We start from the raw sequence: 60,585 nt of genomic DNA on the forward strand, positions 1-60,585 counted from the left end.
CTATGGGGGATGGGTGGTCCTTTAAGTAACCAGGGCTTGTGCTACATTATGTAGGTCTTTATAGGTAACAACCAGCACCTTGAATTGCACCTGGAAATAAACCAGCAACCAGCAGAGTTGGTGAAGCAGAGGTATTATATGGGCATATCAAGGCATGCCCATCACTGCCTCTGTGTTCTGGACCAATTGGAGTAACCAAACACTATATAAAGAAGCTTAATTTTATCTTATCTGAATTACCACAATTAAGCTTCTCGGGATGATCTCAGGCTCTATGGGAAGGGGAAAAGGTTTCTCCTTCTTTGATACACATCCATTATGTCACCTCTTACTCCTCTTTCTTTTTCCTCAGCTATTAAAATCTGACATATAATATTTCCTTGTGAAAGATATGAACAGTGACCATATGTCCTTTATTAAAAAGGACAGTCCTTTATTTCAGAAAGCTGTCCTTTAGATTTATTTTTCAAAAACTCTCTCTTGTCCTTTATTTTGCTCTTTTTCTTTTACCATACAAACGGTACCACTTCATGCACAGTCTTTCACATTTGTGGGAAAAATATGGAAATTGAATTGTCTGTTTAAAATAAATTTACATGTACTGTTTGATTTTAGCTGTTTATTAGAATATGTATTTTTGTAAAGTCTTTCTTGGTTTTGCTCTTGAATTTTCCTTAGTAAAATTATAAACATAAACAAGTAAATTTTTTTATCCTTATGAACCTCTTCCAGATTTGCCCCTTTTTTAGGTTTGTCCTTTATTTTTTCCAAGAAAATATGGTCACTGTAAAGATATGCTTTGATCATTTTGGCTGCTCTTCTCAGCACTTTCTACAGTTCATTAACTCTGTTGAAGCACCTGCTCCATCAGGTCAATGGTCCTCAGAGAGCTGCCATTGCACCAGGTTGTAGTCAACCAAGATGAGACGGAAAGCTTGGTCATTCCATGAGCCCGGCTGAGAGAACAGACGCCAACGTATCTTCCTCCCTCACATTTTTTTCCTCTTTTCCATTAGACTATAAGCTTGATACACAAACATCTTGGATTTCGTCAACACCTGAAAACCACTCTGAAAGCAGAGATTTTCTGTGGAAATTTTTCTACTTAGGCAAGTTTACCATTTTCAAAATTGTATGGTATTTTATTGCTTCATGCCTATTGCACATATTCACCCATTTCCTATCCAATGTGGTTTTTGTTGGATTTTGTTTTTATATAAAAAGGACAAAAATGGAAGAAGCAGTGAAAAAACATAAGATACATAATATGAATCACATTGTTTTTTTGGTCCTTATGGGAGAAAGTAATTTGTAAATGAATGAGAATTATTTCCTTCCCATAGCTGAAAACAAAATAAAACAATATAAACAATTCTGTTTGATTACAATTTAGGGTATCTTTATAAAAAATAGATTTAAATCAATTAAGTCTGTCAACTGCAGCTCTCTGGCTTGTGTGGTATTCCCCCTGAATCCAAATTCCTTTCTTTGATTGTAAAAGGAGCAGTTAAATATCTGGTATTTTGATCCTTCAAGCAATTCTGACTATTTAAAACAGCATAATTTAAATATGCATATCTTTTAATATACAAAAGATAATGATGTCTTTCATAATTTGGAATAGCTGAGTTAAATAATATCCAACTGATTAAACATAAAATAAACTTTGATCTAACAAATAATTCATTTTCACTACATTAGAATTATTAAGATGATCTATATCAGTGTTTTTCAAACTTGGCAACTGGCTGGGGAATTCTGGGAATTGAAGTCCACACATCTTAAAATTGCCAAGTTTGAAAAACACTAATATCGATCTTGCCTCTATGCAAATTGCAGGGGGCTTAGTTTTAGGAATGGATGTGAATCTTCTGATTCTCCAATCTCCACATTGGAGAATGGCTTGAGGATTCCATAGCACCCTGGGGAAGTCTCCTACTTCTCCTCCTCCTTCCTCAGGTCCTCTTGTTTTGCCCCCCCCTCTCTCTCACCACAATAAATACAAACTGAAACAATCTATTATATACATGCTTTTAATAATAATGGCAGTCAGTTGAGTAAGATTAGCATTTATGTCCATAAAATACCTTATGCAGTCTTAAGGTCCCTATTAATAACAGTTATTTGTGGAATCTCTTATGATCTTCATTTCTCAAGCAAATTCAAAGTTATCCATTGAGATAATTTTACTAGTCCATTCCAATGTCACTGCTTCTGAATAGTTCTTCTGATTCTTCCTCTTCTACAGAAATAGGCATCTTCACTTGCACAATCCTTGCTTAGAACTTTGAAAACAACATTGCACACTGCAGTTGTACAAACTGTTTCATGGCATTAGGAATAAAAACAATCCAATGTATCTTTAAACACAAAATTCAAGCCGCCTGAGTGTTAGTTTTCCGTGACAATTTCCACAAAAGTTTTAGTTTTCCATGACAATTTCCACACACACACACACACACAAAGTGAATTCCTAGTGAAAACTCAAAGCGCAGTTTTGTGTTTATTTTTATACATTTGGTTAGTAAATTTGCTATATTTTAAACTACTTCTTCAATACAGCAAATTACGCAAAAGAACCACTGCAAAACTCAAGTAACCATAAATCAATGCAAAAGTTTCTCCCAAGTTGTTTCCAGTCTACTGCAAAGGCATGGATTAAAATCACAGGACTATTGTTCTAATTTGTAACTGAAAGTGGTGTCATAAATCATAGTTTCTCAGCAAGATCACATCAGTATATGTTTACTATTTCTGTTGCTTTGCTTACAGCCAAATATTCTGGGAAGTTCCAAAATATAGCATCTCCATTGGGGGCTCCATGTTTCAAGCCCCAGTGCAGAATGGGGTTTGGGCTTAGACCAGTAAGTCCTAAATTCACATCCCATCATCCACAGAACGTTCAGCCTCACCTATCTTACAGAGTTGTTGTTGTTATGGTGATAAAATTAGGAAAGACCTTCATATATGTTGGTGTGAACTCTCATAAGAAAGGTGTGATATAAATGCAATACATTAATAATTACATAAACTTAAATACTGTAGCTCCTTATTCTGCTTTAAATTTGCTGACTGATATGAAAACCAAAGTAAACCATCAGGGTCATTAAATATTAAATTCTGGGTATTCAGAAATGCCACTAGCATAGAATGGTCTGATTCAAGGATGTAGCTCTTTATAAGCCACTTTTATTGCAAGAATTACAAAGTCATTTACAAAGAAATCCAGGAACCGCAGAGTATAAGATAAGATCAAAGCTCAAGTTTTAAAACTCTTTCACCTTTTGGGCTGGTCTTTCATATGAGGTACTTCTGTGCTACTATAGAATTCTTTTTACGTGATACCTTGGGACTGTCTTGGAGGACTTTCTGAAGGAAGGTATCTGTTTTAAAAATTAACATATTAAATGGGAGTAGTTTTCTATTCCCTAAAAACAATCATGATATTGTTGAGTTCCATCTTTCCAAACTGTGGTCCAGGAACCACTGGTAGTCCCTGAGGGTACTATAAGTTGACTTTGTACAGGTGCCAAAATAAAAAGGGGTTATTTAAAAAAAATGAGCAGAAAGTGAGGAAATCATCCAGTCTCACAAGATTCTGGAATTCTTCCCCCAAAAATCTCACAAGAATTCAACCAGAACTAGCAACTGCATGAGATTATAGACATTAAAAATATTAAATGTCATTTAATTATGGTAACCTGTGGAAACCTGAGGAGGACTACCTGATTCAGTTCCTAGCTTATATGGTATCTATTAATTTGTTTCAATTTCAGTGCTGCCCAACTCCAAACCAATTCTGGGCAGCTCATAATATAATAAGCAATAAAAACATGGTACAAAACAAAACATAATGGGGATTTGGTCACTTGATACGAAAACATAGAAACACATCCAACAAGGGACTCCATCCAGCTTAATCCAAGGCCTCAGAAAGAAACAGATCTTCAGAGCCTTACAGAATGCCAATGGTGTGAGAGCCTCACAGATTTCAGAGGGGATCTCATTCCAGAGGGCAGGGATCACAACAGAGAGGGCATGTTTCCTAGATCCCAATAGATGGCACTGTTTGTACTGGCCTGGCAAGAGTTACAGGAGATAGGCAGACCCTCAAATCACCTGGCCCTATACCATGTAGGGCTTTATAGATGACACTTTACAGACACCTTGAATCACACCAGGAAGCATACTCACAGCCAGTGCAGCTCATGAAGCAGAGGTGTCACATGGGCATGCTGGCCCATGCTCATCACTGCCCATGCTGCTGCATTCTGGACCAGTTAAAGCTCCCAAGTGATTTTCAAGGCCAGCCCCATGTAAAGCACATTGCTATAGTTGAGCCATGAGGTGACTAAGGCATACATCACTGCCTGAAGGGCCTCCCAATCCAGGAAGGGGCACAACTGGTGCACCAGATAGAGTTGTGCAATGGCCCTCTTGGCCACAGCTACCTGCTTTTCAAGCAGGAGCTGTGAGTCCAAGAGGACCACCAGATCTTGAATGAGGAAGTACTATTATTTGATTTCTATGAAATAAAACGCTAACATTTGTTTTTGTTGTTGTTCAATCGTTAAGTCGTGTCCAACTCTTCGTGACCCCATGAACCATATTGCGCCAGGCCTTCCTGTCCTTCACTGCCTCCCTGAGTTTGCTCAGTTTCATGCTCATTGCTTCAGTGATGCTATCTAACCATCTCATCCTCTGCCGTCCTCTTCTCCTTTTGCCTTCAATCTTTCCCAGCATCAGGGTCTTTTCCAAAGACTCCTCTCTTCGCATTAGGTGACCAAAGTATCTGAGCTTGAGCTTCATTATCAGTCCTTCCAATGAGCAATCAGGGTTGATTTCCTTTAAGATTGACTGGTTTGACCTCCTAGCAGTCCAGGGGACTCTTAAGAGTCTTCTCCAGCACCACAGTTCAAAGGCATCAATTCTTCAACATTTGTTTTTCCAGTTAGCTAATTAGTACTTAAAGTGGCTAAATAGATTTTAATCATTTCCATTTAATAAGAAGAAGATCTACAAGACAATAAGCACAAACAAGTACTAACTGGCAAGACAAGAGAACAAGTTACAACATTCTGATGTAAGAACTGATTCAAGCACAGAACTAAGCCAATCATGCAGAATCTCCAGCCCTTAAATCTGAACCAGACCAACTGGCTCACAGGGATCTCAAGTAAAACCTTGCCCCTTCCCCAAACCCTCTTCTCTTCTACAAGAGGCTGAGTTGAACTTGCAGGTGTGATTTTTCTTTGGTTTCCTGTGCTCTTATAGAAAGATACACAGTGGTGAAAAACACATTTATAGGTGCTCCAGATGGAAGGCCTGCAGGTGTGGCCCTTCTTCGGACAGTCATCTTTCACCATTGGGAAAAGCCCAAAGTAACAGAACTAAATGACAAAACTGGAGACAGAATATCGAGTTTATATTTTGTTCTTCAACAGTGCCCTGGGAGACTTTCCTGAGTTTTCCTCTGTGCCATAGAAGAATGATCAAAGCTACATTAAGGACACTGTTAATCATTCAATGTAGATAGCTGCACCTACAGTAGGTGGGGATAGCTTGGGCCTCCTATTTTCAAAGTCTAAATTTATTTGTAAGTTTGCAAATGTGGAAAAATCATTTCAGTGTACTCTACAGACATATATAATTTTCTATGGTCATCTCTTCCCTAATATAAATGCTGAATACAATTTTCATTAAAAAAAAATAGTCTGCATTGTTGCATAGAAGATTTTAAATAAGGTTATTGTGCTGAATGCAAAATGTCTACACTTTAGGCAATCACGTGGTTCTACTTATTATCCTTTCTGCATGATCTCTATATGTAAACTGTAAATGTTTATATTTAGGGTAAGTTTGGTATTCTGTTAGACTATAATTAGTCACATGAGATGAGCATGCTAGTTGTAAATTTGGAAGACTTACAGTATAGAAACATTTAAAACACCCATAAGAATTTTTTAAAAAGAAACTTCATATAGTAATTGGAAAGGCAAGCAAACATGTACATATCTCTGCATGCATGCTTCCTTATAGAATGTTTTCTTTCCAAAATTTGTCATGATACACATAGCCTTTCTATAATCAAAGCGCCTAAGAGTGAAGAAATCCTTCTTAATATGTGCCATCTTTTAAAAAAACTCTCCAACACATTTTCTCCTGTGTTGAAAGTTCTGCATGCCAAATGTTATAGCCAAGTTATAGAGATCTAGAAAACAGGATTTATAGTAGAAGTCAATCACCAGACCTATGTTAAAGTCGTCTTTTGCATCATTAAAGTCTGGTCCTAGATTTTCAGAGATAAAAACACAGGATTTCACATTAGTTTGTGTGGAGAGAAACCAAAAAAAAATAACATAATCCAGATCAATTAGTTTATATTATAAAACTTTACCTGAAGGTTAAATAATGCTGTTGGCCCAAATTAATCTATTTTCAAAAGTGGAGTCAAGTTTGCCAAAACACACCACTAGCCATCACTTCTCCAAAATCACTATTCCAAGAAAACTGTATGTTTTAAATTAAATACTGATGCAGCTATAAATACTGGCTTCGGTTTTTAAAAGTCTTGAGAATGCTGCAATGGTTGCAAGGTTGAGGCACCATTTCACTGTTTGCTCTACAGTACAGAGATTCCAAAGAGTCCATGGTCACGGTGGTAAAAACATTTGTATGAACACAGTAATGACCTGACAGGTAAAAGCTGCAAGTTTTTGCTTGTCTTCATTCGCTTCTAAAAAGAAAGAGAAAAAAAATGTGACATCTAGGTTACAGAATTTTAAATCTCTGTTTGTACATTGTAGTTTATTATGAAAAGGTCCCTTTTTTAATCCCTCTCATACCATAAACACTTCCAACCTTCACATTTTCTGATAAAATGATATAAATACATACAATAAAACAGGCAACAATATTACCCCTTTCATCAATAACTATTAGCAACCATTTGCGGGCGAAGCTTACACATTATGTAGCAAAATTTTGCAGCTTTTAAAGAAATAGATTTGTCTTGATTATTTAACAAATAATGCAAGTAAAAATTATTGGAATTGTTAGGAAATAGGGTCAGACTTGTTCAGGACAAGTCTCCAGAAAGGGTAACAATTCTTTGTCCTTTCAGAGACTCTCCCTGAAGGAGTATCAGAATCTATTATGAAGTACTGCAACACACGTGTATGGGTTCTATCCATGTTCATTCCATCCATTCATCCATCCAGGTTTCAGGTTTCACTATCCTTTGTCCTCAGTAGAGACTAAACTTCCATCTTAAAAAGAACAACAAAGCATAGAGATGCTATATTTGTGTTCTTTCTGGACACAAGCGTATTCTACTACAGTGGTACCTCGGGATACGAACTTAATCCGTTCCGTGACTCTGGGCGTATCCCGAGTTGGGCGTAACCCGAAGGAAATTTCCCCATAGGGTTCAATGTAAATCCGGTTAATCCGTTCCGCCCTCCGAATTTGGTCGCACTCCGAAGCAAATTTTCCCATAAGGTTCAATGTAATTACCGTTAATCCGTTCTGGCGTCCGCGGACCACGCGTCAGGGGCAGGAAAACGGCCAGGCGCGGCGCGGTGCGGCGCGAAAACGGCCAGGTGCGATGCGGCACGGCGCGGCAACGGCCGGGCGCTGCGCAAAAACAGCCGGGCGCGGCACGGTGTGGCGCGAAAACGGCCGGGCGTGGCGCGGTGCGGCCCGGCAACGGCCGGGCGCGGCGCAAAAACGGCCGGGCGCGGCACGGTGTGGCACGAAAACAGCCGGGTGTGGCGTGGCGCAAAAACGGCCGAGCGCGGCGGAAAAATGGCCGCGGACCACGTGTCAGGGGCGGAAAAATGGCCGCGGACCACGTGTCAGGGGCGGAAAAATGGCCGCGGACCACGTGTCGGGGTGGAAAAATTGCCACGGACCACGTGTCAGGGCGGAAAAATGACCGTACCCCGAGGCAGAGTTCGCACATCGAGGTAAATTTTTGCGGCCAGAGCTGGTCGTAACCCGAAAAGTTCGTTAGTAGAGGCGTTCGTATCCCGAGGTACCACTGTACTTGGTCCTGATACGTTTGCCAGTGGCTATGTTCCCTGACACAGGCAACTAGGCATGGAGAGGTACTGAGTGGTTTGTATGATGCTCACATAGACAGGAGATTCAAAGATACAACACCAAAATATGTGTTTGTCATTTCTGAATCCACACAGTCTGAAAAAAAGCAAAAATTAAGAGAATAGCTTTTGAGCCAGAAACTGAAAGAGCAAAATTTGAAGCTGATTTTCAAATCACCATTTAGGTTATGTTTGAATAAACTACAATTTGGAAAGTTCCATGCCCAAGGGCCACTGTCTGGGATACTACTTGGAGACCAATTATTCACAGTACATGATTTGTCTATAGAGTTGGAGAAAAGATAATTTGAGTCTAAATTATGATTAACACAAATCATTGTTCTGTAACATAAATAACAATGGGTCTTAACAAATTAGTAAAGGAACTGTCATTTCCTTCCCAAATTTTATTATTATTAATTTTATTTTATTATTTTTTTCAAACCACCCAATAGCTGAAACTCTCTGGGTAATTTACAAGAAAACACACACATAAAAACCACTCTGAATAAAAATATATACAATAAAATGCAAAATAAAACACCATATTAACTAGGCAGCTGCTAGGTAGACATTTAAAGACTAAAACAATATACATCAAAATGCAGTTAAAATACATTTGAAATGGGAAATAGAAAGGTCTTCATCTGGCACCAAAATGATGCTGAAAGCGGAGCCAACTGAGCCTCTCTAGGGAGGGAATTCCATAAATGGGATGCTACCACCAAAAAAACTCTCCTTTGTAGAGGCCCATCTCACCTCCCTTGGGTGGGGGGACCTGGAGGAGACCCCCATTAAATGATCAGAAGGTCTGGGTAGCCATGCACAGGAGAAGGTGCTTCTTCAAGAAAGCTGGTCCTAAACCATCTAGGGCTTTAAAGGCCAAAAACAGTACTTTGAATTGGGTCAGGAAATGGACTGGCAGTCAGTATAGATGATGAAGAACTGGGATAATATGTTTTTGTCAGCTAGTCCCAGTGAGCAATCTATCTGCTCTGTTTTGAACGGAAGTTTCAGACTGTTTTCAAAGACAGCCCCACATACAACACTTTGCAATAATCCAATTAGGAAATTATCTGAGCATGAATAATTGTTGCTGCCCAGGTAGGATTGCAGTTGCTTAATAAGCTGAAGCTGATAAAAGGCACTCCATCCCACCAAGGCCACCTGGGCCTCTAGTGACAATGATGGATCTAGGAGCACCCCAAAACTGCAAACCTGCTCCTTTACGACAAGTGCAGACACCTCCAGGACAGACAAGATACCACTTAGCTGGACACATGCATCACTCACAAACAGCATCTCTGCCTTGTCAGATTGAGTTTGTTTATTGGCCCTCATCTACTTCATTACCCTGCCCAAGAATTGGTTCAGAATGCCAACTGCCTCACCTGTATTAGATAAAAAGAAAGGGTAGAACTGGGTGTCATCTGCATATTGATGGCACCTCAGCCCACATCCCTGGATGACCTTCCCCAGTGGTTTCATACAGATGTTAAAGAGTGTAGGGGAAAAATGGAGCCCCGAGGGACTCCATCTACCATCATGACTCAGAAGAGTAATCCCCCAGCAGCACCTTCTGGAAATAGCTATCTAAGTAGGAGTGGAACCACAATATCTTAACTCTGACAACCTATCCCGGAAGTTGATGGTATCAAAAGCCATGTCAAGGGGATGCTGGAAACTTATTATGGAGAGGACAGGATCATTAAATTGCAAAAATGGATTTAAAGTATGTTAGAAAAGATTAGCAATGGGAAGGCTGGTACTATGGCAGACTTCAATTTTCATCCTAATTATTTGCTTCCTATCCTTTCTGGAAGTTGAAGTGTTCTGTGTATATGTGTGAGCATTCCCAAGAGGGAGAAGTGACCTCAGATTAAGGATCTGATGGACAAAAAGCAGGCAGAGTGATACACAGAGAGAGACACAAGGTAAATCCTTAAATCTCTATCTATACCCCCTGCCTTCCTGTGGTCAATAAGTCATGATGTGCTGAACACTCAGTCCCACTGGATTTAAACCTCCAAAAGTTTTGTTGCTGGGGAAAAGGAGCAAATAAATCCTGCTCTCTTTTTAACCTCCATTTAAATGTATGAAGATTGTCAACAAATCACAATCATACCATGAAAGGAGCATGGACATTTATGAGATTGTTCTAGATGGTAGGGCAGGCAGCTTATGGCCCACAACTGTTTTCATTCAGTCTACAGGATGAAAAGGAGGGCTGGGGTGGGGCAGGGAGGTGAGTAGGCTGGAATAAATGAAGAGACAAAGAGATACAAGTGTCCTTTGCGAGTGAGGCCATGGCAAAAAGAAGACAAAGGAGTGGCAAACAAGAGAATTCCTGTACACCTTGCAATGACCAAAAGGGTGTTTTCCTGCCACTTTTGACTCTAATCCTTCCCATCACTGTTATGATCCCCTGAACCAATTATTCCAGTGGAATGATACCTTGACAGAAATAAATCTCTCTATTCTTGCAGCAAGTCTTATGATTTCCTAATTTAGGGGAAATTGTGCAGGGAGAAGAAACCAAGTAGTCTGAATAAACCAAAATGAAGATCTTGTAATATTGTTTCATAGTGACATTTGTTTCATAGAATATGTATAAGAGCAATACCCTGCCCAATCTTGAATTTCCATTAATGGATAAGTACACTTCTTCTACATTAAGGGAAGATATACAATCCCTTAATAATCCCTAAAAATATATCTTCTCCTTACACTGAGTAATGCTGCCTACTATTATAATAGCTTTCCATGTTCAGTACCATTACATATATACTAAAACCAGTACATATTTTGATTGACTATATTTTTTCTCAGCTTTCCACAAACAACTCAAAGAAGTATTCTGTCCTCTTGGCAACCACAGAAGGCCAATGAGGTTGACTTGTCCAAAGGTACAAGTCAATAAGCTCTATAGTCTAATGGAGATTAAATCTTGTTTTCTCACATCTGTGTCCAAACTTTTAGTCATCATTCTATTCTACAGGTTACTTATGTGAAAGATAATAGTACTCTTTTTTCCCCATATTAACTTGAAGCCTATAAGATCCAAAATTCAGGGTTTCATAATTATGTTGTCAAATATGAAAATGAGTTATATTTTTAGAAATTAAAAATCCTTCATAATGCCATCGTATGCTTTCCATTTTATTCATACAAAATGCCAATTTTGCAAGGTGAGAACTGAGAAATTAAATAATTATTGGCTGGGACAAAAAAACTTAAGTGCTTGCCTGAGGGGGTTTGTGTGCTGTGTTTTGCAAGCAATTCTACTGTGTGGCAAACACTCTCAAAAATAGATTGCAATATGGCCTGGAAGGTTTTTAAAGAGTCCCATGTGTTCTTGGGAACTTAGCCAGAGTAATTGGGCTGCCTCTCATAAGAAATGTTGTACTGGGTAGACAGATACTCAATATCTGTAACTGAGAGAAAATAGATAATTTAGAAAACAAAAATATTTTGTTTACGGGAAGTCTGTTTTCAACTTAGTCCAAGAACTTGTTTATAGAAGTTATTGTGTAGGACTTTAAACACCTACTAAAATGTATACATTATATGGTTGGTACTCATCCTATTCATTATTTCTTATACAGGAATGCAATCTCTGAAATTAAACAGTAAATGTTCTGCTTGTTCTTGTACAAAGGTTCACAGAACAGCACTAACATATTTTCACTTTGGGTCACTTAATTCTGCATCCAAGTCTCCATTTTGTAATACCCATGTTTCAATTACCTTGGGATATATCCAAAAATATAAGCACTGTTTGTTTATTCTTATAGGATTTTTTTTTACTGTAAAACGTATTTCTTGTTGTAACTGTGTATGAAGTCCAGTGTCCCAGTCAAAGAAAGTTTTGATGTTCCTTGATTTTCTCCCAGACTTTTCCTTTCTACCCATTCCAACGGTGGCCTCTTATTTTCTTCTCAGGAATAAGAAGGTTCCTAGTGTTCCAGACATGGTCCAGCCATGAAATTGGCCATATCATCAATTACAATATAAATTTAATTGATGCTTTTTTAACTGGTATTCAACTGAATGTATGATTAAACCTTGTGCTATTACTGTATAAAATTACATTAATTTTCCAAAATAGAGTTCTCCAGGTCAAACACACTAAAAGTGTTCTCTTTCAAAAGCAGTTTTTGATTATATTACATCATTTTCTGTGGAGCTGAAAGCTCTCTGGCAAGCATATGAGTAGTTTACTCACCACAGGTTATCGATTCAAAAGAAACTAAGGAAGTTTTTACAACTGCAAAGCTAATCAGAATAACCATGAGTAAAGTAAGGGAATTCATGATAAAATTAAGGAAACTACCCACATAAGCAAGCTTGAGCTTCTAGAGAAAAAGCATGATATAAATTTAACAAATAAAATAAAAATAATATTCTTTCCCATTTTTAGATTCTGGTCAATCAGATTTTGAAACACATATTAATATTAAATAACCCAGTTTTTCCTTTACATGTTTTTCTACTTTCAAGCTTCCTTTTTAAAATTTGCACTCCCTCCTTTTATACTCTCCTGGGAGAAAAATTCCATATTGCTTAATTTGTATTGCTTTCCAAAGATTATCCTATTTTTTTGGTGCATCTACTGAAGTTTTTTTATTGTTTTAAATATTTCTGAAGCTTATCACCAAAACCCTTAGTTGTTCATCTATCTGTCTGTCTGTCTACTGAAAGAAAGAGTGAAAGAATGTTGAACAATTTGTGGGTAAATATTCCTTAATATTCAGTTATTTTGAGAGATTGTGAGGGTGGGAAAATAATGGAAGGGAGAGTAGAGGTAAATAATCAAGAAATGAAGAAAGGGAAGTCTATTGGTACCATAACCTATGAATAGCAACTCAGCCCAGGTAGCCCAGGAAGAAGTACTTCAAGTCATGGACTATACCTTAATGAACTCACTCTCAATGTGAGGAGGAAATTCCTCTTGCTGTTTCTAAGATTCCATTTCTAACCCAAGACAAGCATTAAAGATACCTTCATGAAATCTGCATAGTTCTTGTTTCCTTGAGCTTGCCCAACTTGACAGCTCCATTTTGTAAACTGTGCTTATGTAGAAATAATACACTAACTTTTATGAAATGTCATTGAAAAGTCTAGTGGAAGTGGCTTGTGGGGTAACTGATTTTACTCCCCTATCATCTTGAATGTTTTTAGTTTTTTATGTACAGGGCTTGTTTTTATAGTTTGACAAAGGGGGTATTTATTTTTTAACTGTTTGTGGGTTTTACTTTCATCGTGAGATGCCCAGAGTTACCCGCTGGGGGAGATGGGCGGCATACAAATTTAATAAATAAATAAATAAATAAATATTCTATTTGCTGCTGAACATTCTCTATCATATGATCAGCTTTGTAGCAGGTTAAATTTTGTCCTTATATTTGTAGAACACTGCAGTTACTAGTACTGTCACAATCTTCATTCGTGGGTGCCAAGATAGCAGTATTAGAATGTGAAGGAATGGTTGCTTTTTCTATGTTCTTATTTCAGATGCTAAAATGTATTTTAAGAACTCCTACTCTTGATTTTAGACACAACACTGTATTCCTAATAACAGGATATATAATGTAGTCATGCTACTTAAATGTTCCTCTACTTTATTTATAGATATACTTTAAAAAAAATTTTTAAATAATTAAGTTTTGTTCTTTTTGCAGTTGTGTTGTTGTTTTGCAATGTGTGTGTGAGTTAAGCCAACTGTTGCTTTCCCAACTTTTAATCTTTGCCTTCATTTCTGCCCAAACGTCTATGCTATTGCTCTTCACACTATGCAAATACTTTTAGTTTCCATTTCTGCCACCAGTATTGTCAGTTCTATTTCTTCATCAGCCCAATTAGAATAAACATGCATAATTCAGATATTCAGATGCTATCTAATTATTCTCTCTTTTGCACAAATCTGCAACCATTTAGCTACACTGATTGATTGATTGTATTTTTATACCACTAGACTTCAAACTTTATCTAGCATACCTTGAACCTGTGATATGTTCAAGAGTATCTTTGACTTTCCCTTTTATAATGAATATTGAGGCTGTATAAGTTTATTATACTTGTGTGTCTCTCTGATGTAGCCGGACCTTTCCCTACCTTAAACAAAGCCCATTATTTTGTTATCTTGAGAGCTATTGTTTCTTCCCTCAGCTATCCATGACAAGGGGCTACTCTTGCCCTTTCCTTTACTTCCCTTGCCATCCAGGATACTCAAGCAAAGATTACGTGCTGTGTCAATAGGTGGAATAATATGCTAAGTGTATCTTGTCAAATGCAGGTGATGATGCCTGTAACAAAGTAAAAGACACTAAAACTGTAAATTCCCAGCCTGAAACTAAGTGTATAGCATAAAGCAAGGCACTCTCTCCCTGCTTCAACTGTTTTTCTATAACATAAGAACAACATGTATACTAAACTGTTTTCAGCATTCTAGGGTTATATAAATGCTATCTGTTTTTTTAAAAAGGTTTCAGAACTGCTTTGTTTTTTTGAGATCGGTGTATCTTTCTTAGTTTCAGTATTTTAATCTATAGAAAACATAGGAGGCTGGCTCAAGGAATTATCACTCAAAGAGAAATATATACCTGATCTACAACAATGGATTGTTGGAAAGTGTTGTTTTGTCATCACCTGGTTTAGAGTTTTTGAGTGAGCTGGGTTGACAGAGGCAAGGAAAAAAGACTTTTGAGTAATATGGTCAATTTTTGGGGAATTGTTCCACTTCACACATAATTTCCCAGCCTGTTTTCTTCTTTTCCCTTTTGTTTTGTTATGATTATAAAGGATTTAGAGGTTAATGTTATATTGTTAATACTGTTGTACCTATTCTTTGGTTCGGTTTGGTTTTTTTTTTTAATCTATAGACATGTACAACCCTTTTAAATATAGTGGTAAGATTAGTTTTTGCCAGAGGAAGAATTTGGGTTTTGCAGAATTTTTTAAACATACATAAAAACAATTTAAACAAATATCACAGAAAAAAAGAAATATTGTACCACTGTTGTCATAAATTCTGAAGAATTATTTCAAAATTGACTGTGCTGCTCATAAAGCATTGTTATCTGTCTTCTATTTTAATCAACATACTCCGAACTGACCGAAGGCATCAAGGTTATATAGGGGTTCAGTATTAGCTTTCAGTGTAGAAAATCTGGGCTCACATTTGTAAATGTTACCAGGGATCTTTGGTATAAACCATTCTCTCAGCATAACCTACAACATGAATATATTGTGTGAATGAAATACTACTCTGGAGAGTGTGAAATTAATGAAAGACAATGTAAGATCCAAATAAAGAGATTATGACTGCAATCATACTTATCTGAGAGTACATCCCACTGAAATCAGTGGGGCTTACTTCTGAGAGACCTGTTTAGGATTGCACTCGAAATTGAAGAAATCAATTTTTAAAAAACAGAACAGTCAAAAAGAGTAAAAATCATGAATAAGATCTGGTTGGCCATTGATAGAAAATTAGTACTGGATTATATGGAATCTTCCCTTAATCCATTCAGGATTCTGCTTATATTTGGAAGCCAATAAGAATTACATTGATGAGTACAGAAGAAAAATAAAGGGTTTTGAAATGCATAAGAAAAGCACGCAGCAGTAAAATCTAGTAAAAGTCTGAAGTTGCAATGAATCCATCTTTAACATGTACCTGTTTTACATCTATGAAGTGCACGCATTCTAGCCACATGCTCAGAAAGCTATGTCCACACTGAGCACATTCTTGCCTCTGGGAAAGCATATTCTGCGCTTTTAAGTTTCCTTTTATTGCTGTGCATAAAAGGAGGTTTCTGTTTTCCAGTTGAGTGAAAATAAATCTTGCTGTTATTTCCTGTACAATTAAAAGACAGAATAATAAATATTATTGACAATAATTGTAATAGAAATTCAAGTGTGTAACTTGAAGTTTTAATTTAGAAAAATTATATGCCACTGTCTTTTTTAACAGCCCAGTGCAGTTCAAAAAAATACAGCAAAAACCTTCATTAGAACATAATTAAGAACAAGAAATACAAAAACCAAAAAAGTAGAGACTTAATACTAAAACATTAAAACATCAAAATCTCTAGGTAAATACGGATGCTTGTAACTCCCTCCAAACTTAATAAGGACACAGATTGTAATTTGTTCCAGTGGCAATTTGTTTCTTGACAAGGTCCCTGCCAAGAGAAAGAAAAAGTAACCACTGATGTTAAATGCATCTGTGCCGGGACCTGCAGCATGTGTTCCACTGACGATCTAAAAGCATGGAGCAGACTATGTGGGAATACGTAGGTAGATCTGTAGATAGCTTGACTTTAACCCATGTAATGCTTTATACACCAGTGTGAGTACCTTTAATTGGGGGGTAGAAGGCAACCCATAAACAATAAAGCTGTTTCAATAAATGGATTATGTGGGATCTTTGAGAGATACCACTCGGCACTCATGCTGCTGCATTCTGGGCAATTTCTAGGCTTTTTTCAAGGGATGCACACTTGATTTAATAGGAGCTAGTTTGGTGTAGTGTCTAAAGCCTCAGGCTAGAAACTGGGACACTGTGAGTTCTAGTCCTGCCTTAGGCCCAAAGCCAGCTGAGTCACCTTGGGCCAGTCCCTCTCTCTAAGCCCTAGGTAGGAGGCAATGGCAAACTACTTCCAAAATCTTGCTTAGAAAACCGCAGGGACTTGTCCAGGCAGTCACCAGGAGTCAAAGGCGCCCCCCCCAAAAAACAACCCACCTGATTTATCAACTGAAGCTGATAAAAGGTCCTCTCTCACCTATGTTACTTAAGAATCACAAATTAGAAATGAAGGTGGCCTAATTTTTAATATAATATTTAAAATCTCTAAATGACCATGCCATTTTAAAAGAAGTTTTCTTCCTCCTCTCACACACGTTTATCTAAGAGGATAGCATCTATATTTCATGCATACATCAAAAATGCTCCTTCCTTCTGAGCTATTGACTGATTCACACATTGTACTAAGTGATAAGGTGGCTTGTTTTATTTTGGTTTAGTGATACATGTGAATCTAGCTAGTGTTGTTCATAAATTATTACTTATATGGTTTTGCGTTATATGAAACACAGCCAATAGCTTGTTCACTGACCTGTGTTTAAAACAAAGCATAACTTAGGACTACATTTGAACCCAACCTCTGTTTTTAATTGATGTTTTAATCATCCCAAACTCATACAATTAAGATTCTTAGTATTATGCTAAATCATTTTAATCCATTTAACTTGAAACTACTCATTTGATTAACAATTGCTTTCAGCATATATCCCAGATTATAAAATGGTTGCTTGAAATTGTTTGAACAACAAAAATTCAAATTACTTTGAAAACTAGGTAAAGTGTCATGTTGAAACAATAGTTTCTTGAAAGTGTACTTCTCTATTAATAACCTTAAGAGTGAGAATGTCGTCTTCTTGTATAGCACTAACTGGGTTTTTCTGAAGCAATGGATTATCTTCACAGTAAAGTTCCTCAAGCTGAAGACATCCCATCTATTTAAATAACACAAGAACATTTTAAATATAAAACAATACATTTAGTATTTTTCCAATTAACACTATTTATTTTCCATACAGCCCAGGCCTGCAGCTAGGGTTTTGCATTTGTGGAATCCCTGACAATTTTTGGGGTGGTTATTTGTGTTTCGTCTGGGTGTTTGTGGGTGCCCCCCCTTATATTATGTATACTTTAAAGTTGTAAGCTGCCCAGAGTCTTTTTTGGAGTGGGGCACCTTCAAAATTAAATAAATAAATAAATAAATAAATAAATAAATAAATAAATAAATAAAACATATTTGTACATATAAAAGAACAAGGCTCCAGTTACAGCTGACAAAAGTTCTTTCCTGCCCTGACTGAAAAGGCTTTGTGTCTCTTGCATTTCCATCTGAAATCACATGAAAGAACATTTTCTATTGTTGCGCCAAAATGGTGGGACTCTTTTCTCTGCTCCAACAACCATCTTGATGGCTTTTGTGGCTGACTGAACACCATTTGTTTTAGCAAGCCTTTGATCTGGCTGATTTTATCTGCAGTTCCTATACCATCTGTGTGTTCATGCAAATGTGCATGTTATTAAACTTTACTAAGCAACAGTATGTTTCTACAAAACAAAATGGTGAAACACAAATGCAATAACAGAATAAACACTAACAGTTACAAAAAAAGGTAGTATCAAATGTCAAGTAGGGGTCCTGTACTCCCCCACATAATGGGGAACTTGGAACCAAACTGGACTGTTTTCCCTCTAAGGATGGTTCTTAGGAGCCTAAGATGCTGAACCACTAGAATACATATGAGTTACCAACTACTACAGTATTGAAGATAAATATGACTACATATAAGGATGCTATTTACAAGCAATTTCCTTTCAGCTCTGAATGCTTATGCTGGAATAATGAGATGATCAAAATAACACATTGAGAACATGTTATATCAAGATTGTATGACAGGAATATTTATTTCCACAGGCATTTTGTTCTAAACCTAAACTGTTTCTTGTTTTATGCAAGTTGAGAGTGAAAACAGATGCTTTTGCATTCAAATATAAGGGGTTTGTGGAAACATACAGAGGCAAACTGGCTCATGGGGAATGTTGGCTGACACTTCTTTTCTCCTACTTGCCAATATACAGACAAGAGAAACTATAGATAAAGTAATAGTTTTAGGAATAGTCCATCATATGCTAGAGGAATAAAACGGTCCTACTTTTTAAAATTTTCCATTTAAAATAGCCTTTCTAAAAAAAATAGTTGATTACACTATTTCAAATAAGCTAGACTATTTCAAACAATATTCACAGTTAAGACATCCTTACTGTAAACTGTGGAATAACTAGAACTGATATAGCCCTGATTTCTGTAGTCTAGAATCAATACCTTCTATTCCCATAACTGGAGCATGGAACTATTAAACCACCACAACCCAAGAAAAAATTGTGGGTTAATATATGTACTCAGCTCTTCTTATTATTCCTGGTCCCTTGCTGTCTCCCCAAGTAGAACTTGACCCATACCTGTAATGGCTTAGACTCTTCTAACAATTCTCTTGCCAGTGCTCAAGGAAACCAAAGGATGTGGAGGGAGATTGGAGGACTTTTGCTAGACTTAGGCTTTGGCTGAAGAAGTTATTGATAGTTATAGGTAAAATATCTCTGTAACAGAACTTTTCTAGTGATCAATAGTCTAGTAGATATTTCTTTGTGGGATTTGCTAGAGAATCCCATTCATATTTTTTTTTTAGTTGAGATCTTCTTCAATACTAGTTTAGATCTTGGTACCCAGTTCCCAGAGAGAACTAATACCTCATGTTATATGCTGGAAAAACCATCCCTTAATTAATTTTTCTTGGATTTAGAAGAATACTTTTAGTAGTTTGAAAGTGATCCTAAAGTACATGTTACTGGTCCTTGGTAAATAAATACTTTTTTGTATTTATCTTCCATACATACATTATTGGGCATTACAATTACATTTCTTAAAGGATAGAGTACTGCTTCATTAGATGGGGCATCCAAAAACAGGCACAATTGGTAGCCAACAACTTAGCTAACACAGGTGATCCTCACTTAACAACCACTTGTTCAGTCAGTGTTCGAACTTACAACAGTGCTGAACAAAGGGAAGTTATGACCAGTCCTCATACTTATGACAGTCACAGCATCCCCATGGTCACGTGATCATGATCCAGGGACTTGGTGACCACGGCAACCTGCTTACAATTTTGATGTTGCAGTGTTCCGTGGGCACGTGATCACCATTTGCAACCTTCTTTGCTGGCTTCCTACAAACAAAGTTAATGGGGAAGCTGGCAGGAAGTCGCAAAAGGCGACCACGTGATGTTGCACTTAATGACAGCATGCAATTCACTTACTGACAGCAACCAGAAGTGCCAGAATTTTTGTCACTAAGCAGCAGAGTCATATCATGTCACACTTTATGATCATGGTGCTTGTAATGGAAATTCCAGTCCCAGTTGCCACTGTTAAATGAGGACATCCTGTATTATGTAAGGAATGCTTTTGTGCAAAGAGATGCCTTTTGATTATCTCTAAGGTAGATATTATAGCTGTGTACAAAATATACATGCACACACTAAGGCAGTGTTTCTTAATCTTGATAACTTTAAGATGTGTGGACTTGAATTCCCAGAATTCCCCAGCCAAGACTGAGAAATACTGCACTAAGAATACTAGCATACACTTCTTATATATATTCTTTTTCTTTTATCGGTAAGCTGCCCAGAGTGTCAAGGAGTCAGGCAGCCTCGAAATTAGAATAAATAAATACTATGCAGCTGGTCCATCTGCAAAACCTCTTACAATATTCTACCAAAAAACTCTTGAGACTTTTGAACATTAAAATATTCATATCTTCAGGGCAAGCAGGGTGAATAAGCATGTATATTCCAGGCCACATCCTTCATAGTAATCTCATAAAAATCACAATATTTTTAAGATTATAACCATGACAGAATTCCTTGAGTGTAATCCAAAAACCTCCTTGCCAAAATATGATTTCACCCTCATAAAATAACAGATCATTAAGTTTGAAATTCTTGAATTCTATGGCTTAGATTTCACATAAAATGTGATTACAAGTTTTCATGGACATGTTTAACAAATACACTTATTTATTATATTTTTATACTGCCAGCTATGAAAGTCTCTTGGTAGGTTACAATAAAATACACAACCTAATCCAGCCACAGTTAAATTCTACCCCTTTTTATTTCAAAAGGGAGGATTTAGGCATTTATTTAACTCTTCAATATTGTTTAAAATATTTTAACTGGTTGATATTAGAACCTTTCATAGGGTGCAACAGTTTAAAAAGCCAAGCATAACATCTTTGCAGTCAGCACATACGTTACCAATGTACAAGGAATATAGTGGATGTAACTGTTGTACAAACATGCTTATTATAATTTGAGAAACTGGATAAAGGATTCTCATGAGTACTCAATCTACCATGGAGTAGCTTCAAGAAATAAAATACCATCTTTGGTTCAGATTTTAGGGGGGAAACACTGTCACTAAGAAGAGTAACTAGACGAAGATACTAGCTAATCTAAGCAAGTAATTCTAAAGTTATCTGAGAGTCAATTCTGTTGAGCTCAGGATTTTTCTCAGAAAATATGCTTCAGTCCACATTTCAGTACTTCTGAAGGAGAATTAAATAAATAATTAACTCTCCCTTATACAACAGTATGATCTGAGACTACCTACATCTTAATAAATTAATGTACCTATCGTTTTTAGGTATGAAATAGCTTTGGTCAGATACTTTTTCTACACTGGGAGAAACACTCAGTTCTTTTCCATATTTAGTTCTATAGTTTTTAGTTACAATTGCAGGCAGGTAGGCAGGCAAGAATTATTTTTTGCCCGAAGGTACTTCTGAGAAACAGAAAAAAATACTGTTTGAATTATATGCTTCATGCCAATGTACACTTCATTTAAAAGGAACATTTGCAACCTTTTGTTCCTTTTTCAACTGATAAAATGATAGTTCCAGAAAGAATTTCAGTTCAGGACCTGTCTAGTTTTATAATATATTTTCATATTTTTAAAACAATCCTCCCCTAGGGTGTATATTTCTTCAGGCATATAGGCTGTAAAAGAGCCAAAATAATTCAGACAAAGGTCTTTGCAGTGTAGGCATGGGTTATTCATTCATTCATTTGATTTATAGCTTGCCTCTCTTCCAGGAGTTCAAGAGAAATTGATCAGCTTTAAGTCATCCAGGGAGCCTCCATGGCTAAGAAGGAAGGAAAGGGGCTTGAAAGTAGGACTCTACAGGCATAATACAACACCATAATCTCTATACGACTTGGCACCCAAATAGGAGAAAGGAGTTTAGCCTCTCTTCATCACAAGCATCATCTGGCAATCTGTTGGAATGGCTGACAAATGGAATCATAGTGACCTTGTTCATAGAACAATGAACTGATACAAGAAGAATGGGAGGGAGTTGTGGGAATGCTGATCAGGTTTGCTGGTAACCAATACCAATACCAATACCAATACCAATACCAATACCAATACCAATACTTTAATGGCCAAGTATAAAACATACACAAGGAATTTATCTTCGGTGAGAACAGCAAAATCAACGGTGCGTTTGGATAAGAGCAAAAAAAAAAAAAAAGATCACATGGTATTCAGCAAAGCAATGGCACGAGGGAAAAAACTATTCTGATGTCTGGACGTTTTAACATAAGGAGCTCTATGGCGCCGTCCTGAAGGAAGAAGTTGGAACAGATTGTACCCAGGATGAGAAGAGTCTGCAGATATCCTCTCTGCCCTCCTTTTGTCCCTCACAGTATATAGTTCCTCTACAGAAGGCAGATGGATTGCAATGATCCTTTCTGCAGACTTAACTATTCGTTGGAGTCTGAGTCTGTCCTGTTTGGTTGCAGAACCAAACCAGACAGTTATAGAGGAGCAGATAACAGACTCAATGATTCCCCTGTAAAACTGCACCAAGAGCTCCTGGGATAATTTAAACTTCCTAAGTTGCCGCAGGAAAAACATCCTTTGCTGTGCCTTTTTAATAATGGCTGTAATGTTATACGTCCATTTCAGGTCTTGGGAAAGTATAGAGCCCAGGAACCTGAAGGACTCTACCACTGATACTAGACTGTTAAGTATAGTAAGGGGAGGAATAGGAGAAGGATTCTTCCTAAAGTCCACAATCATCTCCACGGTCTTAAGTGTATTCAGTTTTAGGTTATTACTACCGCACCACAAGACCAGCTGTTGAACCTCCCGTCTATATGCTGACTCATTTCCATTTTGAATTAAACCAATGACAGTTGTATCATCTGCATATTTCAAAATTTTAACAGAAGAGTCCTTTGAAATGCAGTCATTGGTATAAAGGGAAAAAAGCAGTGGAGAAAGCACACATCCCTGAGGGGCACCAGTACTGATTAACCGAGTACTGGAAATAATTTTGCCTAACCTCACATGTTGTTTTCTGCCTGTTAGAAAACTAATAATCCACCTACAAGTATGCTCAGGCACAGTAAGCTGGATCAGTTTGTTGTACAGAATTTCTGGTACAATAGTGTTAAATGCTGAACTGAAGTCCACAAAAAGAACTCGTGCATAAGACCCCGAAAGTTCAAGATGTTGCAGAATATAGTGAAGGCCCATATTAACAGCATCATCCACTGACCTGTTCCCCCGATAGGCAAACTGCAGTGGATCTAACAGGGGATCCGTGATGGCTTTCAAGTGAGCCAACATAAAGTTGGGAAGGGTGGCTAATAACTTAAAGGAGACAGAAAAGACTGGAGAGTGGAATGGAATTCAACAGGGAGAAATGTAGCGTTTTGCATCTGGATAGGGAAAATGCAAGGCACAAGTATAGGACAGATGCTATCTGGCTTGGCAGGGGTATGTGTGAAAAGGAGCAAGGTATCCTTGTCAGCCACACACTGAACATGATCCAGCAGTATGGTACAGCTGCTAAAAAGGCAAATGCTATTAAGAGGACCATCGAGTCCAGGTAATAGTATCCTATTGCTGTAAAAGGGAAAGTTAATTATTTCTCTAACTCTCCTACACAAGAACAGAAATAAGGGCTGAGTATAGTCCATGCTGCCGAACAACAATGCCGTAGTTTCAGCAATACCAATAATAGGCAATCATTTAATAATTACAGACTCTTGCTATATTACAGCAACTGGGACTGAGTATGAAGGCTCAAATGCTGCCCTGAAATTGTTTCTTGGGTGAACTATCATACCTTTTTAGATTAAGCTGTAAGAAACATTAAGGGAGTCATGGGTCATAATTTAATGCTGCCCTCAAGTGACGGCTGATCTTATTGCAAATATTCTACAACTCTAAACTGTTTGGAGATTCAGTGGTCAGAGTTCCCCTTGTACAGCGGGAGTTTTCTGCCTTCTTCTAGCCACTGTAGAAAGTATGGAAAGCCAGAATCAGTAGAAATCAGATACCATTCTTCGGTGAGCAGAAGTACCGATTGTTCATACAACATATTCTCTAACTCGGTGTTTCTCAGTCTCCCCAACCAGCCGGCATCTTAAAGTTGCTGAGACTGAGAAACGCTGCTCTGACTCTACCCTCTTTATTAAACTTTCTTTAAAATCCTAAAGATTTTCTTTTATGAACATCTTCATAAAATATAAACTGTCGGGAGTTCCAGGGTGCTTCTACATTCTTTTCACTGGGATTGCTATTCTTTCTTCACTGACTTTTTACAGAACATTTATGACATTGCTGGAAATGTACTGTATTTGGGTATTTTCTGGGCCAACCATTAGACTTCTCTAAAAGATTGGGGAGGGAGGTTTCCATTGAAGAGATTTATTTAATACTCATACTTACTGCTTTGGGAAAAATCTGGATATTATTTCCTGCAACATCAAGAACCTTAAGCCTCTTCAGCTTGCAGATTCCCTAAAAATGATAAATGTGAATTAACAATATTAAAATAACTGGCTTACAGTGCAGTCCTATGTAGACCTACTCTGACATTCCAGAGAGTGTGTTCCCAAGTGAATGTGCATAAAGTTTCTGTGTTTATTGCTTCACAGAGCTGGATGCCTTGAATGTATTCTCAGAGTATCCCCAAAAGTAACCACCAAATTGCAATTTTTAATGTGACAGAAGGAGCAATTATTAAATACATGGAGAATAATTAATTCAATTTAATTATGCTTAAATGTAACCTAAATTATATCAAATTTAGTTTTTTTGCAAGGCATTATGACTATTTTGTTCCAGCCTTTCAATCTTTTTAATAAAAAAATTATCCCAAGAAACCACTTAAATGCAAAATGCAGCCCTCTTCCTTAAATGAGGAAGAGTAGAAAGACAGCAGTAATGAAAGAGAAGCTGAACACAAATTATAGATAAAAGGGAGAGTCAATCTTAATTCTTTGTATATATTAAATAAAATATTCTGGAGATAATGTGTCTTGTTATTTATTTGCCCTATGATTAGAATATACTATTCGTGACATTTTTATTTCCTGCCTTTTCAACAAAAACATACATCAATGTTTTGTTTTGGCTTCAAAATAACACTAGAAGTACATTGGGCTGAATTCACATTCTAAACTACCACGTAGCTGTTTGGTTTCAGCTTGGCATGTTGTGTGAATATAAACACCTGTGATTCAAAAGCATGATTTATATATATATTTTTAATAATATAGCCAATTATGGCTTATTCAGCAGACTACCATTTAAAAAACATGGTTTGTTCTGATGTGGGAAATCAGCCTATATTAGCTATTCTGCACTTTGATCCTTCCCATTAAAACAAGCAACTGCTAAGGGTATCTTTTGAAGTGACTCTGAGTGGAAAAGGCATCCTACCAGTTTCCATTTTTTCCCATTCTTTTATTTTGTCTGACCTTTGATCTATCAAAAGTCCATCCCCATATTCTGATATAACCCTGCTTTCGCTTTCCTTGCTCCTCTGCGCTCAGCTGGCTGAAGGTTCATTGCATTGCCCACTGCTTTTAAAACACTGCTGTGATGAATTAAGGTAATAAAAAGTATTTGGATTTTTAAAAAACAGTACACTGTGTCTGAAATTAACTCTGAGTCCTATTTAAGCAACATAAGCTGGTAGTATAATGAAATTTCTATGGAGGTCAAATTGGGAGGTGTTTGTCCATACAATATGAGTTGAACTGTCTTATGCACTTAACTCTAACAATTAAAAATCTAATAGTATCCTACTTTAGATAGATACAGAGATGATAGAGGTATAGAGATATAAGATCAGTTTAGCAAAATAGACTTTATTTGAAATTCAACAGAAAATAATCCAACTTTTTTCAGTATAGCTTTCAGAGGGGCTGACCACCCGATAGGATTAATATTGTCTTATCAGGTAGGGAAGTAAAAGATTCAGAGAAAAGTCAGCTCCTGTTAGGAGAAGGACAGCAAAGTAAGGATCACATCGTATTATGGAAAGCTTTTGACAGTTCCCAGGGAAGGATAGACCAGTGGTGGTAATGATATGGCTTGCTCCCTAATTTTATTTTGGCTTGTATTCTTGGAGCATTAAACAATCTTTTTATACTCTGGAGTGAATATTAATAGGGTTAATCTCCTGAGTACATACAGAAGCAAAGCTGGCTATTTAGGATTTACCATTATAACCTCAAAGGAGAAATGGAAATCCTAAAAGGGTTTCTTGTTCGGTACAAAAAGGAGAGATGCCATAACTAAACAGGTGGCGTCAGCCTACCTGAGAAAAACAATATTGTTGCATAGGACCCCATGACTAGAATTATGCAAGGCATTCCATGTTGAAGAACAATTCGGCTCTGAAAAGTTCCATTTTTTGTCCCATTTTTCTCCATAACAAGCTGATCAAAATTTTCCAGAGGTGTTTCATGTATTTGAGAAAGTAGCTTATACAGAAGCTGAAGCAATCTGTGGAATTCTGGACACATTTCATATAACCTGTGGCACCTTCACCAGACACAAACATTTTTAAATTTTAAATACACATTTCTTTGATTAAGGATTAGGGGTGACTGTTTAAGCTTTACTTCTTTCTATATTTTTAGCATTTTTTTATATTTAATATACATACAGCAATTAAACATGACATTTGGACTTAATCCAAATAATTTATTAGACTTTATTATTTTTCTTTAACTCTCCTAGCAATATTCCAATGGCCTTTAACTGTTTCAGCATTTTTTTCATGAAAGGCAAAAAATAAAAATAAAAAAGCAGGGATAAAAATTGACTTAGGCTAAAGGTTGGAAGCCAACCTGTAAAGACAAAAAACTCACATTGTGATGTTTGCTCTTATGTTACACTATTTAAACACATTTACTACTTTACATGAACAGAACCTCTGACTATTGTTTCAGTTATATACTACTGCATGTTTATATACCAAATAACAAAACTGATCACTGCAGCTTTTAAGATGAGTTAACTACAACATTACACAAAAGATCACCTGAAGTAGGGTGAAAAACCTCATCTCTCCAAATGTTGCTTCAGAACAGTTCCCAAGTTCCATCATCACTAGCTCTTTTGACTGAGCTTCTGAAAATTCCCTATCCCAGTCCTAAAGGCATGGCTTTTTTAATGATCCCAACATGATGTACTTTTTTTTCCCCCAAAAAGCATAGCTACTCACATCAGGGAGGTATTCTATTTTATTTCTTGACAAAATCAAGATCTTGAGTTTTGTCAGATGTTTGATCTCTTCAGGCAATGTGGTGATGAAATTGTGGGATAAGTGAACTTCATGCAAATTCTGAAGGCAACAAAATTCTTTGGGAATATTTTCCAGTTCGTTATTATCCAAACTCACACATTCAAGATTTTCAAGCCTATAGGGAGAAAGTATTTGAGGATAATGATTTTGCTTTTGAATATTTAACAACTGTTTATAAATGATGGCCTATATTGTTTGTATATAGATGGATTTTAATGAAATTAGTTAAAGTATATTCTCAAATCAGCCTTTCTAGCTTTCAATGGATTTCAACTCCAGTAATTCAACAGCAACACATTGGCTAGATATTATGGGAACTGATGTTCAATTTATCACTATTAAACAATAATTTTTATTTTTATAAGTCTGAAACTTGACTAAAAATTAATTCAGTTGTCTGAAGTTGTGGTAGGACATATTATTTGTTATTATATTTGTATGTTACCCATTCCTGAGAGGCTGACAATCAAAAACATAATTGAATCCCTTGAATAAAAATAAACACACCCAAAAATAATAATAATCCTAACAGCATCATAAGGGACATACAAAGTCATGTGTACACTAATGCATCCCAATTTTTATAAGATACCTTCCTTCTGGACCAAATGGAAAAGCCAGATCTTAATTGCTCTCCTAAAATTCAAGAGGAACAGTTATATTCATAAGGAGGGAATCCCAAAGCACGGGGGCAGTGATAAAAATTGCTTATTTTTTAGTTGCAATCAAATGGCATTCTCAAATAGTTAAGACTTGGAATGAGTTGACCCAGTTTGATCTGATAAGATGGGCAGTTTGGAGAAGGTGATCCTACGAATAACCAGGTCCAGATCCACATAGGGCCTTACAAATGACAACCAATACCTTAAATCACACCCATAAGCCAAATGGCAACCAATGCAGTTTCTAAAGCAGTGGGGTCACTTGAGTATACAGTAATGGAAAACATCCAACATTTTCTGAGCCATCCCATTTTTTTTATTAAAGGTCCAAATTCCAAAACTTAAGATTCAAGATCTTTTTATGACAGATGTGGAATGTCTTTTGGAGAATTTGCTTTTCTTCAGCAAAATACTAATTTGGGCAGAACATAAACAGTTCCTAGTATAACTAATGAGCTTTAAGCAAAAGAAAAGTTATCTAGATCAGTGTTTCTCAACCTTGGCAACTTCAAGATGTATGGGCTTCGGGGGGGGGGGGGCAGAGCTGGCGTCGCGGCGGTACGTTGTGCGATCTTGAGCTCCCAAGATCGCAGCCGATATCTCCGCTGCTGGTTGGTCCCGAAGGACCCAAGCCGTCCCATAGCGACGGCGATTATATAGGGCACATCCTGTAGATCCCAGGGACACCGCAAAGTCCCTGGTTGATCCAGGAGAAGTCCCTAAAACCAGCGACAGAGTGACAGCCATCAAGACTGCAAAAGCCGGGACAGCTCCAAAACCGAAGAAAGACTAAGTGTGTCAACCGGGTGAGATGGACTTTTACTATTTAACTTTTCTTAGAGAACACCCTAAGTAATTTAAAGAGAATTTTTAAAAGTGAAGAAAAGTGGGACTAAGCGGCGAGATCGAGCCTCTTAAAAAAAAAAATCTTTAGTTTTTCAATTTTCCCTTTTTATTGGACTTGAATTTGGCAAAGTGTGTGTGTGTTGTTGTTTTTTTTAATTCAACTGGACTGGCTTTTCTTTTCAATATTTAACAATTCTCGATTTCAAGCTTCTTCTTTGGGATTAAGATTTCTTTTATTGCCTTAAGAAACATATTTTTCTTTTCTTTTTTTTCTCTTCGGCTTTGGGAAATAGGGAAAGCGGAGTGAAGAGAAAGTTAATGAAAGAAAGTAGCACTGCCATCTAGAGGCTTGGATATATTATTTTTTTTTTACTGTGACTTGTTTTATCCATATTCAAGGACTTTGAGCTTTCTAAAAAGATAGTGGGATGTGCATGATAAACTGTTTATAAAGGTGCCATCCGAACAACTATAAATAAGAAAGCGGAGTTGAAAGTGGATTTTGAAAATGTTTAAGATGGAAAGCTTGATTTAGTCACAAGAGCCTTGGATATTTAGTGGCAGTAACTTACTTCTTGCTAGAAGTTTTGGGGTTTTTTTTCTACCCTTCCTTTAGCTGGATTTTCAAAGAGACTTAGCCTTTTTTTTTCTTTCCTTTCCTTTTTTATTTTTTTATTTGTATATTATTGGATTAAGGTAGACAAGTGCCTGAAGATTTTTTCCCCTTTCCCTTCTTTTCCTGTTTCCTTTTTCCCTTTTTATTGCTTTTTATTTTTATCTTTTGGAGTAGTAGCTGTGGGTTTTGCCTTTTTTCTTTCCTCCTTTTCTCTTTTCTGCAGTTTCAAGCACCAAGATGAGCAGGAAAATAATAGCCCCAACTTCATCAACATCAGTAGTTTCCTCCTCACCACCTGGGAGACAACGCTCAATCCAGACAATGATACAATATGAAAAAGAGAAGGAAGTGACATTGCAGGCACGTATGCAAGAAATCCAGAAGATTGGAAAGAGGACGGAGAATATTGAGCATAGAATTGAAAAGACAGATGAAAGTATACAACAGATGATGATAAAATATGAGGAGAGATTCAAGAAAATCGAAGATGAAGACATACAAAGAGATAAGAAAATTGGAGATATCGATACCCGATTGAGTGAAGTCGAAAAAGGCAGGAGTGAACTACTAGGACGGGAAATTGATAAATCAGAATACTATTTGAGATTTCAAAATATAGAAGATGTATGGGCTTCAACTCCCAGAATTCCCCAGCCAGCACGAAGTCTTAAAGTTGCCAAGGTTGAGAAGCACTGATCTAGATAAGTGGAATGATATGTGAATATATTTTCTGCAGCTACTATCTGAAAATCTGGACATAAACATAAACTAAACAGTTTACAATATTCTGTTGTTAAACATAACAACATAAAATATAAAGCTTTATTTATTCTATTTATATCCCACCATTCAGAAGCAAAAGGTGGCCTCCTACTTTTCTCCACAACCACCCTGTGAGATAGGCTGGGCTGAGAGAGAATGACTGATCCAAAGTCATCCAGTCAGCTTCTATGGCTAAGGGTGAACTAGAACCTGGGTCTCCCTATTCCTAATCGAACACCTCAGCCACTACATCGCACTGGCTGTCATAATAATGGCTCTCCTTTAATGCTAATCTAGGGGTTTGCGTCCTTTCTACTGTCTAGAAAAAGTACCTGTAATCTTTCTTAAATAGCTTTACTTGTAAGATAAACATATATTTCCCCCAACCACACATAGTTTTTACACAATCCAATCTATAAAACACTAAGAGGAATTACAGCAAGATTATAGCAATATACAGTATGGTTATTCAATAAGAGAAAGACCCTACAGATCAAAAGTGTTTCTATTACAGTCAAACTCTCTGGATCAAATGTTTGAAAATTAAGCAAAGATTGTAAAATACATTGTTGCAGTGAGATAGCATGAGAAAGATATGGACCTATCTCACACACAGGTAGCAGCAATAAGGGTCAGACTGATGTCAAGGGGCATCGTGCTACAAACCGTCCCTGTTCTACATGTCTTGTAATGTCACACGCAAACATACAGATGCAGAAACACAAAGGGGTAGAGCTTGCAGCACAACATTGCAACACTGCTTTAATCATTCAAATGATGCTGCTGCTCACAAAAATAGTGATGGGTTACTAAAACCAACTTATACAGTGCATCCAATTCAAGCAAAACCTCATTCTAATATTTCTCAAATTTACCTGCAAATCTCTGAAGGAAGATACTTTAGTTGGTTCTTGTTCAGATTGAGAAGTACTAAATTCTTCAGTTCATCTATAAACAAACATAGCCTTCAGATAAAATATATAATAATGAAGTCTTCATTATGCCTATTCTCTTAATGTTCCATTTTATTTTACATAACTATGTTGTCATCATGCTTTTTTAAGTAACCAAGAGGTACATTTAATTAAAATTAAATGTATTTAATGTAAGTACCATCTAGCTATGCATTTTTTTCCATCTTCATTCATATTAAAAAATTACAGTTTGGTAAGAATATTTGCAGAATTCTGGGGGCTGCGCTTGAGGCTTTCAGGCATCACATGGAACCATGGAAGCTCAGTTTCCGAAACTCTGCATTAGTTCTGTGAGAACCAGTTTCGGGGGAAGATGAACACAGAATGCTCAGAGGACAGTGTTCCCAGTGACAGAAGCCCTAGTGACAGATAAGGCAGCTTACAAGTAACAACAACTGTTAATAAGAACGCAATAAACATTTAAAAAAAAAAACTTCAGGTGAACAGGATCCTTTCCATGGAACAAAGAGTTGAATAGGGGAAGAGAGAGTCCGGCTGCAGCAGATTTTTGAGGTGATGACTTTGCTCGCTACCTTTTTTACTTTCTTCTCTCAAAAAAGACTCTTTAAAATCCCCAAAAGCAAGCATTATTTTAGGGAAGACATTCCTCTTCTCTCACAAGAGATTTTTTTCAAAGATGGCATCTGCTAAAACATGTGCATCATTGACAACCAAATATCTTTCTTTTAAAACTATTCATTTCATTCATATGCTAATTTATACAACAGAAGTGATTATAATGCACTTGAATGGGCACGTAAATTAAAAGTGATTTCACTATAGTGGGGTGGGGGAGTGATTTCATTATATAGATTTGTCGTTGAGTAAATAGTATAGCACATATGTAGTAGTATATATGTTGTACAGCACAGTATCTGACTTTGAACATAACATGATACGCCCTTACCAAATATTAAGGGTGATATTTTGGTGATCTTGTTTCCAAATAAATGAAGCTTTTGCAGAGATATGAGATATTTCAATTGCTCTGGAACTTCCTCAAAATTATTATTTCCCAAATTTAGTACCTTCAACTACAATCAGATATTTGATTAAAGAATGCTGATCATTTCTCCTCTAAGGTTGAAAAAGAAAGACATTCGTGTATCATTAGTACTACTTAATTGTGAACTACTGTTACAGCTGAAACTATACTGTGATACAAGCATGCAACAGAAATGCTATCTTTTAAAACAACATTGGACATTGTCATTTAGTCTGAAATTAAGTAATAGATTACAACAAACAAAATCCTATATAATTACAGCAGGATACCTAAGTGGCATGGAATTGTCACAAAAAGATTTTGTATAGAATGGAATGGCATGCAAATCCCTTGGAATGATACTTATGACTTTATTAAAGTTATACCCTTCCTTTCATTCAGGAGCTCAAAGTAGGGATGAATTATATATCAAGTTTGGTACAATGAAATTTTCTGTCAGGTAACACTGACAGGGTTGACATATTGCCCTAGGTCAAAGTTTGTTAATAAACAACAATTAGCTAGCTCACACAACAAACTAATCTATAAGCTATGATCTGCAAATCATGATAGCAAATGAATCACACTAATGCAGTATGTGACCCTAAGATATCTGCCTTTCTGTAGTAGGACTATGCAAGAAGGCCTAGACTTGGTTCAGTGAAGAGTTTTGTGTTGGAAAGGCAATGTGATTTTTCTTTGTTAAAGCAGAGGCAATGTAATATGCTTTTACAAACTATCCTGCATTGCCTCAAAGCTTCTCCCTAATTTCTGTCTGTCACTTGCCAAATCTAGGAGAGGTTCCTGTGCAACCACTACTCTTAGAAGTAGGTGGCTTCCTTTGCAAAGCAACTTTGAGGGAGTACTTCACTTGAAACTTGGTTGAACACTTACTCGAAGATTTGTGCAGTACCGACATATAACTATTTCACTGCACACAGTCTGCAGAACATTCTCTGCCTTTGACAAGCTATGTTTTCAATTACATGGGCTGTGCCCATCTGTGGATAGCTCAGAGACTGAACCTACTTCAGTGTGATTACTGCTCATCCATGGCCATCAGGATTTTTAAAAACTTTTAAAAAAAATAAAATCTAAATTTTAACATAAATGTGTTTCTCAAGTTCTGTTAATGTTGGAATGATAAGGTATGGGTTCCCCTCCCCCCCAAAAAAATGAGTTAGGAAAGAGAACCAAGAACCATATGCTTCTATATTTAAATCCAAAAAAGGACACACTAGGGAGGCACACAATCTGAGAAACACTGGCAAAAGGCTACTCAAAATAATTATAGCCAGCATTTTCAGTAACACTACTTTCAGGATGAAATATAATTTATGGTAGTGGAAAAATAACAATTTTTTTGCCACAATCCTGGGACTCTGTGAAATTATTTTGATATGATTTTTACCAGAAACTTTTTAAAACAATATTTTACAAAGTGCTTATTAGACCCAAGCTGAATTATACTATTGTCAAGTTTCAATTTGTCATAAAAAGTTCCATAGCAACCCCTTTACAATGGATTTAAAATAAAAGCTTGGCATGTACAGTATCTATTTGATATTCCACTTTTTTGTATAGAAGCACAAGGTGGCATACATAATGCAGATTTACACTGTTTGTCTGCACAAACCTACTCAGTAATAAGTACAAAGGTTGAATGAAAAGTAATGCCTCCAGTGTTATAAATCAACAGGTGGCAGTACTGCTGCACCAGGTCTAACATGTTCTTTAGCATCTATTCCGTCACATCAGTGGGCAAGAAGTTGCTATGAGAAAATATGGTGTTGCTATTGTTCACAAAATGGAAGCCTATGTACTCATCAGTGCACTTTAAGCAAAGTACTACTGTTCTTGAATTTTTGACTGGTGAAGGAGTCCCTCCAACTGAAATTCATCACTGAATGCAAGTTGTTTCTAGTGATGACTCTGTTGATGTGAGTTCTGAACATCGCTGGACCAAAAAATGTAAAGATGGTGAACCAGGAACAGCTGGTTTGTGTGATCAAGAATGAAGTAAATGACCAGCGAAAGCAACTTATGAGTTTCACATGAAAAAGTTTAATGAACTGATCAAAGACAATTGGTGGCCCTATGCTGCCATCTAGAGGACATTTAGAGTTTTGCACTCCCAATAAGTAGCCCTTATTTAGAGATGGTTAAACTGAAACTTTAACAATGATCAAATGCTGATTCTGCCCTGGGTTTAAATTATTACAATTGCAGTGTATTTATTCTCTCACTGAATAACATACATTTTATCACAAAGAAAAAATGCCTTGCAGCAAAATGGTGAAAAATAGTACTCTGTAGTTCTCAACTGTTCCAAAAATGTTGTTCAAAAGACCTAAAACCCATATCTATTTTTAAAAAAGAAGAAACATTCCTTATTTTAAAAGGCGTTTTCATTCCACTTCAGAGGTTAAATATTCATGTCTTAGCAGCAGTCACATCCTCCCTCTTTAAGAAACCACCACACAAGGAAACTAATTTTACTAAACTAATTTACAAACTATACTAATTCTCTTTCAATGAAGACTTTTAACAGTGTTCCCTACAATGTTGTCTGGGATTAGAAAAGATATTCATCCAAAATACAGCAGTATTTTGATCATAGCTGAGATTACTGATTGAAATTATTAAACAAATTTGTTATAACAGCAGGTTAATAATAGTTTAAATGTAATACTTAATACAGACTTTAAAAAACATTCTAAGAATGGCACTGAATGGTTCCCCCTGTTCTTTCCTTGCAACATCAGAGATTCTAGAGTATGGAAGAATGATGATTGTTCCAGGTGATCATTCCCTAACAATGCAAGAAGAGTCTTGCTGGATCAGGCACAGCCCATCTAGGCCAGAATTCTGTGTAACAGAGGCCAACCAGGGGCACTCAAGAAAGCCTACAATCAGGGCAAGTGAGTGATAACCCTGCTCTCTAGCAACTGACATTTAAAGTACACGGCCATTTCTACAGTAGAGATTTACGGGGTCATCCAGCCACTTCCAAGGCAATATATCACTAATTAGGACAGGTTTTATATTGCTGTAGCAATGGCTGGATGATGCTATAAACCCCTAGGGCGGTGTTTCTCAACTTCGGCAACGTTAAGAGGCGTGGACTTCAACTCCCAGAATTCCCCAGGCTCTCTGGGGAACTCTGGGAGTTGAAGTCCACGCCTCTTAACGTTGCCGAGGTTGAGAAACACCGCCCTAGAGAAAAATTGGCCTTTGATGCCGCAGGTACTGAACTGTTACCACGACTACTCTTGATCGCCTGCTCCCGGACCCGCTGATCTAGCCCCCCTTTAAATCTCCTAGGGATGAAAGGTGCGAGAGAGACTGATTAGGACCGCCATCTGCCCTGACTGACTGAGCTGTGTCTTGAACAATACTGTAGTTGATGGCGTCTTCCTGCTGAGAGGCTTCGCAGGCCGGAGCCCAAAGGCACGGGGGCGACGCAGGGCCACGGCGTCTCAACGACTGCACACCAACCTCCCTGCCCGAGAGAGAGCGCGGCGGAACGAACTCAAAAAGCAACCGGAGGGGCTCCACGCCGGGATCTCAGGGCCGCCTCACCCGGCTCAGGGCCGCCATTTCGTGGGAGAGACTGAACAGTCGGTTGTCCCGCAAGCTCAGGCGCTCCAGGTTGCTCAGGCTGGCCAAGCCACTGGGCGGGCGCTGCAGCCCCCGCGCTGCCAGAGAGAGAGAGCGAGTCCCAGAGCCGCCGCGCAGCACTCGAAGCAGCTGCCGTTCCGCCATGCGCAGGCTGCCCTCCTGCCCGGCCGCGTCGCTGTGGAAACGGCAGGACTAAAAAGTCCTTCTCCCCTCGTGGCGCCGAAGCCCCGCCTCGTTCTGTGGGCGGGGATAGAATTGTGGCAATAGTTGCGGCTCGGCGTTCGTCAATCTTAGAACGACGTCATAAAATGATGCGCGCTACGAAGCGGCGGGGGGGGAGGGATACGCCCCGTGGGAGTGGAAGCGAGGGATTTACGAACGTAGCTGCGGTCGCTTGGTCGAAGGGTCTGATTAGAATCCGAAGAGATAAATAGGATAATTCCTAAATCTACGATAAATAGCGATGTTAAAAGTTATCAGATTGTTTTGCAGACCATAGCTCTGTAGTGTTACAGAGCTGACTTACGTTCGCTGGATAGGTCTTGGATTAACTCTTCTTAAAGGAGAAGTTGCTTTATAAATATCATTGTCGCTTCAGCATCTCAGTTTGGAGCCAGCTTGGTGTAGCGGCTAAGGTGCTGGTCTTAAGGTGTGAGTTCTAGGCATGAAAGCCGGCTGGGAGACTTTGGGCCAGTCGCGCACTCTCAGCCCAACCCACCTCACAGGGTTGTTGTGGGAAAATGGAGAGAATTGGTCAGCTCGAAGGGGACCATTCCCAAATAGGGCAATGCAAAGTTCAGTTGGAAAGCATTATATAATATTTAACAAATGAGATAGGAAAGAAAGCCTGAAAGAATTGTAATCACAATATATGTACTCATAACAAAAATATGCCTGTATGGATCGGTTCTGAAGAACCACTTACTTTTTTTAAAAGTGGCAGGAACCACGGAGGTTTACACTCGAATTCAATTCAAATGAAGGGAAATGGCAGTAAGGTTCAAGGTAAAATTACTGCCACAGTATTTGTTATGTTTTCAGTTATACATTTTCACTTTTCAGATACTAGTAATGGTAACTGCAGTGTTTATCACAGTAGCAGTATTCTTTTTTTTCCAAGAAATTCAGGCTGAAAACTCCCTCAAAAATGAAGGGGTTTTTTTATTGGCAAGCAGTATGCCTATATACAGGTGAAACTTGAAAAATTAGAATATCGTGCAAATGTTCATTTATGTCAGTAAGGCAACTCAAAAGGTGAAACCAATATATGAGATAGACGCATTACATGCAAAGGGAGATATGTCAAGCCTTACTTTGGTATAATTGTGATGATTATGGCGTACAGCTTATGAAAACCCCAAATTCACAATCTCAGAAAATTAGAATATTACATGACATCAATAACACAAGGATTAGAAATAGAATAATATCGGACCTCTGCAAAGTATAAGCATGCATATGTACTCAGTACTTGGTTTGGGCCCCTTTTGCAGCAATGACTGCCGCAATGCGGTGTGGCATGGATGCTATCAGCCTGTGGCACTGCTGAGGTGTTATGGAAGACCAGGATGCTTCAATAGTGGCCTTCAGCTCCACTGCATTGTTCAGTCTCATGTCCCTCATCTTTCTCTTGGCAATGCCCCATAGATTCTCTATGGGGTTCGGGTCAGGCGAGTTTGCTGGCCAATCAAGCACAGTAATCCCATGGTCACTGAACCAGGTTTTGGTACTTTTGGCAGTGTGGGCAGGTGCCAAGTCCTGCTGGAAAATGAAGTCAGCATCCCCATAAAGCCTGTCTGTGGAAGGAAGCATGAAGTGCTCCAAAATCTCCTGGTAGATGGCTGCGTTGACTCTGGACTTAATGAAGCACAGTGGACCAACACCAGATGATGACATGGCTCCCCAAATCAACACAGACTGTGGAAACTTTACACTGGACTTCAAGCATCGTGCATTGTGTGCCTCTCCATTCTTCCTCCAGACTCTGGGTCCTTGGTTCCCAAATGAGATGCAAAAGTTGCTCTCATCAGAAAAGAGGACTTTGGACCACTGGGCAACAGACCAGTTCTTTTTTTCTGTAGCCCAGGTAAGACGCTTCTGACGTCGTTTGTTGTTCAGGAGCGGCTTGACAAGAGGAATACGACATTTGAAGCCCATGTCCAGGATCCGTCTGTGTGTGGTGGCTCTTGATGCACTAACTCCAGCCTCAGTCCACTCCTTGTGAAAGTCCCCAACACTTTTGAATGGCCTTTTCCTGACAATCCTCTCCAGGCTGCGGTCATCCCTGCCGCTTGTGCACCTTTTTCTACCACACTTTTCCCTTCCACATAACCTTCTATTGATGTGCTTTGATACAGCACTTTGGGAACATCCAACTTCTTTTGCAATTACCTTTTGGGGCTTTCCCTCCTTATGGAGGGTGTCAGTGATGGTTTTCTGCACAACTGTCAGGTCAGCAGTCTTTCCCATGCTTGTGATTCCTACTGAACCAGCCTGAGAGACCATTTAAAGGCTCAGGAACCCTTTGCAGGTGTTATGGATTCATTAGCTGATTAGAGTGGGACACTTTGAGCCTAGAATATTGAACCTTTTCACACTATTCTCATTTTCTGAGATTGTGAATTTGGGGTTTTCATAAGCTGTACGCCATAATCATCACAATTATACCAAAGTAAGGCTTGACATATCTCGCTTTGCATGTAATGCATCTATCTCATATATTGGTTTCACCTTTTGAGTTGCCTTACTGACATAAATGAACATTTGCACGATATTCTAATTTTTTGAGTTTCACCTGTAAACTCACAGTGGGTCACAATTAAAATTCTACCTATTCCAGCAGGCATTAGCACATGCTAGGTACAATATGTGAGTGAACACAAAAGTCACACTTATTATTATGCACAATTTTAGTTATCTATAGGAATGTTTTAAACAGTGTATAAAGCAGCACATCTCAATGAAAGAGATGAAAATGATTTAACTGAAGTTTTATATCCTGTCATTCATTCAAATATGAGATGGCCTGCAGGATTATAGTTTAGTCATAATCTATGGTTTGCATGGGAAATTGTTTCTATTCTTGAAATATATCAATTGATTGTCATTGTGGGATCTGTGTGGTGGTATGTATCCTATAGCAGTATTGTAATCTACCTTTCCTGCTTTCAGAAGTGTGGGGTAATAAAAATACCCGCACGGAGGCACTATTTCATTTTAAGGTGGACAGCATTCAATACACCAGAGGTCTGTAACAGCTTTCTAAACCGATACCAGTGCAGAACATCAGTCTTCTACAGATGTTCTATTTACATGTTACACAAAGAAGGGGTTATCCTATTAACTACCAAAGACCAATTCAACAGCCTAGAAAAGTAAAGTTCTATTTTGAAAAGGAAAAATTGTAATTCATTGGAATAACATGTGCTTTGTCTGCAGAAGATTCCTGGCAATTCCAAGGTAGTTTGGGAAAGTGTCTCTATATGCTGATTACTATAAATTGAGCTAGAGGAATTAATAAGGTAAGACAGCTTCCCATACTTTAATAATTAGAGATGCAGTTTTCTGTGTTTCAGAATCAGGTATTCTTCTGCCACAACCCAAAATAAAAATAGTATGAGGATTTCAGTAAAAGAGTTTCAAAAAGTCAGAACAAATCATCTTGAGTACTACCACAACAGCTCAACAATTTCAGATCCTTATGTTAGTTGCTCTGTAATTATTTCATGATTGGTGTCCATAACAACTGAACCACAGTGCAATACTGCATGTGTGTGTGTGAGGCACGCACATGCACACACTAGCTTTGTTGTTAAAATAAAAGATGTAAAGCAAACAAAAGAAATATAATTCACAATTTATTATGAGATACATTAGAAACATGTCAGAAAAGATTTTTAAAAACATGATTTAAATTGAATAGTGCTGACAACAGATCTCATATATACCATATATATGTGTTTGTATAACCCTGTATGCCTTATTAAAGAATTGAGAATTCATTTTCTAAGACCTATATAGAGACACTTAGCAAAATTGTGGCCATCATTCATGTCTTCTGACGAACTGCGTATTAGCTTTCATTTTCTGCAGTCATATCCAAAAGAGTTTTTACAGAATTATAATGTTCTCCTAATCCATACGCGTGTCTCATATAGCTAAAAGAAAAACATATATATATATATATATATATATATATGAAAAATACAAGGATTTCTACCAAATTAAAACAGCACATGCATACATTATATAAGTCACCACATTATTTGTTTATGCAAAAGATTCCTATGGCTGACCAGAGTTATGTTCTAAGATAGGTGGTCATACAAATCTTTTAAGTAAATAAAGTTCATTTTAAGAATAAGTTAATAAATACAATGAGAAAGTTCAGTCTCTCTCACCAGAAGTCATTAGTACATGAACTAAGAAACATTAGTGTTCTTGCTTTAATTAATATTCTCTTTTCTTAAACTGATTCATTTTCTATAAGAAAGTGGACACTTTTATTCTTGGGTGGTTGTTCAAAGAAAACAGGGAGCAACATACTGACTTTCATTACTTTATATTATCAAAAAGATGATATTGGTGATCATAGGGATCACAAACAACCTACAAATCTGAAGGTCAATATTATACCTCTGAATTTGTTTCTAAGCTCTGAGAAAGGTGCCAACTTGGACCTGAGAAGATACCCAAACCACATAGCCCTATGTGGTTTCATCTTAAAATTAATCTGCACTTCATTTCTTAACTGTAATTCGTTTCAACTACTACTCAAATTTATAGCAGCGAAACAAAAATTATTTTGAACTTCAATGTTTAAAGTATTTACTTACACAAGTATTAGTGGTTTCCTACTATATTCTTCACCAGCAATAATAGGAGGGGAATCCATCTGAATTACTTCAATTGGTGTTTGCAAGATATGTGATAAAGCTCTTAGCTGTAAAGCAAAATTACATCTTAATTTACAACATTTTAATCTCATCTTTTTCACTTCAGTGTTCTCTACAAAAGATTTTTCTATAAAAGCATATGCGATGTATAATTCTATCATTCTGGCTCCATATACTTAAATTCCTAATTAAAAGGAAAGCTTTATCTTTAGATTGAGTTGTGTCTGGTGCACGGAATATTATTTGCACATCTGCAAAGCAACCTCACTAAATTTTCCAACTGCAATTCCCTATATCCCATCATGTTGTCTGAGGTCTCCTTAACTCCTCAGGATCAACTTTTGGGTGGTGACAGGGGTCACATGGATCTGCAATAGTGAGTGGAACTAGGAAAGTCCCAATAGCACCAGCAAAACTCCACTCACCCATATCTAGACGCAATCTTTAGTACATGTAACATCTTAAAATCTAAATATTAACAGTGTCAATTTCAAGACACTAGTCCATTCATATACTGATAAGGTCTGAACAGCAAATGCATAAAGTTTGCCTTATTAAAATGACAGCAGATAAGACTGTTCTTTTGCTATTATTGCTGTTAGTTGAACATCAGCTGGACTACTGAAAGTATAGCAGCACAACTGATATTGAAATTACAGTAGGGAACCATTCATGAAAAATGCTTACAGGTAGTCCTCACTTACTGACCATTTGTTCAGCGACCATTTGAAGTTACGATGGTGCTGAAAAAGGAGACTTATGAGTGGTCCTTAAGTTCTGGATGCCACAGCACCCCCATGGTCATGTGATCGCGATCTGGGTGCTTGGTAAGCAGCCTGCATTTATGATGGTTGCAGCATCCTGTGGTCACATGATCATTTGTAACTTTCCCTGCTGGCTTCCCACAAGCAAAGTCAATGGGGAAGTTGGCAGGGAAGGCTGCAAGTCACTCCTGTAAGTCACTCTCACCCTCCCCCGCCCAGCAATAACCACTGTGTAAGACAGTGTTGTCCAAACCTGGCCACTTTAAGATGAGTGGACTTCAACTCCCAGAATTCCCCATGCTGGCTGGGGAATTCTGGGAGTTGAAGTCCAGTCATCTTAAAGTGGCCAAGTTTGGACAACACTGCAATAGGGAGTGGCAGGATTGCCATTGCTAAGCGATGCAGTCACTTGACGTCACACTTTACAACCACATCACATAGCGATGGAAATTCTGGTCCCAATTACCGTGGTTAACCAAGGACTACCTATATTAATTTCTACAGGCCCAATAAAAGCTTCAGGAAACGACAAAAATAAGTATCTAAGCATGACATCCATTTCAGGAGAGTTTCAATGAAACAATATGAAAAATGTTCTTTATTTTAATCCCATTGCCTAACAATTGTCTATATGTAAAAGCTTTCTTTTAAAGACCTTGGAAAATTCTAAAAGCTGTATCTAATGACATGTGAGCAACCGACTTCTCCAGCAGGTCTTCCTCTCCAGGTTTTCTGGAGAAGACATATAAATCCAGTCCATTAGATACAGCTTTCCTATGATATCATAAACATTTCATAAGAAAGTGTAGCATGTCATACTTACTTCTAACTGACCACCCCATGAAGCTGTGTTTGCTATATCGGAACAGTATTTTTCAAATTCCTCTGCAGGAAAAAAGGTATTATGCTTTTAAAAATATAAATATTGAAAAAAGGAATAACCTAAACATGAAAAAATAAAACGGCAAGGGAAGCTTGCAGAATATAAATACTTGCAAAATAAAACACAAAGCATAAGAAAAACCAAAGATATAGCACTGTCAGCCCCCAAAAAGACACAACGGATGACAATGTTAGATGCTATGACAAAGACATGAAACAGAAAAAAAGGAAAAGTTTAATTTGTCAAAGTATGATAGTAAATTTTTATTTCACCTAATTAATATACAGTCAGGTCCAGAAATATTGGGACATCAACACAATTCTAACATCTTTGGCTCTATACACCACCACAATGGATTTGGAATGAAACAAACACAATGTGCCTTAACTGCAGACTGTCAGCTTTAATTTGAGGGTATGTACATCCAACTCAGGTGAACGGTGTAGGAATTACAACAGTTTGCATATGTGCCTCCCACTTGTTAAGGGACCAAAAGTAATGGGACAATTGGCTTCTCAGCTGTTCCATGGCCAGGTGTGTGATATTCCCTCAGTACCCCAATTACAATGTGCAGATAAAAGGCCCAGAGTTCATTTCAAGTGTGCTATTTGCATGTGGAATCTGTTGCTGTCAACTCTCAAGATGAGATCCAAAGAGCTGTCACTATCAGTGAAGCAAGCCATCATTAGGCTGAAGAAACAAAACAAACCCATCAGAGAGATAGCAAGAACATTAGGCGTGGCCAAAACAACTGTTTGGAACATTCTCAAAAGAAGGAACGCACCGGTGAGCTCAGCAACACCAAAAGACCCGGGAGACAACGGAAAACAACTGTGGTGGATGACCGAAGAATCCTTTCCCTGGTGAAGAAAACACCCTTCACAACAGTTGGCCAGATCAAGAACACTCTCCAGGAGGTAGGTGTATGTGTGTCAAAGTCAACAATCAAAAGAAGACTTCACCAGAGTGAATACAGAGGGTTCACCACAAGATGTAAACCATTGGTGAACCTCAAAAACAGGAAGGCCAGATTAGAGTTTGCCAAACGACATCTAAAAAAGCCTTCACAGTTCTGGAACAACATCCTATGGACAGATGAGACCAAGACCAACTTGTACCAGAGTGATGGGAAGAGAAGAGTATGGAGAAGGAAAGGAACTGCTCATGATCCTAAGCATACCACCTCATCAGTGAAGCATGGTGGTGGTAGTGTCATGGCGTGGGCATGTATGGCTGCCAATGGAACTGGTTCTCTTGTATTTATTGATGATGTGACTGCTGACAAAAGCAGCAGGATGAATTCTGCAGTGTTTCGGGCAATATTATCTGCTCACATTCAGCCAAATGCTGCAGAACTCATTGGACGGCGCTTCACAGTACAGATGGACAATGACCCAAAGCAGACTGCAAAAGCAACCAAAGAGTTTTTGAAGGGACAGAAGTGGAATGTTATGCAGTGGCCAAGTCAATCACCTGACCTGAATCCCATTGAGCATGCATTTCACTTGCTGAAGACAAAACTGAAGGGAAAATGCCCCAAGAACAAGCAGGAACTGAAGACAGTTGCAGTAGAGGCCTGGCAGAGCATCACCAGGGATGAAACCCAGCGTCTGGTGATGTCTATGCGTTCCAGGCTTCAGGCTGTGATTGACTGCAACGGATTTGCAACCAAGTATTAAAAAGGGAAAGTTTGATTTATGATTATTATTCTGTCCCATTACTTTTGGTCCCTTAACAAGTGGGAGGCACATATGCAAACTGTTGTAATTCCTACACCGTTCACCTGAGTTGGATGTACATACCCTCAAATTAAAGCTGACAGTCTGCAGTTAAAGCACATTTTGTTTGTTTCATTCCAAATCCATTGTGGTGGTGTATAGAGCCAAGGATGTTAGAATTGTGTTGATGTCCCAATATTTCTGGACCTGACTGTAGTTATCATGTTCTGAGATGTTTCCTTACTTCCCATAAATACAGTAGTTCAGAAAAACCACTAGAGATAATTATTACTATCATTTTTATTTTTTTGTTCTGTGCAAAGTTAAGACATGCTCAGATCTGTTTTTATGTAATGCTGTAAATAATGTTTTCATGTTTTACACAGATTGATCCATTTTCCTCCACCTTAAAGATGCTGTGTTTGTATACATGTTTGTGCATTTGTGCACGCACGTGTGTGTGTGTGTGTGTGAGAGAGAGAGAGAGAGAGGAAGAACATCAATAAATAGATTAAGATACGAGACTGGGCTGCATATTTGCAATAGCTAGTAGTATTCTGGCTGGGGAATTCTGGGAGTTGAAGCCCACACATCTTAAAGTTGCCAAGTTTGAAAAACACTGCTTTACAGTTTATGTAACACAGCTAAGTATCTGAAGTCTACTGAAACGTAACGTTCTCTGTAATACTTGACATTTCTTGATTTGGGGGGGGGGGGGGGTTAGGAACCATTTACTTACCTTGGCTATACAAATCTCCTGTGTTTGGGTTTGTCAGAAATGGTAGAAAGTCATCCACATGACTTCTCATATACTCTGCAGTCTGACTTCTAAGTGTTGAAACTGTCCACGAGTTTTGTTGCTCTTTGAGCTGATCTTCAATAGCTCTATACATGCAATGACCATCAGATGGGATTTGCTTAATTTCCAATTGCCTTAAGGCTAAAATGTTTGCAAGTTTCTGACTTTCAAGGTGCCTAGCGCCTGTTAAATTTTCTATCTCGGCTTCTGCTATTCTTTCTTCTCTCTCCTTTTCCAGAGCTGCTTTTTTGTCCTGTGATTGAACATAGCAAAACACTGCAGTTTTACATGAGTCCATATTAACAGAGCCTACGCAGTTTAACCATCTCAGATTATATTATATTCAGTTTGACAACAGAATTGTATGAAATGAGCAAAAGACCAAGTCATAATATTATATGTTCAGGACTGTACTGACACTTTTTTTCAGATATTTCAGTTGCACAAAGTCTGCTTTTCAAGAGAGACCTTCAAATGAAAAGATAGTGTCAGCTATCTTGCCTGAAGATTTTTGCAGTTTTCTGTCCTTTGCTATTCATCTCTGAACAATATTTCACAGCATTTAAAATACAATTTCCAGAAGTGCAGGTGATTTTTTAAATGATATAATGCATTATATTAAATATGTTTTGTAATAATGTTCTCTTCTGTTATTATTCAGTGGCATTTATTTGGCAAACTAGCATGTTGGTCACCAGTAAAGCACAAAGTGGAATGCTGTAGAAATTAAATTATCAGATTTTGTAGGTCCCGTTATAAGCGGTTCTCTTATTGCTACTTCATGAAAAAAATCAGAAACATTTGACAGGATCCAGAATTGCGTTTAGCAGAATTATGCCTCTGGAAGTGAAGGAATTTCACCTTCATCTTAAAGACTGTAGAGTACCCAAACAGCTGCTCTGGAGGCATGGGAAATCATCTGGAGCAAAAAGAGGGATAGCATAATGGGAAGCAGTAATAGGAAAGAGTAGATCCTTGCCCCATGGCTCTATCCCTCAGATAAGGCAGTTGTACAGCAGAAAAGTATCTGCTTTATTTCCGATGGACAAATCCAGGCAAAACCGCACATAATTTTACTTATTTCTGGGCATGCTATTTTTTCCCTTTAATTGCAAAACAGTGTAAATAGATCTGGGGAAACCATTACATGCTTTACTTTGTCTCTACATAAGTTCCATGTCTTGTAGAACAATCTATGGAAGGAGGCAGCCCTTATTCCCAGAAGATTAGTAATTTGGCTTGCAAACTGAAAAAAGTATTTCTGAAAATCCAGTGTTTCACATAGCATCACAGCTGATGGTTGGGTGTGCATAGGTGTGTGTCTGATCCCTCTCTACCCAAAATATTCTGATTATGGCCTCTTTGATCTTTGGGACTGGAATCAGGTTCTAGAATCATCCCACAGATATCAAATTAAAGCTGACACCTTGCACTTGATTGTAAAACCTACTCACAGTCTAATGAATTAATACTGAAATAATCTTACCCGCCTCTTCTGTGCTTTTGATATTCTAGCAGGCTGGCTCTGTTCTCTGCTCTCAAGCTCCAGTTTCTCAATATTTAGAGTTGCCAAATACTCCTAAATAATAAATAAAAATTACCTAAAATATTTAACAAAGAGTTTCTCGTAGCCCTTCAATTTTAACAGAAGTTACAACGTAGGTGCAGAAATTTACAAAGCTTATGAATACAGGTAGTCCTTGAGTTACAACAGTAATTGGGACCAAAATTTCTATTGCTAATCGATGCGGTCGTAAAACACAATGTCACATAGCGACAGAAATTCTGGCAATCCCAGTTGCCATCATTAACCAAATCCCACCAGTCATTAGGCAAGGACCCACCCTGATCCAAGCCATTCCCAGCTTGGTTCCTCCCAGCCCTGAGCCTTGGTAAGGTAAGGGACTGCCTCCTCTTCAACTCCCCCCACATGCTTATCTCCCCCCATCTCTGCCCTTTTGGCCGCCCTCCACACCAGCACTCCTCGGCGGCGGTGGTGATCCCAGCAGGGCCTTCAGCAGTCTCAGCCAGCTGCTGCTGCTGCTGCCACCATCACTGCACCACCGCCACCAAGGAGTGCCACTTCAAACCCTGTGCCACGGCCAGCCACCCCAGGGCCACAGCGCAAAGCCCCTGCTGCCCTGCACTCCGCAGGCCCTGCCGCCCCCAGCTGACCTTCGCCATCTTCTTCCTCCCACTGCTGATGAGGCGTGCCCAGCCTGGCCCTGTGTGAGGCATGCGCTGGCTGTGCCAGGCCTTCTTCCTGAGGCTGTGCACCCTTCTCCAAATCAGGCACTGCCTTCCACGATGCTTTTTGCAATGCTTCTGAAGCCTTCCGAACATCACGAGAAAGCAGCGCACGATTTGGAGAGGGATGGGCATGGCCTTCCCATGAGCTGTTTGGGTGGCTGTGATCGTAAGTGTGGGCAGGAAGCCAAGCACCTGAATTTTGATCATGTGACCATGGGGACGCTGCAATAGCTGTAACTTTGATGATTGGATGTAAGTACCATTTGTTCAGGGCTGCCATAACTTCGAACAGTCGCTGAACAAATTATTGTTAAGCGAGGACTACCTGCAAGTGAAATATAGTGAAAGGGTATGCCTGTAGCATCAGAGTTTGAATACAAATTCAAGCTGGTGCACAAATGAAGCATGGCTGGAGATCAAATACAAATGGATGTCCATGATCTCAAAATGGCAGGCATAACCCAGGAATCAAAGCCCTGGCTCTCTTTAACAGGCATTACGCACATCATACAAGTGTAAAAAGGGGTGGGGCTTCAACTGACTGGTTGCATTCCGCATTTTGACATCTTGGCCCCCCTCCCCATGGATGCCCCTAGGTACACAGTATGATTAAATCCAACTCCCTCATTCCCATTTCGCTCGAGAGAAAAACTGTTTTACTACAGGGTACTTCCATCTAACCTTGAGGTTTCATCTAGGAACTCTAGAGCTGTATGACCACTCTTCCTCAAAAGTTACCTTATTCCCCCAAACTCATTTACAATTTATGCAAAATCACTGCAAGGTCTCAAACTGTACTTCTCAGTGATGATTCATTTGCTTTACGTCTAAGAAAAAAGACTGATCACAAACAAATTCAAAAGACAACAACAGCCTTTAGAATGAATAAAAAAAAAACCCGTAGCAATATTTACTTAAAATACACAAGACATTTTCAGTACCTAGGAATACAACAAGCTCACGGTATCTCAAAAATAAACTCTGCATACTTTATTCTGTTCAGGTAAAGTTTCCTTTAACTTCTTTAGTTCCTCTTTGTGCTTCTGCTCCAACTCAGACTCTAGCCTGGCAACATCATCCAGCAGCTGTTTTCTTCTCTTTTTATCATTCTTTGGAACAGTATTTTTCATTCCTTGGATTTTGGCTGCAGAAGCAAAAACAGGTGAGACAAATGAAAAGTACCTTAAATTATTCTTGTCACTATTCATGATTTGAGTTTAATTAACATACTATCTTACACATACATATTAAACCAAATAAAACTGCAAAAAATGTATTCCAGAAAACATCCTTTTCAAAATTGTTTCAGAATCATTACTACTGTATCACTTACTACTTATGCGCTTCAAAACATAAAATGAAATTTAATCCATGCTTACCCAAAATTCTAATTTTCAAAAATCAAATGAAATTTACCCATAATTAACAGTAGATTGCATTATGTAGCTCTGCAGTTATGCAGTTAGAACACAATTCAGCATATTGGTTTGAGGTGCCTGTGTTTTGATGGGAAATAGTTCCTTTTTTGTGAATAATGTACATGTGTTACTCTAAGTCCATGTAGTTGTGTGTCATGCAAGACCTGATCTGGATCATTTTCACCTCTCCTGAGAGGACAAAACTGTGACTTTGACTACAATAACTGCTTTTGCTACTAAACATACTCTAACAGTTAAGTTAAAGTTAAATTAAACTAAAGTGGAAGAAGAAAGCCAACCAGTTGCCATGATATGATCTTGGCCATATACCCACCATTTTCAAGGAAAACATCAGGAATTGCTTTGAAGTCCTGAAGCTCATTGATAGGAAACCAGAGAAACTGTGGAATGAAATCAAATAAGTTATTAAGGTAAAAATAATGTAAAAATAAACTGCCAAAGATCAAGGAACAGAAGAAAGCAAACTGGATGTCAGAACAAATGGTGGAAATTGGCAGAATGAGAAGAGAAACTAAAGCCAAGAAAAGCAAAGATCTCAGGAAGGAATTTAACAAAGAATTTCCCACAGCCATCGGAAGAGGCAAGAAGTATCATGACAACATCTGTGAAGACATTGAAGATAGAAACAGAAATGGAAAAACAAGGAAAGTCTTCCAAAAGATTTCTGAACTCAGAAGGAGTCTCCATCCTTGAACTGGTATGTTAAACAATGCCAATAATACATGATTCCAAGGAGATAAAACAAAAATAGATGGAATATACTGAAAAGTTATATAGTAGAGATGTCAACATCCAAGATACCCTAGAAAATATTAATTACTTATAAGAACCACTAATACTAGAAGAGAAAGTTAGATCAGGACTCTGGTCTTTATCAAGTTGGAAGGCTATAGGAATTGATGGAACAGCTACAGAAATATGGCAAGCAAGAGGAGAAGAATTATTACAAGTTCTAATCAAACCATGACAGCAAAACTTGAAAACAACACAGTGGCCCACAGATTGGAAGAGGTTAGGCCACATACCAAAGAAATGAGACTCAACAGTGTGTGAAAACTATCACACAATATTCTTAATTTCACATGCAGATTAGAGCCCGACATGGAAAGGGAGATGCCAGATGTTCAAGCTGGCTTTAGAAAAGGCCAAAAAGATACATTATTGCTGATGCACTCTGAATAACTGATAAAGCCAAAGAATACCAAGAAGTCAATATTTATTCATAGATTATTGAAAAGCTTTGGATTATTTTGATCATGTCAACTTGTATATGGTAATGTGCTTAGAAAAATGGGAATCCCAGAACATCTCATTATCCTAATGCAAAACATATACATGGGTCAGAAAGCTACAGTCTGGATGGAACATGGTGAAACACATTGGCTCCAGGTTGGCAAAAGAGACAAGGCTGTATACTCTCTCCTTATTTATTCAACCTAAATACAGAATATATATTGAGGCAAGTTAGATTGAAAGAAGATGAGCATTGTTTTAAAATTGGAAGAAGAAATATCCATTTACTGAGCTGTGCTGATGACACATCTCTGATAGCTGAAAATGCAAATGATGTGCAAACTCTAGTAATGAAAGGAGCACAGTGAAAAAATAGGACTAAGATTAAATATAAAGAAGACCAAACTAATGGTAACAGGTACAGCAACCAACCTTAGAATTGACAATAAAGATACTGAAATTGTGTATAGCTTCTGCTTTTTATGATTGATTACCGACAGCAAAGAAACCAACAAGCAAGAAATATGCTTGGTAAACTAGCAATAAAGGCCTTGGAAAAGATATTCAGATGCTGGGATACTCACAAAAATCAGAATTGTTCAGGCAATTATTTTTCTTGTTGACACTATAGAAGCAAAAGTTGGACATTGAAGAAGCAGGACAGAAAGAATACTGACACTTTTGAACTTTAGTATTGGAGAAGATTCCTGAGAATACCATGGGTAGCCAAGAAAACAAACAAATGGATACTCAGACAAATCAATCAAGAGTTCCCATTCAAGGTACAAATGAACAGGTTCAAATGATCATATTTTGGACACATTATGTGAAGACCTTCTTCTCTGGAGAAGTCTATGGTGCTGGAAAAAGTGGAAGGAAAGAGAAGACGTCAATCAGCAGCAAGTTAGATGGACTCAACTATAGCAGCAATGGGTGCACCATTGATAGACATGAAGGATCAGGTTGGTGTCCTCCAGATCATCTATAGAGAAAATCTATCTATGTGGTTGCCAAGAGTCAACACTGACTTAATGGTGCATAATCAACAGACTATTTGAACTCAAAGGGCTACTGAAGCAACATCTAGTTCTAAATAAAATATTGTACTTTTTCAAGAATTTGGATTATGTTTTTGTAATTCCCCTGGAATTGATATTAAAAACTATCAGATTAAGAGGTGTATGTGTATATAGAAATGGTTATTTATTTATTTACTGAACATGCATACCTCCCACTTCATAGTCCCACAATCCCACAGATTCTAAGTGGCCTACATCAACAGAATAAAATACAAATTACATACTTTTTGATATTGCAAGATGCTTGGCTCATGGTTACCATGGAAAAGCCGTATACTTATAAACATAAGAATTTCCAAATCCACGTTGTGCAAAAAGTTCTTTTTAAATATAGTATATCAAAGATTTGCCTTGTTGTTGTTGCAAGGCCTGCAACTCAGGACAGGTTTTCATGTTAGGTTAACAGCATGGAAGTTAACGCAGCGGTATCACTACCATCATTCCTTCCCCTGCCATGAATGGAAGCAAGCTGTATGGGACGATGCAAGAAAACTGAGGATTCAACCACCTGAGATTCTGTGATCCTAGTCCTTTCATATTGCTACAGTAACTCAAGATAAAGTCACTATACTTGCAGTTCTGACAGCGTCAAGTTGATTTAGGGTGCTATTTTAAATAACACTCAAAACACATTTAAAGCAATTACTAATATTTCATGATTTAAATATTTCCTACCTTATAGTAGAGTTCAACTATTTCACACTGGAATTTTCATTTGGAGTCCTATAGCCAAAAATGGCTTTCATTTATAGTACCCAGAAAAGCTGAAAGGCCCTCTACTGGATTTTGAATATTACCCTTTCTTGTGTCAGATTTGTATCAAGACATTTGTTCCTGTTACATTTATCTACTACAAGTATTAAATGCTAGGATAATGTTAGTATTATCAACGACTGTGTTTCAGATGGCCAAACTTGATCCTTTCTACACCATTTCCTTCTGACCCTGGACTTTGCATGTACGTGTGCATATACATGTACAACACATACGTTGTACAGATCTCCAAGAAAGGCCTTTGCTTCAACAAAGGCTTTGGTGAAACACTCTCCCGGAACATTTTTGCAAAGCAACACGTCACTTTGCTGGTACAAGTGAAGCAGCCGTATCACTTGGCTTTGTCCACACACTGCTGGCTTAATCCACACTTGCAAGAGCTGGAAGATATGCTGTACAAGATATCCACATGCAGAAGCATCCAGAAGCTTCTTCCAGCCTTTGCAAGTGGCACTCAAAGCTATGAGATTATTTGAAGAACCTCACTGAGGCAAATCAAAGCCCACTGCATGGGCCTCATATACATACCTGCACACTCCTCATTCACAACAATACTTTGTGCATCTGATGAAGAGGACGAAGCACACAAAAGCTTGTTGGTCTTGGTGCACTGAACTCTGTGCCTGTGCTCATATGACACACCGTGCCACACCAATCACAGCTGAGCTTTCCATGCTGTGCGCATTCAACCCATATAGTTAGTTTACAGCTTAGCGTGCTACATTATGAATTTAGCCAGAAAGGTATCATGACTAATGTGGTTGAGCAGATCTGGGGAGAACCCAGGCAAAGTGCACCCACAACCATGGAAGCCCACAGGGTGCCAGGGCCACTGGCTCTCTCAGTCCAATCTACCTGCCTGTTCCTATGGTGCTACACTGAAGAGAGAATGCTACATGCGCCAACTTGAGCTCCTGGACAAAAGAAGATAAGGTCTCCTTCAAGCTGAGCTCAAGCTTGACATGCCCATGTAATCATGCTGGCAACATTATGTGATTTGTCCCTGCCGTGTTTCCTGACGATCTCTCATCCCAAATACTAACCTGATCCAACCCTATTATTTTTTGGAGACCAGCCACGGCCAACTAAAAGTTGCCACCCTGCTGTGCCTTGGAAAAAAATCAGGATATCAATCTGATAAAACTGGGTGGAGCAAATCCCAGGTCAGCATATCGTGCCAACGTAGCGCGGTTGCTCGCTTCGGGATACAGGTCTTCCCTGCGAGCTTTAAGACCATCCCTGCGGTCCTCCTGCCGCTGCCCGGATTTGGCTGCCAAGTGCCAGCCTCCCCGCCCTTTAGGGTCCTGCCGCCGCCCTCACCCTGCAGCTCCCGCTTCTCTTTCCGCTGCCGCCTGGCGAGCAGCTCCAGCGCGCCGCCCTCCTCGTCCTCCTCTTCCTCCTCCTCAGCCACCGCGGCTGAGACGCCTCGCCCGCGCCCGTCCATGGCGGCTTCGGCACTGCCGCCCGGCCGCCTCTGCTACCCACGTGCAGACGAAGGGGCGGGGCCGGACAAGGACACGCCCCCTACGCACCGTCCTAGCCTCGCCGCAGCGCAAAGCGAGAAAACCACAGAGATAAGAAAATGGGAGGAGCAAGGCTGGGGATTCACAGAGCTGGCAAACTTGAAGGGCTAAACCTCGGCACAAGTTTGGGATGGAGTCGTAGACGAAACCCAAAAGTCAACAAAACTGGGACTGAGATGGCTAAGGGAGGCTTTTTTCTTTAAGGTGGCGCAAGATTCTGTATTGTTCTGAAAAAGGTTAACCTGGTTACCCCACTGAGGAGCTAGGACTGAATAAATTGATGATGACTCGGTGGCGAAAATTCGCCCTCTCTCAAACTGTATTGCTACTTAAAATGAAAAACTAGTGAGTTTCTTTTTTAATCTTTGAAGGTCTAAATCAGTGTTTTTCAAACTTGGCAACTTTAAGATGCGTGGACTTCAACTTCCAGAATTCCCCAGCCAGCATTGTTTGAAAAACACTGGTCTAATCTTACGAGTCTATATCTTCCTATATTTATGAAGAGAAAGGAAGAGCTTTATGCGGCTCGAGGAAACTAAGGTGGCGCGCCACCGTATGGCTATTTGAGATATTGCAACTTCAAGTGGTTCTCCGCAGCTTCTCCCCTCCAGCTTCAACTTAAGGTCCTTGCAGTAAGCGACGTAAAGATGATGATAGAGTTACTGAATTTGGGTTTCAAAAATACTTCTCCGAACTGAACTAGAAGGCGAGCCAGGTGAAGAAATCTAAAACATGGGCATTTAATAAAGGATGGATGGGACCTGAATGATTAGCATTGCATCTTAGCTGGATCTCCTTAGAAAACCCTAGTGAGTTCAATAGGAGCTACTCACCGATAAACGCGCATGGGATTACAACCCAAACACACAGTTCTAAATGCATTTATTTTGGAGGGAGGTTCACTTCTTTCTTGCCATAATTTCTTACCAATACAAATTCATAACAATAATACAAATCCATATTCTAAAGAGAATGTAAGGCAACCTTACTAGCCTATGACCCTCCGGATGTGTTAGAAACTGAAGCTGTTACAATTAACCAAATCCATTGTGTGAATAGCAAGAAACAAAAAAACGTAGTAAAATCATTGGAAATAAGAGTGGGTTTACCAAGCTTTAACAAGGGGAGTGGGTGAACAGGTTGACTTACACGGGGGATCGCTTTCAAGAGGAGGAGCGCAGAAGCCGCCACAGAAATATTTTTAGATTATAGCAACAGTTTGCAGTATTAGACCCAGTTCACATTTCTAATGAGAACACATTTAAACCTCGGGACTGAATGTTCTCACATGGATCTAAAAAGAAGTTAGGAAGAATAGCAGAAAGATTGAAAAGCCATGACAGAGATGCCATATGGAATAAATAACGGGAATGCTGCAAAAATCTATACCAAGACCATGTCATAACACCCTGACTATCCCGTGCAGTTTTGTCAGTGTGCTGTGACATAGTCCTGATATGGGGCACTGAAGAGCTGGGAAGAAGGTGCTTTAGGCTTTACTTCCTGCCAGCAGATCTCTTTCAAGCACACAAACGTCCATCCTGATCTGTCCAATGCCATCTCTACAATAACTACCAAAAATATTTGGCTTATCAGGTGATTTGTTATAATAATCAGGTGACTTGTGTTGCCATTGCTGAGACCTGGGAGATGAAGCCTAGACAACTGGAGAATACTGAGGTTGGGAAACCTAGTCCAGTATAACGGCTGTCCCGGACTTTGTTCCTGCTGTCATGGTGGCATGGCAGAACAACTCCTTTGACTGAAAGGGTGGTAAACTGATGCCCGTGAACCCATAGGACAAGAGCATGGGACATACACCAGATCATACACTGCTATTTATTCTTTAAACTTCACACTCCTCTTTTTCATCATCTCAACTCCATCCAACCGTGACTTTTTCAGTTTTCCCCTTCTTTTTTTGACAATGGAACATAATAATCAATTTCTCAGATATTTTAAATATTCCATCTAATTATTATTTTATTAACTATGTATTTTAGTAATTTATTCATAAATTCATTTTATAATTTAGTGATTTAATTTTAAGCATCTAACCTAGTACTTGTATTTTATTACTCCATTTTTATCAATTCTGTTATATTGGTGTTGTTATCTTGGTTAGTGACTGTAATAAAGATTTTCTATCTATCTATCTATCTATCTATCTATCTATCTATCTATCTATCTATCTATCTATCTATCTTCCTCTTCATTCATTCCCTCTTCTTTCATCTATTTGTTTTGCTCTTTGATACTAATTCATTTTCTCACTATGTCCAAACCATATGTGTCAACATATTTCTTTTGTGCTGGTCACCTACTTTTGTATTCAATACATATTTATTCATAATTGATTCATTCTTTACCCCATCTCTTCTTGTTTTACTACACACAACTAACTATTCCCACTGCATTCTGTTTACTTTTGTGTTTCTCCTGACATACACAACTCTCACTTCCATATAAAAAGGTGACAGAAGCAGGTTCTTATTCAGATATTTTAATTTGTTTTGACAAATGTTAATTCCCTTCAACAAATGTTCATCTTAAAATTTCTTCATTTTCCCATCTTTAGTAAACCAAAGCACACAAATTCCTCTTTCTGCTCTATTTTTCTGCCATTTACTGTATGTACAACATAACTAAAAATAATTCACTCCATTTTCCCTGTCATGTACAATTACTTTGGTCTTTGATACATTAATTTTCAGATCCATACTCCTTGCTTATTTGTTTTTGTTTATTTGTTAGATTTAAATCCCACCTTTCATGTGTGTTGCATCACACATTTTAGCTATACGTAGTCCTCAGTTAATTACCATTCGTTCACCAACCTTTTGAAGTTACGACAGCACTGAACGAGGAGACTTACAACCAGTCCTCAAAGTTGTGGCCATTGCAGTGTCCCACAGTCACATAATCACCATTTGTTTCCTCCACTGCTGGCTTTCCACAAGCAAAGTCAATGGGGAAGCCAGCAGGAAGTCATAAATGGTAATCACATGATGTACCTAATGACCACATAAGATTCACCTAACCACAGCAACTGGGACTGTTGCAACTGCTGTCATAAGTCGGTGTGGTCATGTGATGTCATGCTTTATGACTCTGTCACTTAGCAACAGAATTCCTGATCTCAGTTACCATCATTAACCGAGGACTACCTGTACAAATAATTCAGGGTTTCAACCAACAACACAGCCTTGGTCAACACACTCCTAACATCACCACAAGCATCCCTTATGCATTTACAGGTAGTCCTCGGGTTACAACAGCAATTGGACTGGGATTGGTGTTGCTAAGCAATGCAGTTGTAAAGCACAATGTTACATGACTGCATTGCTTAGCAACACCAATCCCAGCAGTCCTGATTGTCACCGCATCCCTAAGCAAAAAGAGGCAGGTTCCCAGGTAAGGAGCATGGGCTGCCACAAGGAGTGGGGGATCCGCGATGGGGAGGCCATGGGAGGGCCAGTGCTGGCTGTGCATGAGTTGGGGGAGGCTGGGGAGGGCCAGCGCAGGCTGTGCACAGGCAAGGGGGGTGCTGCAGGTGGGAGAAAAAGCAGAAGTGACTTATGGGAGTGACTTGCAACCTTCCCTGCTGGCTTCCCCATTGACTTTGCTTGTGGGAAACCAGCAGGAAAGGTTGCAAATGGCAATCGTGATCATGGCTTCCCATGACATTATAATCGTGAGTTGGGCACCCGAGCACCTGGATTGCAATCACATGACTGTGATCAGCTGGAACTTCAAGGACCAGTCATATCTCCATTTTTTCAGCACCTCTGTAACTTAGAACAGTTGCTGAATAAATGGACATAAGTTGAGGACTACCTGTTATTTAGCAGTCAAGAAGGTATCATACCCCCTTGTCTTTGTTGAAACATTTGGTATTTCATTTATTCTTACCCATGCTTTACTTGCATCATATACTAGTGTCATTACATTCCTCAACTAACTTTCCATTGCCTATTGGTGCAAAATATTCCATAATTCACACCTATTTATCTTATCATGTACTTTTTCTATTCCAACAAATGTACAATTTCTTTGTACATTTATAATTTCTTTCTCACATTCATACATTTCTCAGTTACATGCTGAAATGCAAAAATAGTTTGCACATCCCTTGTCTGTCATAAAACTGCACTGCACTCCCCAGATTTTGCTCACTGTTACTTCTCATACTTTTTTTATCAATATTCTTCCAAAAAATTCTTCCCAGGAATATTTGCAGTAACAATCCCCCTCCCGCCCTTACAAGTCAAGTCTTTCATTCACACATGCTACCTTATCCTTTACACAGAAGAACAATACAGGTAGTCCTCGACTTATAACCACAGTTGGGTCCAGAATTTTCATCGCTAAGTGATGGAGTTGTAAAGCGAGATGTCATGTGACCTCATCACTTAGCACTGGCAATCTCGGCACTCCCCATTGTAGCCATTAAGCAAATTCTGTCGGTCATTAGCCAAGGACCCACCCTGATCCAAGCCATTCTAGGCTTGGTCCCTCCCAGCCCCAAGTTTCAGTAACTGCCCCCACCCACCTATCTCCCCCCCATCTCTGCCCTTTTGGCCACCCTGCACCCTACCTTGCAGGGCAGCAAGCATCCCCAAAACTGCGCAGCTCTGAGGCTGCTTGCTATGCCCTGGGAAGCCGCAGCCACCCCAGCCCAGTCCCAGCCACAGTCACCCTCATCACCCTGCACTCCAAGATCCCTGCCACCCTGTGCTCCACCACCCCAGCTGACCTTCACCGTCTTCTTGCTCCCACTGCTGATAAGGTGTGCCCAACTGGGCTGCTGGGCTGGGCTAGAGCTGGATTTTGTGCTGTGCTGCAGCCCCAGAGCCACGGTGTGTCAGAAAGTCCCTTTGCGCTGCACTTCTGGGCCAGATTCAGGCTGGGCTTCACACTGTGGCTCTGGGGCTGCTACCCCCCCCCCCTTACATTTTAACAGAGTGTGAAAGTATTTTACTTAATTAGAGATTGTTATGGAGAGAGAAGGAGGAGGGGCAGGATTGGAGTTCTATCCAATAGTACCTCATTTGGAAGCTCCTCCTGGCTGCATGGACCTGGACTTTCTCCTACTGGTGCAGCCCTTGGAGCACCACCATCTACATGATTTTCAGCAAATCAATAAGGGTTTCTAATTACCAGTAGTCTAATAATAGCAGCAACTGCAACCTCCCACCCCCACACACTTCAAATTAGGTTTCTGAAAAAGCATTCTTGAAAAGAAAACCAGGAGTGGCTGTGTACGGTAAATGACTTCTGCCCTTGATTTGAAGATATCAGTTACAAAATCCTGGATTCAGTATGTGCTCAAGGGTCCCATATTTCTTAATGCTTAGTATACTCTTGTGTAACTGAGCTGGTCCAATTGTTAGACCTCAGTGGTCTAATAAAAAGTAATACAGAATTTATAAGTCTTAAGTCTTCTGTCTTAGCATTACTTGATGGGTCATAAGAATAATAAAAAAAAACTTAATCAACCCATCCATAGTATTTAATGACTGATATTAAACATTGTTTAATTATGTCTAAAAATAGAAGTTCTATTTAATATATTTGCATGCTGAGTATTACAGTTGACATATGCTTTAAATATATCAACAGCCAGCAGCACTTGGCCAGTTTTGCCTCAGAGCTAAACAGCATCAACCTGGCTTAATACTTCCCTAACTCTGGAAGACTTCCAGGGAATACCAGGCCAGTAGGATAGACAGGGGGACGCGGTGGCGCAGCGGCTTAATGACGCTGAAAGTTGCCGGCCAGAAATGGTCGACGCTTCAGCAGTTCGAGTCCAGCCTTCGCGTTAAACAGGGTGAGCTCCTGTTTCCTCCCCAGTTCCTGTCAACCTAACAGGTCGAAAACTCATGTGAGTAGATAAATGGGTACTCTCACTCCGGTGGGAGGAAAAATGCTGGCGGCGCCTTGCAAAAAGGAGTTGGGAGCAGTTGCCGGTAAGCGCGAAACCGCGCGTGCCCGAAAAGGGTGCGAAGCAACGGAAACCCCGCCTCCTGCACTCGCCAGCTGGGCTCTGCTCTAGGAAGGAGGCTCTGGCAAACCACTTCCGAAAAACACTTGCCTTGAAAACTGCAAGGACTCGTCCAAGCAGTCACTGCAGGGTCAGCAATGACTGAGCGCAGACAAAAAAAAAAAAAAAAAGGATAGACAAGGAAGCGGACAAGACGTCCAGGAAGAAGGCTTTGGCAAATGTTTTCTGCATGGTTGTCAGGAAAACTGTATGGATGTATCTACATAGTCATTAGGTGTTGAGCTGGATTCAAGGAATTGTTCTGTTTAAAATTATATTTTATTTATTCTGCAGGAGTGTGTTTACAGGGTTAAATTTAACTCTGAAAGATTTAATATTAATTATCTCACATCTGGAGGGCATCAAGTCATGGAAAATTATTGCAGTTTACATTTGGCTCCATAATGATCAAAATCTCTTTAAGATTCCCTCTCAAAGGTTCTTCTAATATATATATAATTCTGGAAACATTTCCATAATGTAGCTCTTTTTTATCTACACACTTTTCTAAAGCACATATTTTGGTGATCACTTTACAGTACTCTAAGTCAATGTTTCTCAGCCTCAGCAACTTTAAAATACATGGCCTTCAACTCCCAGAATTCCCCAATCTGCTGGCTAGGAGTTGAAGTCTGTACATCTTAAAACTTAGAAACACTCATCTAAGTTATGGTCTATGTATATATTTTCTCTTGCCAGGTTTGAGGCTACCTAGAGTACTGCAAGTCCAGAAGACTAGGAATTTTAGGAACTGTAGTCCCAATGTATCCAAAGGCATCACATTTGGGAAGGTTTACTGGCATGGTTGTTAGTAGTAATGCAATTTGATATACAAAATATTAAGAATCAGGAAATGTGCCTATTTGAAGAATATATACAAAAATTGCACAGTGATACAAAAACAGGATGGAATGAAATTAAGACTATAAAAATGAAAATCTGAGCAAAAGTAAACATGGCAGATCTGCCCATTCGTGCTAATACAGTAATTTTGTATTTTAAGCTAAAGCTGTATCCCTGAATTGCTCTACTTATGAAAATGCTAGGCTAATCAATAACATTTTTCATTCCATTTTTAAGGCTAAAGGGAACTTTCAACACAAAAGTGGATTGACCTGCAGTACTTCTTCTTTAGTTCTTGTATATAAATCATAAATCACCCATCATTTCTTTTTCCACTGTCTGCTTACTGATCATTCAACATTTCACAATCTTTTATTGGTTTTGCTCTAGAAAAAGAGATAACAATAAACCATACGTCTGCCAATCTTTAAGCCTGCTCACAAAGAGCCAGAATTTCCATTATAAATTCCGACCCTTTTCTAAAGATAAGGTTGGCACTTATCCATTAATTGCAAAAT

At 38.6% G+C, this 60,585-nt stretch overlaps 2 protein-coding genes across 2 annotated transcripts; both read right to left on the reverse strand.

Annotated features, from left to right (window-relative positions):
- Positions 1–2,040: 2,040 nt before the first annotated feature.
- Positions 2,041–36,364, reverse strand: LRRC69 (leucine rich repeat containing 69). The gene is made up of 8 exons (XM_088149144.1): positions 35,786–36,364; positions 32,126–32,252; positions 31,120–31,192; positions 27,278–27,473; positions 24,487–24,558; positions 17,520–17,621; positions 15,781–15,960; positions 2,041–6,736 (listed from the first exon to the last, which is right to left on the reverse strand). The coding sequence occupies exons 1-8, from the start codon at positions 35,966–35,968 to the stop codon at positions 6,623–6,625; spliced, it is 1,047 nt and encodes a 348-aa protein (XP_088005270.1). The 5' UTR covers positions 35,969–36,364; the 3' UTR covers positions 2,041–6,622.
- Positions 36,365–39,668: 3,304 nt separating this feature from the next.
- Positions 39,669–53,153, reverse strand: OTUD6B (OTU deubiquitinase 6B). The gene is made up of 7 exons (XM_007429998.4): positions 52,979–53,153; positions 48,123–48,277; positions 46,370–46,462; positions 44,824–45,136; positions 42,307–42,368; positions 40,660–40,766; positions 39,669–39,981 (listed from the first exon to the last, which is right to left on the reverse strand). Exons 1-7 carry the CDS (start codon positions 53,100–53,102, stop codon positions 39,897–39,899), a joined length of 939 nt encoding a protein of 312 aa, XP_007430060.2. The 5' UTR covers positions 53,103–53,153; the 3' UTR covers positions 39,669–39,896.
- Between the last annotated feature and the right edge of the window lie 7,432 nt (positions 53,154–60,585).

This window comes from Python bivittatus, unplaced genomic scaffold (genome assembly GCF_059951505.1).
Source record: "Python bivittatus isolate LINGU-HERP-01145 unplaced genomic scaffold, Pbiv_v1 ctg000590_np1212, whole genome shotgun sequence".
Taxonomy (NCBI): Eukaryota; Metazoa; Chordata; class Lepidosauria; order Squamata; family Pythonidae; genus Python; species Python bivittatus.

Coding starts and splice junctions, on each gene's coding strand:
- LRRC69 (XM_088149144.1), bottom strand. CDS start 35,968: ATGGCGGAACGGCAGCTGCTTCGAGTGCTGCGCGGCGGCTCTGGGACT. Junction 31,193..32,125: donor AATATCACCCTTAATATTTG/GTAAGGGCGTAT, acceptor GTTTGTTTATAG/ATGAACTGAAGAATTTAGTA. Junction 24,559..27,277: donor AAATAGAATACCTCCCTGAT/GTGAGTAGCTAT, acceptor TATCATTTTTAG/GGAATCTGCAAGCTGAAGAG.
- OTUD6B (XM_007429998.4), bottom strand. CDS start 53,102: ATGGACGGGCGCGGGCGAGGCGTCTCAGCCGCGGTGGCTGAGGAGGAG. Junction 42,369..44,823: donor AGGAGATTTGTATAGCCAAG/GTAAGTAAATGG, acceptor TTTTTCCTGCAG/AGGAATTTGAAAAATACTGT. Junction 39,982..40,659: donor AGGAAACCACTAATACTTGT/GTAAGTAAATAC, acceptor TTTTTCTTTTAG/CTATATGAGACACGCGTATG.